Source organism: Notolepis coatsorum (assembly GCF_963971535.1).
Source record: "Notolepis coatsorum genome assembly, chromosome: 13".
Classification (NCBI taxonomy): domain Eukaryota; kingdom Metazoa; phylum Chordata; class Actinopteri; order Aulopiformes; family Paralepididae; genus Notolepis; species Notolepis coatsorum.
Window position 1 is genome coordinate 84,186,741 of NC_140177.1, and position 72,089 is coordinate 84,258,829.

The following is a 72,089-nucleotide window of genomic DNA, read 5'->3' on the forward strand; positions in this document are numbered from 1 at the left end:
GGAGAATGAAATATTATGGTCTGTACTAGGCTAAAGGGATATTCCGTGTATATGTACAAGGAATATACAAGGGATATCAAACGATATACAAATATTATGCAATATATATCAATCAATAAATATATATATTCGGTTTAATCTGATCCTTCGTAACAGCCGCCTCCTAATTAGTCCCACCTAATTAGCTAAGCAGAGACAGATTAACCGCACTGTCCACTACTCAATGTCTGTTGTGAGGGTAGGGCAGTTCACAAAGTCATGGGGTCATGGTCGTCATCAATAGTATCGGGGAGCCTTGGCAACTCTATTAGCCTCGCCACGGGTCGGGTGTAGATCCGCCCTTGGACGAGCACTTCGGCCGCTCTGACCTTTCCGTCGGCACCGGTGATCACTTTGCTTACGCGGCCAGCCGGCCACATAGCTCGGGGTAGTGACTGGTCGATAATCATGACGACTGTTCCTTCTGTCAAATTGTCCCTCTCTTTCACCCATTTCTGGCGGGTCTGTAGAGACGGTAGATAGTGGAGTAGGAAGCTGTTCCAAAACTTGTCAGCCAATACTTGACTGTACCTCCACATTCTTCGGCCGTTCGCTTCTTCAGGCCTGTACACTGTCTGTGGTAGCGCGGGGTCCAGCCGTCCCATCAAGAGAGTGTTGGGGGTGACTGGGTCGACATCTGCTACATCACTTGAGACGTAACCGAGGGGCTTTGAGTTTAATACTCCCTCGATCTCCGTGAGGACTGTCATTAGGACTTCTTCCGCCACGGTCTGGGCCCCAAGCACGGCGTACAGGGCTGTCTTTATTGAACGTACTTCTCGTTCCCAAGTTCCACCGAAGTGAGGTGCATTCGGGGGATTAAACTGGAAATCAATCTGGTATGGAGCGAGGTGGGTCTTAAGTTCTGGGCCCATAGCTTGGAAGCTCTCTCTCAGCTCTCTTTCTCCGCCTTTGAAGTTTGTCCCGTGATCAGACAATAATATAGACGGTTTGCCTTTCCGCGATGTGAATCTTCGGAAGGCCATAAGGAATGAGTCTGTGCTCATGGTTGGAAGGAGTTCTATATGCATCGCTCGGGTGGTCATGCATTTGAATACAATACCCCACCGCTTCTCGGTCCCTCTTCCTTTCTTTACATACAGCGGGCCGAAACAGTCCATACCGGTGGAGTGAAAAGGCTTGTCGCCGAGTCGGAGGCGACAGGGAGGTAGGTCAGCCATCCGGGGTATACTGGGCTGTGCTCGCCATTTACGACAGTCTAGACAAGTCCGCTGGAAACGTTGCACTGCTTCTCTCCCTTGCAGTATCCAATAACGACGTCTGATCTCCGCGAAGACTCTCTCTGCCCCGGCGTGATGCACATCCTCGTCGTATTTCTTTATGATCAGCTCTGTGACCTTGTGTCGGCTGTTTAAGACTATCGGGTACTTGACGTCATCCGGTAAGTCTGGAGCTCTCCGCAGACGACCACCCACTCTGATGAGACCATGGGCGTCGCTCTCGGGGGCTAGGTGGAGCAATCTGCTGTCTGACGGGACGGGCTTTGCTCCCTGTAGACAGTCTAGCTCATCGGGAAACGAGTCTCTCTGGGCTCGTTGTAGGAGAAGAAGTTCTGCTTCTTCGTAGTTAGCTGCAGTAATGTCAGTAGTGAGCTGAACCTCTGGGTGGTGCCACAGGAATGTCTTTAGCTGCGCACTCTCAAGGGTGAGGCAATCGTCTATGTCGGGGTCTGTGGAGACGAGTGTGGTCAATCCACAGAACATAGATTTCTTGTTCTCTGCCTCCTCTTTACTTGCTTCCCGTGGGGTGGGTGTAGGCCACTCTTCTTCCGGGAGCTTGAGGAACTCTGGCCCGTCACTGTATATATTGTGACGGGTGAGGTCATCCAGGGACATTCCCCGGGTGATGACGTCAGCTGGGTTGTGTTTTGTGTCCACATACCTCCAGCTTGCTGCTTCTGTTAAATCTTGGATCTCTGTGACTCTGACTCCCACGAAGACCTTGTATCTACACGAATCAGACCGGATCCATGTGAGTACTGTCGTGGAGTCTGACCACAAGATTGTTCTTTGCACCGGGATGGTGAGTTCACGTTGGATTAACGTGGCGAGTTGCGCTCCTGCTAGGGCTGCGCAGAGCTCTAGACGCGGGATAGATTGTTGCTTGCGTGGGGCTATTCTTGAGCGAGCCAGGATGAAAGCAGTATGTATTTATCCTCCCTCCTCTCGGGCACGCAAGTAGGCCACCGAACCGTAGGCTACTTCGGAGGCGTCGCTGAAGACGTGCAGGTCCATCTGGCACGTCTCCGGCCTCACTGTGGGTGGGAAGTAGCTGCGGCGTATGTTGACACCTGGGAGTGAGCTGAGTTCTGTCTCCCACTCTCTCCATGTGGAGGCAAGGTGTTCGGATATGGGGTCGTCCCAGCCCTGGTCCTTGTCCCATAACGCTCTTACAATCATCTTTGCCCTGGTGGTGTAAGGTAGAATACATCCCAACGGGTCATATTGTCTGGCGAGTGTTCTGTATACACTCCGTCTTGTGGTCGGTAGTGCAGTCGACCTTCCCTGCTCCTTGGTCAGGGGTGTGTGTTTATAATGGAGCGAGTCTGTTTTGAAGCGCCAGACTAGTCCTAATGTCATTTCTTGGGCTTCTCCTGGGATGGTCGCCATCCAGGTCTCGCTGCTTGCTGCCTTGTCCTCGGGGGAGAGGCTGCGCAATACTTGAGGGTCGCTGCTGGCCCACTGCCTGAGATCAAAGCCGCCTTTGATCAGGGAGGCGCGGAGCTTGAGTAGAAGGGCCTCGGCTTCTTCTGGCGTCGAGACGCTTTGCAGACAGTTGTCCACGTAGAAACTATTTCCTACACTTTGTCGGACCTCTTCATCAGCTGCTGGGTCCTCTGCGACGTGTTTTTGCAGTGCAAACGTAGCACAGCATGGGCTGCATGTGGTTCCGAAAGGGAGGACTTCCCATTGATAGATGGCTGGTTGCTCGTCCCCGATCCTCTCTCTCCATAGGAACCGCAGCAGGGGCTTGTCCTCCTCCACTAGTCGCACCTGCAGGAACATCCCTTTGATGTCGCCGCTGATGGCCACCTTGTCTTGGCGGAAACGTAGTAACACGCCTAGTAGAGAGGGGCCGAGTGTTGGGCCAGGCAAGAGCTCTTTATTCAGATTTTGTGATCCGATCTGGTAGCTGCAGTTGAACACAATACGATCCTTGCCGTTGTGGTGGACTTTGTGGTGCGGCACGTACCATGATTCGGTCGTCTGATCGGCCTCTTTAATGTCAATTTTCTTTATGTGTCCCGCTGTGATTAGCTTGTCAATCTCAGCGCGGTACACAGTCTCTTGAGCGGGGTCTCTGGCTAGGCGCCGTTCTGTGTTCAATAGATACCGCTCCGTCGCTTCTTTTGGGGCGTGGAAGGTAGGCATACCCTCTCGCCTCAGGAGTGGAGTTGCGTATCTCATCACTCCGTTGACTTTGACTCTCTTTGTCCCCCGCTCGAGGAGGGCTATAGCGTAAATGTCTTCCTTGGAACGAATGTGTTTCTTTTCGTTCTTAAAGGGCATTGTCTCTAGTGTCCATAGCCTCTCGACATGCTGTAGGAGGGTGGTGTCTTCTTCTGTCACTCTGGAGTGGAGGCAGCTAGTGGCTGCTGTTCGGTTAAGAGACCTAGCGAGGGGGCCTTGTAGTGTCCATCCTAGGCGGGTCTCAACTGCTGCAGGACAGCCTCTGGGCCCTGTGTGGACCCGGTCCATCGGGACGATGAGGTCTGCATGGTCGGAGCCTATCAGCAGGGTCGGGGTGGCACCGTCTATGAGCGGTATAGGTAGTTGACGCAGGTGCACATATTTATCCATCAGCTTGGCGATGGGGTAGGTGTACTGCGACAGGCCTATGTCTTGGCTGGTGAAAGCGTTAGTGATCCTATACCGTCTCTCTGGCTGCCCGCTTGCTGCGATAGTGAAGGAGACATTCTCGCCCTTTATCGTCTTTAGATCTCTTCTTATTGTCCGAATCGTCATCTGGTCTTCGCTCCCCCGCAGCCCCAGCTGGGCCGCAGCGGACGCGAGGAGAAGGGTCTTCTCTGACCCGTCGTCAAGGACGGCGTAAGTGTCCATGACCTTGTCTTGGTAACTCACAGTTACGCGGACCACCTTTAAGAGCACCCGGGCGCCCCCGCTGCTGGCGGGGTCAATGTACATAACACTTGCCTTTGTACTGCTTGAGGGTGCAGGCTTTCTTCTGTTACTGTCGCTCCGTCACACCGACTACACCTCTTCTTTAAGCGGCAATCGGCTGCCATGTGACTGCGCGCACATCGGTAACAGCGTCGGTTGGACTTTATCCATTGACTCACCTCGTCGGTGGTCATCTTCTTGAACGTGTCACAGTGTGACAGCCAGTGTTCCTTTTCGCAGTACGGGCACACCATCTTCCACTTCTCTTTCATCGAGGGGGTACTGTGGTTCTTGTTGCTCGGTACTGATTCTGATTGGTGCATGACGGTCACCAATCTGCGGCCATCGTTTGCTCTCCTAGGTCCCTCTCTGGAGCTTGGTGTGCTCCGCATGAACGTATCCAACCGTAGGCTGTTGACTTCTCTCGCCAGGAAGTCGGCTAGGTCTAGGAGGGATGGCTCGGGACCGTTAGGATCACGGTGGTCTCTTTGCCGCCTGAAGCGCTCTTGTCGGGCGGGCGGAAGCTTCTCTAAAATCCTCTCGACATTAGAGTTTGCGTACAGTTCGTGCATACCCTTTTCCTTTTGCGCCCCCAGCATCCCTACCAGGGATTGTACCTTGATAGACAGTTCATCTAGTGAGCGATTGTCTGTGGCCGGGGGTAGACGGTCAATATTCCTTATCTCTTGTATTACGTAGTCCCATATGCGTCCATATCTTTGGTCGAGTGCTGCTAGAGCCGCGGTGTATGGGGTAGTAGAGGTGGCATATGCCAGCGCTATATTGTGCGCTCGGGGCACCTTGAGGTGCTTTAGTAGGATAGCATATTTGTACGGTTCATCAGCTACATCGGACATCATTGTCTCTAAGCACATTCGTAGCTCTGTGTACTGTGCTCTGTTCTCGTGTGTGAAGTCCGGGAACGTCGGTGTGCCAATGTACGATGCCATGGATGGCTGGCACATCGGTGAGCGTTGGAGGAGAGGCCTCCTAGGCGAGTCTCCTCTTACGTGTCTTGGTGGGCTGGTACCTGCTGGTTACCATGGCCCGCGTACCCAGGTGCTGTTCCTCGGGGCTGGTCGTGCGTCAAGCTCACCCGTGAATTGAGTCGGGGGTCTGTAGCGCAGAGCCGCGGGGGTAAAGCCTGGGCTGTACTGGACCTCCTGGTCCTGTGGATTACTGTGCTGCTGTTGGGCTTGGCTCTCCTCCTCTCCCTTTTCTTCTTCCTCTGGCAGGTCATCTAGATCCTGTAGTCGTCTATTTAGCCTCTCCGCTGTGTAGACCGGTTCTTCCCTGTAGCTGGGTCTCGCTTGGACCGGTCGGGGAAGGGGTTCGGAGAGGGGTATAGGCTCTCTCTGGTGGTCGGGCTCAGGGTCGCTTGATCGGGTAGGGGAGGGTGCCCTTGAGCCTTGTCTTGACGAGGCCCTGGAGCCCCGTGCGGAGGGAGGGGGGGTTGCCCTGGTAATCAGCTGCTCCATTATCTGCGCTTGTAATCGGTCGCGCTCGGCTTCGCGCTTGGTGAGAGCGAGGTCGCGCTCTGCTTCTCTTTGGGCACCGGCAGCGGCGCGCTGGGCTTCGGCCCGGTCTCTTCCCATATTCTCTTCCGTCTGGAGGCGTCTAATCTCTAGACGTATACGGTCTTCGTCACTCCGTTGCTGCGCTTGAAGGCGTTCTCTTTCCATGGAAGAATGTTCGCGCTCACTAAGCGTCTGTGCTTGGAGTCGATCGCGCTCGGTTGAGGCTGCCAGGCTGGCGAGGAAGGCCTGCGCCAGCATCTTGTCCGCCTCGCTGGGGGAAGATGCTGGTTGAGGTGATCCGCTCCTGGTAGTACTTGTTGGAGATCCGTTCTCCTGTGGCGAATCGAGGAGATCCATCTCTGGGGTGCTCGTCCCTTCTTGTAGTGGGTCGAGTTCCATCCCTGGAGGGCTTTCTTTATCCTGGAGCTCTCCGGGGACTACTTCTTCGGTCTTGGCGGGGGGTAAAGTCATGGCAGTTCCCTCCTGGTCCCCACCGTGAGCTTGGTCAGTTACGTTAGAACCCACTAGGGCCTCTACTGGCGGGGTAGCCTGGTCGATAGGGTCGGACCTAATTTTACTATCTACTTTTTCCGCGTTTACCGTCTGTAGAAAGCTAGGTAGGATACTGGCAACGTAATCCTCTAAGTACTGAGGTGTCTGCCGTCTACGCTGCGGGCGATCTATTTTAGGAGAACCGTTTTGTGGAGTGTTCATCATTGGCCATGTCAATATTAATACCACTATATTAATATTACGCTAATTACCCTCCGGCTCGAAGGACCAATTCTAACTGAGGGGTACAATTCCCTGACTGTATTGATAAGTATGGTATCATTAAACCACTACCGTCTTATGTACATTCCTACTGGCCATACAGTACACAGGTATCTAATGATGAACACTTCCCCACAATGACTCGGTTCCACACAAAACTGGATTTAAGTATTTATTAGCAGCAAAAGGTACATAATATACTTTACTTTACTTCACTCTAGATGCGCTTATAAGGCAAAGGAATGTGCGTAGGCAAATCAATAACGAATGTCCATTCTCATATTACGCAGGAGATAATCATACAACCTGAATCTTAGGGAATTATATCTATGGTACACTAGTAATATAGCGGGAGATACTGGTAGGGTCCCCCCGGTTGTAAGCCAGCAAGGGTAGAGGATCTGTCGGTAGTAGAGTCTGGGTCAACGATGATAAGGAGACTCCGAGTACAGGAGACGGTGCAATAAGATCTTGATCCGCAGATGAATACAGCTGTTCTCCGTAGCATGTAGCTCCACATGGAAGAAAGCTAGCCGGCCTCAGACTTCTGAGAGGCAGACTCGACGTGGCTCCTCACAGGTTAAATCCCACACACTTGTGGGTGTCTGCGATTCTCCGCTCCATTAATTACAGGACCAAAAGCAAATATAATCCAGCCGAAAAGGGCTATGCAGTCGTCGGTAGGTTATCCAGTGTACATAATCCACACGGTCCTCGTCTAGGGCCCCTCGGGTGAAAGCGCCATGGTAAGCAGCCCAGCCTGGATAAGCACTCTAGCTGATACGAGGAAACGTTGGTGATGCTGGTCACTGTAGAACTTTAGCCACACGATACACTATACACAAATAGACTATTACTGACTTAATAGAATAGGTCGAACTCGACGGTACAGCGTTAAACTCTGACACTTCAGTTATTAATTCGCACGCGGTCTCAATGCTCTATTTGGGGCCAAACAGGCCATACTGCACGCACGTCGTATCGTGGGTGAGGCTTCAACTTATTGGGTAACTCTTCACTTCTGACTAAGTAAGACTAAGTGCTTCTGTATTCACCTGCGCCGTATTTATACGCTTAGGTGAACAAACTAGTACCAGCTTTATTCCTGTCTCATATCCTTGCGCAGTACCGTTCATGTCCAGGCATGTCCCCGGCGGTGACTTTGAACCAGACCTTGAAGGTATGGCCATGGCGCCTGTGGACCGCTGTCCAATAGGAGAATGAAATATTATGGTCTGTACTAGGCTAAAGGGATATTCCGTGTATATGTACAAGGAATATACAAGGGATATCAAACGATATACAAATATTATGCAATATATATCAATCAATAAATATATATATTCGGTTTAATCTGATCCTTCGTAACAATAGCCAATTTGCACATTTATGGTTGGGCCAAATCTTCTCAAATGGCCGAGTTCAATTTGGATTTAGTATCACCAGGCGTGCATGAAGAACAGATAATGAAATCTACTGTATGTACAGTAGGTTTTTTATTCTTGCAAGAGCTCCGCCAACTGATTTCAAATCGGATGGTTGCTAAATGCTCAAAATAGGGGAGACAAACTAACTGCGCTCCAATATATGCCAATAACGTTCAGTTTTGTGGTATATAATCCAGAGTAATACGAAAAATAAATAATAATAATCAGGAAGTCATTTGCTTTCAGAAAGCTAGAAGCCTTTGGGAAGTGTAGTTTTGAAAAATTCCAATGCTCATTGAAAGCTCTGGTTGTCCTCTTCTCAAAATGACTCAAAATGAGTCAATTCACAGATGGCTGGTAATTAACTCATTCCCCGCCAACAACGAGTTTCCTCGTTATTGGGAGCCGACACTTGAACACCAACAGCGAGTATACTCGTTATTCGATCGTTTTTCCTTTTTTTCGATATTTGTATTCATTATTCATCCAGGGACCTTGGTGTTACCATAGGGAATGAGTCTGAGATTGCCAAACGTGCAATACCGGCCGCATCCAGCTAGATGGCGGTATCAAATTGGACCAAATGGACATCGGATGTACCAGATGACGATCAAACAATTGGAATCACCGATCACATTTAACGACTATCTGACGCAAATTTTAGCATGATCGTGCAATGCTTTTATACCGATCGGGCTGATAAGCGCTTTTAGTGTTCAATACAAATGTCGTTACTGGCAATCAATTAATCAGAAACGACCCCCCCCCCCCCCCCCTTTCATGCATTCATGATGAAACATAATACCTATGCCATATATTTTAATTGGGAATAATAGCGTGTACAGGCAAGAAACGGCAACGTTTATAGTAGAATTGATGTATAAGGCTATTACTCAGCCCTTCGGGAATTACCCCAGACCACGCTATAACCATACTTATATTCACCACGGTATAACATGGGAACGTATAGATGAAAACATTTATTCTTTTTCACATATTAGATAAATCCTGTGCCCTTGTCACGCTGCCACCCCCAGTCCTAAGAGGGGGGTAGGTACGCGTGTCGATCCAAAACATCACAGAGGGCGCTGTAATAAACACGGAATGTCCAGTCAGGTATCTTTGTGGAGGTAATACTTTATATAACGTTGTCGAGCATATACACAAGCGAGCCACCTCCAGTCAGTACGTAAGTCGGTCTAGTGTCGTAAAACCCCCGTGTTACCATGGTGACGTACGGCAGGTTACCGTAATGACTCTAATACTCTGACATCTCCCCCTTTTAATTTTACTTCCTTTGTTAACGTAAACAAATACACTTTCTGTATTAACAAGGCTATATATAGCAAACAATAGGAACATCCTGTAAAGTGGAAACAGTGCTATTCTTCTATAACATCAATAAACAATATTCAACATTCAGAGTAGCAAATGATTATTAAATCGCAACAGTTTACATTCTGGAACTCTTTTGACATTTGTTATGTGGTTATGTGGTTTACATTCTGGAACTCTTTTGACATTTGTTATGTGGTTAACTTTACCACCTGGAACTCTTTTCCCTCATTTCCCCCCCCCTGAAAGGCCCTGAGTGTGACATCATGTCAACTCACAAGTCCAGTCTGAAAACTGGCCTAAGGATCCGTCCAGACCTGGACTGTGACAGTCCTTCAGTACCAGCAGGCACGTCGGCACTGGTGTTACCTGGCTCTTGACCGGTGTCCTTGGGAACTGGTGAGACTGGTGCTGTGCTCCCAACTGGCCCTGGGGAGGGTACCCCCTGGAGGTGGCGCCGGGTGCGCCGTAATGACGCTCCCTGCTGCGTCTCAATGATGTAAGAGCGTGGCGTGACACTCTCGCTGGTCACTACTGCAGGGGCTGTCCAGGATTTCTGGTGGTCCAGCTTGGTGAGGACATTACCACCAGGCTGTAGTGGAGGTAGGGGTCTCGCCCCATGACGTCGGTTGTAGTAGAAGGCTTGCTTCTTCTTTTCAGCCTCGTCCTTCTGCTTGATCTGTCGCTTGTCTGGCCATGAGGGCTGCAAGTTCCTCTCGAGTGTAGGCAGTGTCGTTCTCATTTTCCGACCCATCAGAAGCTCCGCTGGGCTGGCCCCTGTGGTGCTACACGGTGTCGACCTGTAGCACATGAGTGCGATGAGAGGGTCCTTCTGTTTCAGGATTCGCTTTGCGGTCTGCACCGCCCTCTCCGCGTGACCATTGCCTTGTGGGTTGTGTGGGCTTGAGGTGATATGTTTGAAGTCAAGCTCACAGGCTAGGTCTCGAAACTCAGCGCTCGAGAACTGTGGCCCGTTGTCGCTCACGACCACGTCCGGGACGCCATAACGGGCGCACGTTGTTTTCAGCTTCAGCGCGACTTGAGAACTGGTCGTCGTCGTCATGTGCAGTATCTCTATATATCTAGAGAAGTAGTCTGAGATAATCAAGTAGCTCTGTTTGTTATGCTCACATAAATCTAGAGCTATACGCTCCCATGGTCTGTCAGGGAGCGGAGTCGAGATCAACGGCTCCCTCTGTTGCGCTCTTCTCAGCTCACAGCAGGACTGACACGACGAGACCTTGTGTTTCAGCTGCGAGGAGATGCCCGGCCACCAGACAGAGGCGTTTGCCCTCTCCCGACACTTTGAGAGCCATTGATGTCCGTCATGGATTCTCTCGAGGATTTCTGTCCTCAGTGTCTCTGGTATCAATATGCGACTTCCTCTGATGACCATTCCGTCATACTCTGAAAGTTCACTTTTCGCCGGGAAGTACTCTCTTATGACGCTTGGTACTGTATTCACGTGTTCAGGCCATCCTGACCTGATGTACCTGATCACTGTCTGCAGCTTTTCATCAGCTGCTGTAGCTTTTCGGATGCTGTCCATCCTCTGTGGAGTAGCTGGCACGTTGTTGATGACAGCTGCGATGTAGCACTCCACATCGGAGTGTGTGTCTTTCTGGTTCTCTGTGTGTCTCAGGGGGCTCCTTGACAGTGTGTCTGCCACTACAAGGGTCTTCCCAGGCGCATACTCTGCCACTGGCTTGAAGCGCATGAGCCGCATGAGAAGTCTCTGGCACCTTAGTGGGACGTTGTCCAAATCCTTGCTGTTCATTAGTGGGACCAGGGGCTTGTGGTCAGTCACTAGCTTGAAACTCTCAAGGCCGTAGAGGTATTTCTCGAACCTCTCACAGGCCCAGACACTCGCCAAACACTCTTTTTCAATTTGCACGTACCTAGTTTCCGCGTCAGTCAGCCTCCTGGAGCAGTACGCGACTGGCTTCCAGTCTTCTCCATGGAGCTGCAGCAGCACCGCACCGACCCCGTAGCTGCTTGCGTCAGCCGAGACTGCAGTGGGTCTGTTGACGTCGTAGAAGGTTAACACCGGCGATGTCATCAGGAGCTCTTTCAACTTCTCAAAAGCTGTTTGTTGTGCTGGGCCCCAGGTCCAGACTGTTTTGGACCGGAGCAACTCGTACAGTGGCTGGCCCACTGTGGACAGGTTTGGCACGTATTTCCCCAGATAGTTCACCATGCCGAGGACTCGTTTGAGCTTGTGCACGTTCTCGGGCGCGGCGAGCTCCCGGATGGCCAGCACTTTTGCTGGATCTGGCCGCACGCCCGAGGCATCGACCACCTGCCCCAGGAAATGGATCTGCTTCTGCCTGAGCACGCACTTGTCCTTGTTGAGCTTGAGCCCAGCAGACTCGACTCTCTCCAGGACCTTCTGGAGGCAGAGGTCATGTTCTTCCGCATCTTTCCCATACACTATGATGTCGTCCATATAGACGGCGACGCCTTGCAGGCCTTCGAGTGTCTCTGTCATCTTCCTTTGTAATATCTCCGGCGCACTTGTTATTCCAAACGGTAGGCGCCGGAAACAGTACCTGCCGAATGGAGTGATGAAGGTGGTCAGCCGGGCGCTCTCGCTGTGCAGAGGTATCTGGAAGAACCCTGAGGCTGCATCGAGGCTGGAGAACATTGTTGCTCCACTCAGCTTGGCTGTGATCTCTTCCGCTGTAGGTAGGATGAATCTCTCTCTCTTGACCTGTACATTTAGCTTCTTAAGATCAACACATACACGCGCCTTCCCAGTCTTTTTTAGCACCGGCACCATGGGGGCACACCAGTCCGTTGGCTCGGTTACCACCTCTATGATGCCGTTCTCCTCCATGCGGCGAAGCTCCTCCCTGACCTTGGGCATGAGTGGTATTGGGACTCTGCGTGCTGTATGCACCGCGTATGGAATGGCGTCATCCTTGAGCCTAATCCTTACCGGCTCTGTCTTTAGTGTGCCATGGTCTCCAAAGGCACCGTGGACCTCCTCAATCCGTTTCACGAGGCCCATCTCTGCTGCTGTGGACCGGCTGAGTAAGTTGTTGACAGACTTCCCTCTGATGACAAACACTGGGAATGAGTATGATTTGTCCTTGTATGCAGTGTTGACTTGAAATTGTCCTTGACAATCTAATTTACCCCCTGGGCTGCTCAGTGATACGCTGGTCTGGCTTAGTTCCCTCTCTGGGATAAGCACATTAAAAGTCTCCTCGCACATAACACTAGCATCTGCCCCAGTATCAATCTTGAACTGCACTGGTGTTGCACCAATGAAGAGCTGCACTGTCCACTGCTCATTACCAGTGTTTGCATTCACTGATCCCAAGAAGTATTCACTCTGTTCATCTGTCTCTGTTACTTCACTCACCGCTTTGGATTTGCACTGACTATGCCAGTGCCCAGTCCTGTTGCATTTATTGCAAGTTGAATTTCGTGCGGGGCACCACTCTGGATCCTTGTGCGCCATTTTCCCACAACGGCCGCACTTCCCTCCGTGTTCCGCGCCTTTTCCTCCTCCCTTGGCATAGCTCCTCCCTTGCCATCTGGGGTTTTCTCTCCGCGCTCCCCGTACCTCTTGTATGGCCGCGGCGGCTCCCGTAGTCTCCCCCTGTGCACTGACTTGCATGTTAACCGTCTCTGACTGGCGTACAGACTGTATAGTTTGCGCTAAGGTGAGGTCTGACATCATTTGCAATTTACGAGACTGTTCTTTATCCTGAATCCCCACTACGATCCGGTCTCGGATGTTTTCATCCCTACACCGACCGAAATCACAGTGTTCTGATAGGTCGTAGAGAGCTCTGATAAATGTCTCTGCCAGCTCTCCCGCCCGCTGCACTCTCTGATGAAACACGGCACGCTCATGAATCACGTTCCGTCTAGGGAAGAAATAGCCATCAAACTTCCCCAACACTATCCTGTAGTCGTTCTCGTCGGCATCATCATCAAACGTGAACGATTTGAAAATATTTTCAGCTTCACTCCCCATTGCGTATATCAACGCAGAAACCTGTACATCACCAGGCTTCTTGGTGAGCTCCGTAGCTGTTCAATATCTTTCAAAACGCCTCCTCCAGTCTGTCCACTCCGTTGGTTTATCAAAAGAAAAACTTTCTGGTGGGTTAAACTTCGCCATGATTCACTCTCTTAGTAGACGAAAATACCCCGCTTCTGACACCATGTAATAAATACGGAATGTCCAGTCAGGTATCTTTGTGGAGGTAATACTTTATATAACGTTGTCGAGCATATACACAAGCGAGCCACCTCCAGTCAGTACGTAAGTCGGTCTAGTGTCGTAAAACCCCCGTGTTACAATGGTGACGTACGGCAGGTTACCGTAATGACTCTAATACTCTGACAGGCGCCACCAAGACGGTCAGTACGCGAACATACTGCTCCCGGTGGCCCACCTAACGGGCGTGAAACCCCCCTACTCCATCATCTCCCCCCGGAGATGCACGCGAGTCCTCGAGTCTAACCTAGTGCACTGGCGCTCGGTAGAGACAAAAATCTCCTTCCCAGCCGACCGCATAAAAAACGCAGTTTTTATGATGTTGGGCAACCAAGGCACGCCGGTCCCAAAAAGCGGATTCAATCATTGAAAAAACACCCTGGGCCAGCACTGATCGGTCTCGTAAGACCACACGCTGATTCCATAAAACAGTGTGTATGCTCGTAAAGAACCCGAGAACAGTGATGGTGAACTTCTAACAAGAAAGAACCCCACAATGTTTCCCCCTGCTGTCTGGGACGAGCAGCAGGAAGCCGGTCTACAAAAGACACAGACACGGGTCCTCACACGACGAGCCTGGGAATAACAACCGCGTCAATTCTGCTCTTTATGTAAGAGGGGAAGACAGCGGTTTTCCCAGAGAGACCTCAACGTGAGTAAAACAATTGAAAAAGGTTCATGTAACACATTGGACTAAGTACAAAACGGCCCAATATACACTACTGTTAGAGAGCAGAGCAGAAGGACCAATAGTCACGACTGCACCGCATCATCCATCCTTTACAATGACAGCGGTCTGTAACACAGGCCCTGTAACTCACGGACATGTCTCTTGGCCAATAAGAAAAACGCGCTTGTGACGTCTTCAATGGCCTCTCGAGCTTGGGAATAATAACCGCGTCAATTCTGCTCTTTATGTAAGAGGGAAAGACAGCGGTTTTCCCAGAGAGACCTCAACGTGAGTAAAACAATTGAAAAAGGTTCATGTAACAATTGCACTAAGTAGACTAAGACTATCTGAGGAGAAGGCTCCTCTGAGCAGGCTCTCACTAAGAGGGAGGCTCTAAAACTCTCTGAGGAGGAGGCTCTGAAACTCTCTGAGGATGCTCTGAAACTCCCTGAGGAGGAGGCTCTGAAAATCTCTAGGGCGGAGGCTCTGAAACTCTCTGAGGAGGAGGCTCTGACACCCTCTGAGGAGGCTCTGAAACTCCTTGAGGAGGCTCTGAAAACTCAAAACGGCCCAATATACACTACTGGTAGGGAGCAAAGCAGAAGAACCAATAGTCTCGACTGCATTGCATCCCCTCTTTTACAATGACAGCGGCCTGTAGCACAGGCCCTGTAACTCACGGACATGTCTCTTGGCCAATAAGAAAACGTGCCTGTGACGTCTTCAAATGGCCGGGGGAATCCCGTGTCCCACCTACTAATTTGGTGTGGGAAACAGGGAAATCCCCCCCCCCACCCTGTGACGAGAGAGAGAAAAACACCCTTGTCAGGGAAACTGATAGGTAGAAAGGCACAACCTCCCGGCCAATCAGTTACGTAAAGGATATAACTATATCCGGGGGGCGGGTTTATTCTGTCCACCCCCTCAACACCTCACCCCTGATACGACGCCATAAAAAAGCAGAGCCGTGACACCAGTTTGCATAGCGCGCTACATGAAAGCACATACTTACCTAGAGTAAAAGCATACATCATGCACGCCAGCCACAGCCGATAACCTCATTTGCGTAATTTAAAAATGTTACGGCTCTGGCTTATGTGTGAAAAACTTGCCACCCGCTATTTTTATCATTAGCCTTAAGCAAAGAAAAAATATCAGACTAAAGAGAGAGGGACCAAAAGGTCCTCGGTTCATATGCCACATATGTACAACTCTGTGAGCTAACACCCATACCAGTTGTGGACTCAATGCTACATTTACCTACGTATTACATGAAAACACACACAACTCTCATCATACAATAAAACCCAAGTTCACTTTTACTCACGTAAGAAAGAACGCTGTCTTAAGTAGAGAGAAGGACATAAGCCTTGGCTAAGTGTTAGAACTACAGGCCTTGCCCAGTTATACACAATAGCAACCAACGCACATTTTCAGAGAAAACTGCACAAACTCCAAGCAAGAAAGTGCCCCCAGCATTTGTAGCTGTGGGTTCACATAGCACACGTCGTAACCCCCAAAATACAGTGAAGTAAACACACGTTTTGTTAAACAAAAACATTGTTATTAACCAAAAACATTTTGGGGGGGGGAGGGAGAGTGGGGCATAGTGTAACGTGTCCTACCTGACCCCCGGACGCAGGGTGAATGGCCGCAACAAATGGCTGGTCCACCACGTTGACGAGGCCTATTGCTGGCGGGGCCAGAAGTGGCGACGACTGGAGCCTCACTCCGGCGCTTCGCCCACATCCTGCGGCTGGCCATGGTACAGGCTGACGACATCTTCTGCAAGAGATGACGGTGAGTCAGAGTGTTCAGGGCCCGCTACCTCCCCACGGCTAACGCCAACAGTTAGCACAAGCTAACGGCTAACTCCAGGCTGACGGTTAGCACCAAGCTAACAGCTAGCCTTTACAGGCCCACCGTCGGCTCTGACCAACGGCCAGCTACCGGCTAACAGCTAGCTCTTACCAGCCTACCGATAGCCACCGGCTAACGCAGCAGCAAGCTAACGGTTAGCTCTCACGGGCCCACTGTTAGCTAACGGCTACTACTGAAGCTGTGTAACATGAGGAATAGCGATGCAGGCCTGATCACTTCAGACAGCCGACTGCCTCTTCTTTAGCCCAAAGAAAAAAGGGGCAGACAACACCCATCTCTCTCATAGGATGGCGTTACCAGAGATACAGTGGCGTCGGCAGCAAGCCGCATCTTATCCGGGCTGCTGCCGCCTTGAGTTCCGGCTAAAAAACCTGCAAATCCGCACCCCTCGCGCCGGGAGGCTGCACTCACTGTCTCCATAGAATAGGCGGGAGCCAGCATCCGTTGCGGCTAGCAGAGGGCATCCCTCCTCAGAGACTTGGGACTCGAACCCAGACTCGGACTTGGGGCTTCCAGGAAAACAACACCTTTGTTTTCGTGGGGCGTCAAACAAGAACCCCTCATCCCCTCCATCCCACGATGGAGAGGCAACGGAGGAATCCTCGCTCGGATCCGGCTGTTCTGCGGGGCCGCAAGCCTGCGCAGCCGACCCCTCACAACTGACACATCTGAGGCCCGCGTCGCAAGACACCACCCACCGCCAGCCGACTGCCTCTCGCGGCAACAGTATCCAGCAGAGTCTAACAACAGAGTCCAACAATGCCTGCTGGTCGAATTCTACACTGCCATAATTCAAAGCATCCTCACCTCATCCATCACAGTCTGGTACGGTTCCACTGATAAACACACCAAACACAAACTCCAACGCATCATCAAGATAGCCTCCAAAATAATTGGCTGCCCCCTCCCCTCTCTGGACTCCATCTCACGCACAGTCACCCGCTCTGGTAAAATAGTCAACGACCCCTCTCACCCAGCACACCACTTATTCCAGCACATGCCCTCAGGGCGCTACAGGTCCATTCTAACCAGACACACACGCTTCACAAACAGTTTTTTCCCCACAGCAGTCCGAACACTGAACACCCTGGCCCGCCCCCCTTTGCACAGACGGGCAAGCATCTGTCACTGACTGACACTGTTACCGTGACTGTCCTGTATGTATTTATGTATATGTATTTATTGTGGGGATTGGGAGGTGGGAGGAGGGCGTTTTGATGTTTGATGTCTGTTTCATGTTGATGTAACCAGGAGTCATTTTTGATTCCTCCCTCTCATTTAATGCACATATAAAAAATGTCACCAAAATTGCATTATTCCATCTTCGTAATATCGCAAAAATACGCCCCATTTTAACTCTGGCTGATGCTGAAACCCTGATTCATGCTTTTGTCTCATCACGTCTGGACTACTGTAATGCACTTTTTTCAGGCCTACCTAATTCAAGCATCAAAAATCTTCAACTCGTGCAAAATGCGGCTGCACGGATACTAACTAGAACTAGAAAAGTTTATCACATCACACCAGTTTTGTCCGCCCTACACTGGCTTCCTATCCAAGCCCGTTCTGACTTTAAAGTGCTACTCCTCACCTACAAAATTTTAAATGGGCTTGCACCGCTCTATCTATCTGATCTCATCTCCCGATACTCGCCCGCTCGTGCTCTGCGCTCACAAAATGCGGGGCTTCTATCGACCCCTAGGGTTAAAAAGAAATCCGCCGGCCACAGAGCCTTTGTCTACCGCGCTCCCTACCTGTGGAACAAATTACCTGCCGTCATCAGGGGCGCCTGCTCTGTCGAAGCTTTTAAATCCCTGCTTAAGACTCATCTTTTCTCTCTCTCCTTCAACCTACCCTGATCTCACCTGGTCGGGGACTGACCTTTAGATTAATCTGTGTAGTTTAGTTATGGTACAGGGTACTACATGGTACCACTGGGTAGTTTACTACAGGGTAGTTTAGTTAGGGTACAGGGTACTACATGGTACTACATGGTACTACATGGTACTACATGGTACTACATGGCACTACAGGGTTCTACATGGCTCTACATGGCTCTACGTGGCACTACAGGGTACCACAGGGCACTACAGGGTACTACATGACACTACAGGGTACTACAGGGTACTACAGGGTACTACATGGCACTACATGGCACTACAGGGTACTATAGGGTACTACATGGCACTACGGGGTACTACATGGTACTACATGGCACTACAGGGTACTACATGTCTGCTCCTTTGCAGCACCACAAACATGGGAACTCTCTAACTCTTCCCCCCCCCTCTTCCCCCCCCCCCCCCCTCCCCCCCCCCCCCTTCTCTCTGAGTGCCCGTCTCCTGGCGCTGACTAAGGTGATGGATGCCTCGGGGTCTTGGCCAAGATTGTAGTGACTGCTCTACATGCACCTCCGAGGCCTTGGATCAGTTATTCACCGCCGTCTGTCCGTGGTCCTGTCAACTGATTAACAGTATTAACAGTCAATGCGGTTTCATTGCTGGGTTAAGTACTTCCATTTCTATTCACATAATACGCCTACTTCATATATCTACTCCATTCACATATATGCCTACCACTTGTATCTATTGCTATGTCCGCCTACTACAATCTCATGAGCTGTCTAACGCCTGTCCCGTCTCCCTGTCTCCCTATGACTTGCTGTCCTGGAGTGTTGACCGGAGTGTTGGACGTCCCGTGACGAAGGCCGGGAGGTTGCGACCCCCTCTGCGTGCCCCCCTGTCTCCGGAGGTCTCGTAGTGGTGACCGGAGTGCCGGATGTCCCGCGATGATGTCCGGGAGTTCGTGACCCTCTCTGCGCCGCCCCCTATCTCCCTGTCTCCGGCTGTCCCTGAGCAACGACCGGAGTGTTAAATGTCCCTTGACTAAGACGGGGAGGACGTGACCCTCTTTGCGCCGCCCCTGTGCCTCAAATAGATTGCTATCAGCTCTATCTTTAATCTTTCAAAATGTTCAGTTGCTATCGCTATTAGCTCTATCTTTAATTTTTCAAAATGTACAGTTGCTATTGCATGCACTCATCTGTGTTCCACTACACACATGAGTGCATGCTTACCAACTGTCCGTCTGCAACACTACTATCACCAACATCTAAGAAGGGAGATCCCCCCTTGAATGGCCCTTCTAAGGTTTCTCTCCTCCACACTGCCTGTGGAGCTTTTTTCCCTATTGTTAGGTTTTAGTGAGTTTTTCCTTACCTTCGCGTGGGGTATGTCTGGGAGTGCTTGCATTCTTTCATTTATTTGCATCCATCTAAAAATGTTTGCACCTTATGGTGTTCTTGTTCTGTTCTTGACTTATTGTTATGTTTTCTTCTTGACTTGTTTAAAGAAGATCTGTACGGCCCATGGGGACATTAACGTGTGTTGTCGGGCCCTATAAATAAATTTGATTTGATTTGATTTGATTTAACAATCTGTACCGCAAACAATTACCACCAACCACCGTTGTGTGGCATTAAAGTATCTTGTATTTTGTACAGCTGGAGCGCAACGCTGGCGGGGGAACTGCCCAGCGACGCGCACTCCCCAAATGTGAAACGCCGGTGGAGGTCAGAATAATCCTCTAGACTCTCCGGTGGTGACGACATTATCTTTTCTTTCTCCCGTAAATTAGTGAGAGAGGGAGAAACAAAATACAACGCCAACACAGCTCCTATAACTAACTAACTACTAAACTTGAAGCGGTCCGTGGTCCTGTCAACTGAGTAACAGTATTAACAGACTGTTAACAGATTAACAGTCAACGCGGTTTCATTGCTGGGTTAAGTACTTCTATTCTATTCACATAATATGCTTACTTCATATATCTACTCCATTCACATATATGCTTACCACTTGTATCTATTGCTATGTCCGCCCACTACAATCACATGAGCTGTCTAACGCCTGTCCCGTCTCCCTGTCCCCCTGTGAGTTGCCGTCCTGGAGTGCTGACCGGAGTGTCGGACGTCCCGTGATGAAGGCCGGGAGGTTGCGACCCCCTCTGCGTGCCCCCCTGTCTCCGGAGGTCTCGTAGTGGTGACCGGAGTGCCGGACGTCCCGCAACGATGTCGGTGAGTTTGCGACCCTCTCTGCGCCGCCCCCTATCTCCCTGTCTCCGGCTGTCCCTGAGCAATGACCGGAGTGTTGAATGTCCCGTGATTAAGACGGGGAGGACGCGACCCTCTCTGCGCCGCCCCTGTGCCTCAAATAGATTCGCTATCAGCTCTATCTTCAATCTTTCAAAATGTTCAGTTGCTATCGCTATCAGCTCTATCTTTAATCTTTCAAAATGTTCAGTTGCTATTGCCTGCACTCATCTGTGTTTCACTACACACTTGAGTGCATGCTTACCAACTGTCCGTCTGCAACACTACTATCACCGACATCTAAGAAGGGAGATCCCCCCTTGAATGGCCCTTCTAAGGTTTCTCTCCTCCACACTGCCTGTGGAGCATTTTTACCTATTGTTAGGTTTTAGTGAGTTTTTCCTTACCTTCGCGTGGGGTATGTCTGGGAGTGCTTGCATTCTTTCATTTATTTGCATTTATTTTAAATTTGTTGGACCTTATGGTGTCCTTGTTCTGTTCTTGACGTATTGTTATGTTTTCTTCTTGACTTGTTTAAAGAAGACCTGTACGGCCCATGGGGACATTAACGTGTGTTGTGGGCCTTATAAATACATTTTATTTGATTTGATTTGATTTGCTATACACGGACTTCGCGGTGGTGAAAGTAGGGAAGGAGCTGGTAGTATGACCATGACCCCGCTTATATATGAGCGGATGTGGGCGTGGTCAGGCAGGTGGGTGCGTACACGTGGGTGAAAGTTTTCATGATAGTATATGATTAAAGGGATAGTTCCAGTAGGCAGAGCGCAAAGCCATAAATGAAATATAACTGCTGTTGTGACATGGTTATGATGTTTATTCTTGAAAAGTTTGAAAAAACGATAATTATGTTAGACAGTCTGCAGAGCTAGATTTATGACGTGATGTCATTTGCGGTCCGGCCCCGGAGTGTTAAGTGTTATTAGCTAAATATGAGCTTATAAAAATCTCTGCGCATTGCATCGGAAATTGGATGATTTAGACGCGAGGACAGGAAGCCGTCATGACATCGTTGTAGTCCTAAGAAAGAGGAGACTCAGAGGTTTCGATGGAAGACTACATTTCATAAAACTACACTACCCAGCTCACACCTGCCGCAGACATAGGAAGTCTAACCATTTCTTTCTTTCCATTCACAACGTGAATTTCGTGTTTATATCTCACGGGTCAAACAAACCTCAACGTTATTGCCATAAAATACAATGTATATTGTTTCTTTACCTTTTTGTGAACGAAAATATCTAAGCTTCCTCAAGTGAAAAAGTTGAGACTGGGCTTTCTTGAACACCGAATCTGTGTTCTTCTTCCAGTCCAGTTTACTCTCCAATTGGACACCGAGATACTTATAAGACTGGACTATTTCTACCTCCTGCCCCTTAATGATGACAGGAGAGACAGAGATAATGATCATTATCATCCGGTGCTTGTAAAGCCAATGATGACAAGTGGAGCAACATAACCGCAGCACTGAGCCGTTAATTTAAATGGGGACTAGTTTCCATTATACAACGGCATGCAAATTTCTCGATTCTGATTGGCTGAAACAGTCATTTTACACGTCTTTATTGGCAACAATTCCACGCTGCTGACCCAGGACCCGCCCACAACCGAAACACATCACATCACTCCGCCGGATCACAAGAAGGTGGACAATAATCTTTACAAATGGATATGTTGATAGCGACTAAACGACTAAATATCAAGCGATTCTGTCACAGCGAATGTCTTAGTCGTTTAAACAATGTTGGATGATGTAATTGATGGGTCTTGAATCATTCTGTAACAAAAGAAAAATCGCGGATTGATTGATTGATTAATTTCCAATTTTTTTTTCAATTTCTTTTTCCTTTCGACTGTCAGCGCTCGCTCTAGTCTCCACCCACCGCCACCCCCCCCCCCCCCCCCCCCCCCCCCACACACACACACACACACACACACACACACACACACACGCACACCACACACCACACACACACACACACACACGCACACACACACACACACACACACTCTGCCTGCAACGCGGGGGATAGTCAGAGAGCTGGGTGCTGCGCTGTTCTAAGTGAGCATGGCCTATTGAGTTGATTGATTGATTGATTGCTAATTTTATTACTGTACGCTTGGTTTCCAACTGGTTAAGTTTAGGCCCTCTACAGTAGGTTTAAAAAAATAAATAAAAGAATAGGGCGAAGAAAACGTTTTTTTCCTATAGGGCAAAGAAAACTTTTAATTTGTTTTACCTACTTTATATAGAAGCATCTAAGAATGAAGTTCTATGGAAAGTAGGTCTGCATTCCCTTAACAATTGTGTGTATTGAGCCGTACTGTATTGTACCCATTCTGCATCTGGTAATAAAATTTTCAATCAATCATTCCAATAATACACAGTTGGATGTGTTAGTTGGTTGGATGCACTTCAAGCTGCTTCCACATGAGGCAACTTCTCTCAATCATTCCAATAATACACAGTTGGATGTGTTAGTTTGGTTGGATGCACTTCAAGCTGCTTCCACATGGAGGCAACTTGTCTTTTTTGTAGTTGTGGGAACTACTTTTTCTGGCGGATGTTTTTTTCAATAAATCTTCGATTAATGTGTGTTATTGTATAGAAATAAGGTTGGATGAATCTGGCAGTTGTATAAAAGCTTTACACCACTTGTCGTGATTTGTGAACAATAAACCATGCCTAGGGGGGTCTAACGACCCTCGGCTGCGCCTCGGGCCTAACAACCACCCCTAGGCATGGTTTATTGTTCACAAACCACTCCTGCGCGTGATGTAATGCTTAATTATTAAACTGCAAATATCCATGATGGCCCAGCGGAAAAACGCAGAAAAGCAGTCGTAGATAGGCCAGATTGGTGTGCGCCAGTTATCTTAATAATTTAATTTGTAAGTTTGTGTGTCGATTCTACATCCTCTTGAACATTATATCTCTTCGTCTTTTTGCCATTTTATTATAAAACCAGGGACAAGGGCCTCTCTCTATCCTCCGTTACTCGCAAGCAGCGCTTCTCTGTCTGACTGCTCGATATGTGGATCGCAGATCAACATGAACATTTGTACTGCGTAATCGTCCGGCCGGGGGTTGGCCAAGCTACATGTGACTTGCTCTATTTCAGTCACATTGACCACACAACATACACTATAGGAAAAAGGAGACTTAGCTTTCTAATGATATCAATATTGTCTTTCTACTCCAAATATTAAGTGAGATACTCATTATATAATGACTCACCAAACAATGATTTTGAGATAAAGGCCTCCAAAGTTTCTCAGTACATTTTGAGGTATTTATTCAAATGAATAAGAACCATAAAACGAATTAATCTAGACATGTTTGACAATAAATGTCACTATACTGTTCCACCTTTTGTCACTTCCACACATCAATCGATGGAACAACGGCACTCACATACACATGCATGCCCATTCCCACATGCATGCCCACACCCACACACCAGCTCATGGATTGTGGGCCAACATCAACTGGTGCTATCAAAAAGTATTCGCTGATCAGTCGAATCCATTGCTCATCAGGGCTGCCCCTCTCATAATGTGTTTATCAGTGTGGTATATTCTAATCAATATCTGAGGTGATTTGCAGTACAATGCGATTGCTATCTGGAAAAGGAAGAAGGTCATCATTGATTCAAATGGTCTTTCTCCACTGAGTGGAGAAAATAACTGTTTAGGCCAGGCAAAGAGGAACTATGGTTCAAACTCATCATTTATTTTGCCTCTGGGCTCAGAGTGAATTAGAAGGTTGCTTTTCACATACAAGGATTATTTAGAGTACATTAACACATGTTTGTACAAAGGATTAATAAGGTTTGTACATCAAACCCAACATGTACATACACAGTCATGTTAACATCAATAAAATAGAGATCTACTGAGCATTTTACACATGAGTAAACCTGGTTTTTAAGAAGAATACGTTTTGGTCCAATCAGCTTGGTCTTCTGGGAGGCGGTCCCCCATCGATCTCCTGTGTGGGGGCTGGCTGCCCCCTCACCTCGATCTCCTCGTCGGGTGTTGTCCTTCAGTAAACAAAGGGGGGGTCTTCAGATGTCTTACATCTTGTTTAGAGTGGGGTGAGTGACTGTTCCATCTGTGGGGTGTGACTTTCGAGTTCCTTTGTTTCTAGTGGTTGACCACATTTGCTTGAGTGGGGGTTGAGAATGGCTGTCTAAATACAGTTTCAACACCAGAGGGGGTTTCATGTGGACTCAAACGGTTTCTGTCACGTTAGTATCCCCCTTTGAGAACACCAGTGTTTTGCATATGGTTTTTCTAATTATAGACATATAGATTATGAAATACAGTCAATGTTACCACAACAGTCCTACTATTTATTGTTCACGTGAATCCATTGAGTACATTTACATTTACATTTAGTCATTTAGCTGACGCTTTTATCCAAAGCGACTTACAAGTTCTGTACGACAAGACAGCAAGAAGGGTACAACTCTATCAGCTGAGTAACAATGTTCATCAAGTGTTGCGTGTTACAGTGTAGGTTAGTTTATTAGGACAAGTGCATGACAGTAAGGTTAGTCAGGGTTAGATTTTTTTTTTTTTTTTTTTTTTTTTTTAAACTGGTGTTATCCAACTCATGAGAACCTGCTCTCAAGCTCTTGCAGCATTCTGTCGACGACTGGATAGAACAGTCTCTGTCTCAGCTGATCTCCTGCTGAGGTCTGAGCTTGTGCCACAAGATGACTCAACTACATACTCGTCCATCCTTTTCTGCTTCCTCCTTTGGCTGGTAGTATGTTCCTCAATCCAAAGGCCATTACATATGGCCTTTGTCCTGTCATACATGTCCACTGCCATCTCTGAGGTGCGATAACCTTTGAGTGTGTCCTGCACTGTGCTTTTAAATAGTACAGATATTGAAGATGTGCACTTTAACGCAGCAGCACCTGGAGCCATCCATACCCATGTCCAGTGTCCTATAATAAGCTTTAATCGAACCTCGGATAGTCCGGTTGGTTTGGGGTGGTGTGAAAGCTCATTCACTCTTGCAAGTGAACCCTGCTGCGGTTCATTTGAGATGTGAATGCAAAGCGGACCAAAGGCAGGAAAAGACCCAAAAATCGAATATTTTTTTTATGAGAAGACTGAAACATATGTATATAATGAAACACACAATAGTTTTTTTCCGATTGCCTAAGCATGATTTTGAAAACGGGGCCCGGTGTTTCAAAACACACAATTAGCACAACCACACACACAATTATCAGAACACCTCAGATCCTTTGCTAAATTAAACACTTCAAAACCATACACTAATTTATAAAAACTACATTTTGTTACCATATGAAACACACGTTACATAATGACTTAATTCGGTTTGAACCAGTTACACACACTGCTGTGCTTAACCTAAAACACATTTAGCAATTCTACTTCTCAGTGATTAGAGTACTGTAAGTGAAGTACGCAGAGAATGTGCAAATATACAATAAATTCACCAAACACTACACAAGACCAATGCTGTAGACTGATGAAAATATAATTTATTTATCTACATATACCCAAATCAATGATGCAGACTGATGAAAAAAATTACATTTTCTCTCCATATACCCAAATCAATGATGCAGACTGATTAAAATATAAATGTTCTCTCCATATAACCAAATCAGTCAACATTTCAACATGGAGAATCACAACAATACATGTCCCAGTTTTCATGCTACTATGTGCATAACACTGTAAGCTCAGCAAACATCAGACAAACATAAAACACTGTATCCAGTACAGGTTAAAATTACAGTAACACAATTTCTTTTTTGAAAAAATTTAAACAGAAAATACTAGACATTATCTCTTTGCCTAGCTGGATCTGGCAAGATAATTTTTTGTTGTGATTCTCCATGTTGACATGTTGACTGATTTGGGAAAATGGGAGAAAATGTATATTTTCATCAGTCTGCATCGTTGGTTGTCTTGTGTAGTGTTTGGTGAATGTATTGTATATTTTCACGTTCTCTGTGTACAGTACTTCACTCTCCTTCCATTTTGGTTGAAGACAGGTGAACTCACCTGCTGCATTTTTATAGTGCTTAAACCTGATTGTGTATCTACAATTAAGCAATGGTGTGTTTGTGCATCTGATGGCTGTGTTTAACCAATTGGCTCATATGTGTGGTAATTTGACATTCTGTGTCTAATGTAATGCAAGTGTGTTTAGTGTTTTGCAAATCACTGTGTGTATTGTTTTGCAAAAAGTGAGGCTGACATTGTAGGGGTGCAAATCTGGGCCTATATTTTGCTCCTTGAGTGTAAGGTTTTGATAATTGTGTAATACTTTTGATTTGAGTGTTTATGCAATTGAAGAAAACTGTAAAGACTAGAGATGAACTGTTTATTTATTTTGTACATAGGCTGTGCATATGTTTGTTTGTTTGTTTATTTGCTTTTGTGTATGATTCTTAACTGTGTTTTTATTTTGTTATTGGTGTATATGTGTATGTATGTACAGTATATGTATATATATTAAATGCCAGATAAAACATTGATCTGGTCCAAGAAGCCCCAACAGGAGTACAAATATACATATACACACATATATATATACATATATATATATATATATATATATATATATATATATATATATATATATATATATATATATATATATATATATATTTGTACTCCTGTTGGGGCTTCTTGGACCAGATCAATGTTTTATCTGGCTAAATAAATAAATAAGAAACTGATGATTTGGTCCTGTTAACTTTGAATTTTCTATGGGGACTGCCCAGATCCCTCTCATGGAACTGGACCTCACTTTGAGAACCTCTAATGATTCTAGTTATTCAGTATTCATCTCTAATTATTCTAAAATTGCGTATTTCTGTGCATTAAAAAAAAAAAAAAAAAAAACTGAAGCCCCCAATGTTTTCTAACCCTAAAAACGCCCCTGTTGTGAATCCATTTTGAATTGGAGATAATAATAATAATAATAATAACTTTATTTGTATAGCACTTTTCATACAGAGGTTGCAGTTCAAAGTGCTTCACAACAGTAAAAAATACAGGCATAAGCGAGCATAAAAAAGATAGACAGGTAGCAAGGTATGGTAAATCACAGTGTTTTCAGTAATACAAATAATACAAATAGTTTAAAATGATTCAGTTTAAAAATAGTCACGGACATACAACAGGGTATTTAACATACAACAGCAGTGCATCAGTAAGAAGTAAAAAGTGTGATAAAATAGTTCTCTTCATACAGGAGTAGGAGGTAGTCAGATAAAATTAGCATAGAACCGACACGTGAATTTGATAGGCAGTGGATAAAAGTAGGCAGGGTAAGAATAGTGCAGGTAAGTACAATTTATGTCAGGATATCGCTGATGTTTCATTGAAATGCCTGAGCAAAGAGATAGGTTTTAAGCTGTCTTTTGAAGATGTCTAGCGAGTTGGCTTCCCTGATGTTTTGGGGTAGTTTGTTCCACAGTTTTGGGGCATAGTTGATAAAGGCTGCATTACCGATCCTCTTTTGACTGTTTCTGGGAGCCACTAGTAGTCCAGCAGCTGATGATCGCAGTGTTCTTGCTGGTGTGTAATTTATTAGTGTTGGTGATGTAGCTAGGTCCCTGTCCATTTAAAGCTTTGTATGTAAGGAGAAGGACCTTAAAGTAAATTCTAAATGTTACAGGAAGCCAGTGTAAAGTAGCTAAGACTGGACTAATGTGCTCTCTCCTTTTGGTTCTAGTTAGCAGTCGGGCTGCAGAGTTTTGGATAAGCTGAAGCCTCTCTGTGGTTTTCTTAGGGATACCTGTGAAAAGTGCATTACAGTAGTCTAACCGGCTAGATATGAATGCATGAATTAGCTTCTCAGCATCGTTCTGATTAATAAATGGTCGTACTTTTGCTATATTTCTGAGATGGAAGAACGATGTTTTCGTTACTTTGCTAATATGAGATTGAAGTTCAGTTCTGAATCTATGATAACCCTGAGACTAGTGACCTCAGATTTGATCCAAGGCGTTAGTCCTCCCAGGTTCTTTATTAACGTTTCTTTTTTAGTTTTGGGGCCGATAATTAGAATTTCAGTTTTGTTCTCGTTTAGTTTCAGGAAGTTCTTACTCATCCATTTATTTATTGCCAGTAAGCAGTCTGTAATGGAGCTAATCGCTGTATCATTTGGTTCAGCAGATAATGTACAGTTGTGTATCATCCGCATAGCTATGGAAATCTACATTATGTTCTCTGATGATATTACCCAGCGGTAACATGTAAAGGGAGAAGAGTAAAGGACCTAAGCAACTCCCTTGTGCAACTCCATAGTTGTTGTCGTATATATCAGACATGTGCTCTCCTAGTCTAACATAGAATTTCCTCCCTCTGATGTATGTTTTGAACCAGCCTAGCACATGTTCTGAGAAACCGACAAGGTTTTCAAGACGATCGATTAGAATATCGTGATCGATTGTATCAAATGCTGCACTGAGATCTAGCAGGATAAGGATGGAGATCTTATTCTCGTCAGAGTTTAGCCTGAGGTCACTGATTATTTTGGTGAGGGCAGTTTCAGTGCTATGATATTTTCTGAATGGCTATTTTATGTTGGGTTTTGATCCTATTGAATATTGTGAAGAGAAGTTATTAATGTGAAAGGGATACATGAATTATTGTTTTAAAATATTGTCATCTTTGGAGAAAAGATATTCAGAAAATATTTCAGAAAAGAAAAGAGAAAATCCATGAGAAATTATATTTATTTTAAAGGAAAACTCCAACATTTTGGGAAATTAGCTTATTTAACATCTTCCCTGGAGTTAGACAAGAAGATACATACCTTTTTTGTCTCTGTGCATGCAGTAGGCTTAGGGAACAGTCGCTCCGTTAGCGTAGCTTAGCTTCATCACTGGAAGTGGGGCAGAGTTAGAGCCTGACGTTCCCTACAGTCACGAAATACACTCCAAATACAACTCCAAAACGTTCCTGTAAACATGTTGTGACCTGTGTATTTACCACGTGGAGAAATAAAAAATAATTGAATTTTACAATTACGTTTTCTAAGCAAATATATATATATATTTTTTTTGCCTAACCACTCGTCTCTGGGAGCAGTCAGTGATTTCAACGTGTCGCCATGTTTGTTGACATTCTCATTCATTCAAAGGATCCGAACCGATTGAAGTTTAAGCTTCTCCAATTTAGTATTCCAATGGCTGGTCTTGATAGGCTGCTAGCTAACGGAGCTAACCAACAAACACAGAACCGGGCGGACACTAAAGTAAATAACGAGAGCAATGACTTCCTTTCTGGGGGGTTTCAAAATAAAAGAGCGACGTCTATAGCAGAGGAATACGTTTATTTTGTACATTATCTAACGTTAACACGAACCTAAACAAACTTTAGGTTAGTTGTAATGTTAGTTTAGTTTCGTGTTAACATTAGATAATGTACAAAATAAACGTATTCTGCTGCTATAGACGTCGCTCTTTTATTTTGAAACCCCCCAGAAAGGAAGTCATTATATTTGCTTTAGTGTCCGGTTAGCTTTAGTGTCCGGTTAGCTCTGTTAGCTAGCAGCCTATCAAGACCAGCCATTGGAATACTGTTTTCTAAATTGGGGAGGCTTTTAATCGTCAAGGTAAGAGGATTTTAAGTCATGGTATCCATAAACTTCAATCGGTTCGGATCCTTTGAATGAATGAGAATGTCAACAAACACGGCTTCACGTAGAAATCAAACTGTGCCCAGAGACGAGTGGTTAGGCAAAAAAAAGTTCTGAGTATTTGCTAAGAAATCGTAATTGTCGAATTCAATTATTTTTTATTTCTCCACGTGGTAAATACACAGGTCACAACCAGGGGCGGATTTAGGATTGTAGGAGATCCGGGGCTTAGCTCAGATAGGTGCCCTTTATTTTTCCTTTTTTTTTTTTTTTTTTTTTTTTTGGCATGTAAGGGGTGGTTTGGCAGTTTTTTTTTTAATTTAATGAACCTGTACGTGCAATTTCCTGCAATATAGAGCCTTCAATCTTGACCAATAAAGCTGCTCTTTTCACTATACAACTCAGTTAACCATAACGTAGTTATTAGTTAGTAAAATAGAATAAAATAATGCAATAGTGCATTGCAATAAAATAGTTATCATCGTATTTTTTCGGGAGGCCGGTAAGGAGTGCATTACAGTAGTTGAGTTGGCTTGAGATAAAGGCATGGATCTGGTTTTCAGCGTCCTTTTGATTTATAAATGGCCGTACTTTAGCTATGTTTCTAAGGTGGAAGAATTAAGTTTTTGTCAACTTGTTGATTGTGATTTAAAGCTTAGGTCTGAGTCTACCATAACACCAAGACTTAACTCACTCAAATACAGTTAGCAGCTGGATAGACCACAGATGGAAATTAGCCTCTGCTAAATCTGGTGCAAACATATTTTCATGTAACAATGATGAATTGTAATTTTTTATTTTTTTTTATAAATAGATTCGGGGCTTTTCAGAATACATTCGGGGCTTGAGCCCAAGTAGCCACGCCCTAGCCCCGCCCCTGGTCACAACATGTTTACAGGAACGTTTTGGAGTTGTATTTGGAGTGTATTTCGTGACTGTAGGGCACTGTAGGGAACGTCAGGCTCTAACTCTGCCCCACTTCCAGTGATGAAGCTAAGCTACGCTAACGGAGCTGCTGTTCCCTAAGCCTAATGCATGCACAGAGACAAAAAAGGTATGTATCTTCTTGTCTAACTCCAGGGAAGATGTTAAATAAGCAAATTTTTATTGAATTAACATCGCATGTGTTTTATGATTCAGGTTTACCTTGGAGTAGCAGCATCTCACCTATCCTGCTAAATCTGGGGAGGGAGGGTTTATGCTTTATCTAACCCCTATTGAGAGTTGAGCATAATTATATACTTCTGGTTGCCACTGTGTCACAGTTAAATCCTGAAGCCCACCTCGTCACATCTATTGGTGTTCATTCTGACCATTGAATTGAGCAATAGGCACAAACATACTTACACACGTAGGTACTGATGTATTGGGGACGGGGACATCGGATCCTTTCATCCTCCAAGGTAAGGGAGCACCATATTCACCTCTACAAGGCAGGCAAACAAGCTTTCTGAGAGCTTTAGATTACTTTAAATAACTTGATCTTTTGATCAATTGGATTAAAATAAAAATACTGATGGCTCCTTTAAAGAGTTGGAATGTGCAATGTCATTATGATGTCACATTATTCCAGGAAGTATTGCATGGAACTCAATAAAATACAAAATCAAAAATCTATAAAAAAACATGGCCTTGAAATCATGACCATCATACATTCCACCCCTTTTTAATTAAAGGAGCCATCAGTATTTTGTGTAATGCAAATTGACCAAGTAATTAAAAGATGAAAACACATTGAACGTCACTACAGCTTGTATCATTTTCCTCTCCCCGTTGCCTGCCTTCTCTTTTACATCTACCATATGTTCACATTTGACTGGGAAAGGGTGACAAATCCTACGAAGCCACACAGAATATACACACATTTGGCAATGTGTTTGACTGTGGTTCGATTTAGCGTTGTCTCCATTTTTCAGTATATGGCACTCTTAAAACCCAGATCCATGGTTATTTTTGACAATATCAATATGGGGTATCTTGGAAGAGTTTGATGTTTTGATGGAAAATACGCTTTTCAGAACCCATTGTAAATAAAAATAGCTCTCGGAAAATCCCTGTTTCACTCTAGTGTTTGTAAACATTACCCAAGTATGGTAAACAAACCTTTTACAGATACATAGTAAAACAGCACATACCATTACAAACTTGCATTGTCATTTGTTTTAATATGATACTCATATACGGTAATTCAAATCACACAGATTTATTTTCGGAGGCGAGGCTACCCATTTAATTACATTTGGATCACTGCAGCACCTTTAGGGCTTAGATCATGCTTCAGAACGCCTTCTCAAACTGCCTCATTCCCTAAAATGCAAGCACCCTTACACAGCATAATGTGTGACACGCATGCAGGTTGACACTAGACAAATTAAAAGGAAAATCCAGCAGAATTTATATAGGTTTAGAGATAATTTAATACAGTTTGTGCAGAATACAGTCATCGATAAGTAAGCAATATCAGAAAGGAAGATGGCAGAGTGGCAGTTTAAATGGGAGCAGGTTCAGGAGATAGAAAGGGGATAATAAGAGGAATAGACAGTGTAGAGAAGTACATGCCACCTAAGTGATGGTGTTTATACAGTTTGGGGTAAAAAGATGGTTGAAGTAGGGTGAGGCTAAACTCAACAAAACAACATGATGACCGTCACCCCAATGACATTATGCACACTCCATACTACCAAACTGTACCACGTTCCCTAGTATGTAAACTATTCATGCACAAGGGGAACTTGTGGATTGAAATGGCTTACAACCTTGAGCTGAACAAACAGTGCTTGATTCAGGACCTTTGAAATGTGTGCACATTAGCACATTTGAAATGTATATGTATTATGTGTGCCAACATAACACATTGGGCTGGTTATGTAGAAATTTATTTATATACTATACTTTTCTTTTGAGGCCAGAAATAAACTTGTTCAAGCCACATTCCTGTCTATAAGTGACTATGGTGGCATAGTATATGCATGCTGCCTCTTCACCGCTAAAAAAGCTAGACAGTGTGTACCATGCTTATCTGCGCTTCATCACTAGTGCCAAAGGGCTTACTCACCATTGTGTGCTTTATCAAATGGTGGGATGGACCTCTATGTACATACGGAGGGAATCACACATTGTATGTTTTTATAAGGCCGTCCTAGCTTCCCCTATATATTTCCAGTCTCATTTTCTTTGCCTATAGCAGCTACCATACCAGGTCCACAAGATGGCTACTTTTAAAAACTCCAAGAATACACACTGAACTAGAAAGGACAGCTTTTTCTCGCTTCGCACCTTGGGCATGGAATGGGCTACAGGACCATATCCACTTAGATACCCTGGTCTCTCTTGGCAAATTTTAATCTCTGTTACATAACGTCTTACAAGAAGAATGTCGTTGCTTTCTGTAGTCGGGTCCCCACTTCAAAATTACTGTATTACCCTGTATTATACTGTCATACACTTTTACTATCATGTAGACCAGTGATTCCCAACCTGGGGTCCGCCAGACCACAGATGATTTGAGGTCTTTAAAAAAAAAAAAAAAAAAAATTTGATTTTTTTTTTTTTTTGATTTTTTTTTTATCATCAGAAGCATGAATAGTCTCTCCACTACAATAAAAAATTAAGATAAATAAATAAAATCTAGACATGATTTTTGAACGTTAACAGTAGGCTACCGGGTAGCCGCTAAAACGCGAATCAGTTGACTGTATCACTTTCTGTAGCTAGCCTAGCACGCTAGTTAACTTTCTCGGCTCGTCTGCAGTCAGCCGCCAGAGGCGAAAATGTGTGACAAACGAAAAGGAGATGACGGCAGCTCATCTGCAAAAAAAGTTAGGACCTACAGCAATCGCGAAAATTACATCACCATGGGCTTCACTGAGGGACCAGACAAACGACCTGAGTGTGTGATTTGTGGAGAAAAGTTGGCAAACTCGAGCCTGAAGCCCAGCAAGCTGAAGAGACATCAGGCGTCTAAGCACCCAGAAACCGTTGGGAAGGATCCAGACTTTTTTCGGAGGAAAGAACAGTCTCTCAAGGCGAACAAGCCTGTTGATGTTAGAGTAGCGTGGAGCAGGGGTGGCAGTGATTTACAGAAGGCTACCGAAGCCTCCTTTGAGTGTTCGCTTTTAATTGCAAAAGCAAAGAAACCGCACAATATTGGCGAGCAGCTCATCAAACCAGCCTGCATCAAAATGGTTTAGAAACTGTGCGGCCCACAGGTGGCGGATAAACTAAAATCAGTACCACTCTCGAACAATGTAGTGAAAGACCGAATTGATAAGATGTCAAGTGATTGCGAGCAGCAGCTGTCAGAAAAGCTTAGAAAGGGTCCATTTGCCATACAACTTGATGAAACTACAACTGTCGCAGACGAGGCTGTGCTCATCGTTTATGTGCAATATATTGAAAATGAGGATCTGAAGCAGGACATTCTCATGTCAGTCAACCTTACTACCAGGATATTTTTACTGCAGTGGATTCTTACTTCATTCAACATAAATGCAAACCGTTCACCATTAGGGCCTGATTTGAGAGGATGAATACAGGATTTGAATATTGGCCAAAATTTTGAAATACATATGGTGCAAGATTAGATTTGTTGATTGAAGGCACAAGTCAAAGAAGCATAGTGGGTCTAATTATGATGCATATGCCTGTGTATAAGCAGTTTGTTATTAAAATGACAAAAAAAAGGTATTAAACCCAGCTAGGACAGATTCTCTCTGCTACTGATTGGAATTTCCTGTCTCATATTTAGTTTAATTTGTTGCATTGATTTGTTCCATAAATGCAAACCGTTCACCATTAGGGACTGATTTGAGAGGATGAATACAGGATTTGAATATTGGCCAAACATTTTGAAATGCATATGGTGCAAGATGAGATTTGTTGATTGAAGGCACAAGTTAAAGAAGCATAGTGGGTCTAATTGTGATGCATATGCCTGTGTATAAGCAGTTTGTTATTAAAATGACAAAAAAAAGTATTAAACCCAGCTAGGACAGATTCTCTCTGCTACTGATTGGAATTTCCTGTCTCATATTTAGTTTAATTTGTTGCATTGATTTGTTCCATAAATGCAAACCATTCACCATTAGGGCCTGATTTGAGAGGATGAATACAGCATTTGAATATTGGCCAAACATTTTGAAATGCATATGGTGCAAGATGAGATTTGTTGATTGAAGGCACAAGTCAAAGAAGCATAGTGGGTCTAATTGTGATGCATATGCCTGTGTATAAGCAGTTTGTTATTAAAATGAAAAAAAAAAAATATTTTATGGTATCTTATTAGGAGGGGGTCCGCGAATTTCATCAGAGATGTTTGGGGGTCCCTGGGGGGAAAAAGGTTGGGAACCACTGATGTAGACTATTCTGTTTTTGTGTTTTATGTGATGTATTGTATATTGTATACATGCACTTTTATTGTGTTCTTGTGTCATGTATCGCACATGTTATTGCCGTTATCTTGGCCAGGTCTCCCTTGCAAAAGAGATGTTGTATCTCAATGGGACTTCCTGGTTAAAAAGTTATAATAAAAAAAAGAATCATCAGGAGGAAGGCATGCTGCATAGTGAAGATTTTAACTAAGATGTATGCTGGCCCCAGGGGGAACAGCAGCAGCAGCAGCAGCAGCAGGATGAAAATTAGGAGACAACAGCACCATGATCAGCAGCAGGGGAGCTCCAGGGCCTGATGAGTTGTCCACAAAGGGGACCTGAAATATCATTTGAAAGACATGGGATGAGTATAATTTGACTGCAATGCAGATTTGTGACCAAACATGGAAAGGTGCTGTGCCTCAATGAAAATAAGTGGACACAAATCAATAAGTACTACATGGAACAGCTTAAAGGTATCCAACAGAGTATTCTTGTAAACATATTGTAGTGTTTACTATTCTTGTAAACACTTTTGTTTATATTGAAATGTCCACCAAAATAGATTGATTCTCCTATTGTTGTTCAATTGTTTACAAGCTGAATACAATTCCTACCTCATATAACCTTTGAAAAGTTCATCTTCACTGTTTACTTTTCTCCCGCAATGTTTATATCCCATCTGTATTAAGTTTCACTTTCTGTTTCGACACAGTTGTAATGAGTCCGACCTGCTAGACAGGCAGTTGATTTGTTCGATTCCGAGGGAGATTATATCACCTATTCATTTGAAGCACATGTTTACACGCCTTCAGTGCTCTATTCTTTCTCTTCCACGTCTCCCCTGTGTTCGCAGTATGTGATTCAGGGAACACCTTTCTCATGCTATATCAAATGTCATCAACTAATGGTCAAGAACTCCATTGTATACCTTTTAACAACTGAAAGCCGTCGGGAAGAAGCACCGCTTATTCTCTTTAGGCCCAAAATTATACTTACCGGATGCAAAATGGGGAATACTTGATGGCCATAGACCACAACTCCATTCAAGCCAGTAGGGTTGTCCTCACACTGAATCTGTGAATAAAACAGCTTGGATCAGTATTTGACACCACCGCCATATATGGACCTGTATATGTAGCCTAGCCGACAGAAGCACTTCTGTATGACGTTGACATCACATACCAATCCCTGGGTTGATGCCTACTGCAGGGGAATACAGACATGGCATGGCTGCTTGCAGCATTCTCAAGAACCACTCATCCGATCCACTTCACACTCAACACTGCATTCCATTGGGTCCTCAGCAATACACCCACCAACGTTCATTGTTCATTGTTATAATACAACCATCTGTGGTCAAATGGCACCAAATTTGACACTGCACTCCCCTGGGTCCTATATATATATATCGGACAAGTGTGCAATTGATCTGATGAATGGTTCTCGAGATATGAGGAGGACATACATGCACGATAGCATCACCATCTGCCCAAATGGCATCCGATTCGAAAACCAGACCCCCTGGGTCCTCAGTAATACACACACAGACAGTTCTTGAGATATGCGAAGGACAAACAGATAGACAGACAGACAAACACACATACTGCACACGCAGACTGACTGCGATTGTGGAGGATGTGTTTTTTTGTTTTTGTGTTTTTGGAGCAGTGGAATCTGGCTTATTGTTTAGTCAATTGAACTAAGATGTATTGCCTGCCTCTCTGTTTCAATGATCACTCAGAGCATTGACATGGAATGAAGTTGAACACTGATTACATATTACTTGTTACTTCTCTTTAAAAAAAAATACATTATTCCCTGACTACTAAGTGTGTCTGACTTTTATCCACCAAAACCTGCATGTTTGTTTTTAGCTCAGAGGATGAGAACCATATTAATATTAATACATTACATTTTAAGCATCAGTGTGCACAGATTACTTTAAAGCAGATGCGTATTCCAGTATGGCGTAAGACTGTGGAATTCTCAAGAGATTGATTTAAAGAGTTGTATACATATCTTTCAGTTCAGGAAAATGTATAAAGAAAGAACATTTAGACTTTATGAAGTTGAGGGGTAACAGGTTTTTTTTATGAACAAAGTTTTCTTCCTTTTTTCTCATGTTATTGTAGGTAGTTACGTATTGATTGTTAAATAATTGTAATTGACAGACCATGTATTTATATTGTTTATTTATGTTTTGAGAAAGGTGCAGGCAAAATAAGATGTTCTTCTCCCTGCTTCTTTTTGCTCATGGAATGTGCAAAGTGAGATGTATTTTTATTATGAAACACTTTTCTTCTTTTTGGAACTGTGCATTACTGTAAAATAAAAAATCTGTCTCTCTGTCTCCATAACGTATTCAGTGTGTGGGCTTGAACAAGCTGTAACATATCGGCCTCTTTCTCTAATGTATACTATTTCACCCATACAGTACAGGTATGTGCACTTGCAACAAGCAATACACAAGGAGGGATTCATAAGGAATCATATCAATATTTATTTGAATTCATATCACAGCATTATGATAGCAAATGGAGATATAGACAAAGGGATGAAAAGAAGCCATGAGATAGGGCAATGTTTTGATTATGTGGTTATGCCAATAATGAGATTGCAGTATCTATTTAAACCCATCACAAATAGAATGGTTAATGTATATATGTATGTATTTCTCTCTAGCTATCTATACTGTAGGTTGTCTTTCAGTGTGCAGACTTGAACAAGCTGTAAGAGTAGGGGGTAACATAGTCTCACTCTCTCTGTGTATACTCTCTCACTCAGATGCGCAACTGGAACAACAGGCGGGATCCTTGGTTGCAATTGCAGGGGGAGGTTTTACATCAAATTGCAGTAAAACAATTAAAATAAACAAAGCCCAGGCAGGTAAGGATGTGGTCTCGACCGGTCTAGAAATAGAAATCTGAGTCCTCTTTGTCAGAGACAAAAATGCAGTCAAGTCCGAGAACATTGCTAACACGTCAGTTCAAATATGGTGTTCAATTGGGTTGAGATCTGGCAAATGCGAAGGTCGGATGAATAACATAATTTTCATACAAATTTTCATCAACCCATTCAGTGACCCCTCATGTCCTGTGAATGGAGGTATTGTTATCCTGGAACTGGTGTTCAATTGGGTTGAGATCTGGCAAATGCGAAGGTCGGATGAGTCACATAATTTTCATACTAATTTTCATCAACCCATTCAGTGACCCCTCGTGTCCTGTGAATGGAGGCATTGTTATCCTGGAAGAGACCACTCCCATCAGGATAGAAATGTTTGTGACTGAAGCTTCTGCCATCCGTGGCCCAATAATGAACCCTGGGTCAAAGTCACTTAGATCTTTTCCTGTTGCCATCTTGATCCAAAATGTATCTTGATCTCAAATGGGCCTGCTCAGCATTTTTATACATGCCGCAGAGCATGATAGGAGGTTAATTGCTTAAATGTCTGGCGAAGCCTGGGGGAATTATGCTTTTGATTGTGTGTATCTGTCTGTGTGTGTGTGTGTGTGCAGACCAGGCTGCAGAAACAAATTAGTGGGGGGGCATAAAATGTTCTCAGGGGGGCACAATGGTTTTTCAACACAGGTTCCCTTTTATACGTTTCAGCTGGGACAACAGCGCCGTGGCTTGCTTGGTGCTGTCCACGGTGCTGAACTAAACAGCAGAGAGGCAATTGAAAAATCTAATTTCTCTCTATCTTAAGAACATTCACTTATACAAAAACAGACTGAACGGATATATATAACAGACCTGCTGGGGCAGCGAACTGAGAGCAGGGGACACAAACAGGCTGGATAAGATGGTCAGGAAGGCCAGTAGCATGGTTGGGGTGGAGCTGGACTCTAGCGAGGGGGCGGAGAGGAGGAACCTTGCTAAGCTCCAGGTCATCAGGGAAAACCCCTCCCACCCACTATACACAGACTTGGCTGACAGGAGGAGCATGTTATAGGCTCACACTACCTAAATGCAGCACTGAACGGCACAGGAAGTCCTTCATTCCGACAGCCATCAGACTATACAATGCATCACTGTACCTCACTGCATCACTGAGCACAGAGTGACAGTTACCATCTTCCTGGACTCTTACTTTTTAAACAGCACTGTGCAATATTACACCTACTGTAGACTTCAGTATATTTTTACTGTATTTATTTACTGTATCTTTTATTCTATTTTTATTCTATTTCATTTTATTCTATTCTATTCTTAGGCCATTTGTTTTGTTATTTGTGACTTGTTCTGTCTAAATGTTTAATGTTGAGTGATTTGCAGTGTCAAATTTCCCTCAGGATAATACATTTCTATTCTATTCTATTCTATATCTTTGAAAAGTCTCCATTTATTCAACACTTCTGCATTCACTGACAAACTGAACTGAACTGACACAAATAAGGTGCATAAAAAAGCTAACAAAATTCCTCCACAGGCTACTCATTAGTAGAGTGGCAAGCAGCGTTTGGGGACAGTGAAATCTTCTTAAAACACTGCCCATCCACTCATTCCTGAACTTTTTTGTTAAGTCCTTCTCAAATGCCAACTGATTAAATTGGCCTTGCGTCGATGAAGCATACTAAGGCGATGTTCTGTAAAGACGTTCTTGAGGGTAGTGTGTATGTGTGTGTGTGTGTGTGTGTGTGTGTGTGTGTGTGTGTGTGTGTGTGTGTGTGTGTGTGTGTGTGTGCGTGCGTGTGTGCGTGTGTGCGTGCGTGCGTGCGTGCGTGCGTGCGTGTGTGTGTGTGTGTTTGTGTGTGTGAGTGTCTGTCTGCAGCTAATTTCACCAACTAGGGCCGCGGTGGATGAAACTTGGCACATACTGTAGCAGGTCAGGGACCTGTATTCTGGATTATTTATATATTATCGGTATTTAATTTGAATTAATTTCCATCATTGTCCATTGAAATATATATTCAGTATAAAGTGATAGTGTGTAATCATGTAGTAGTGGTAGGTGGTAATAGTGTAGGTGTGTAATAGTGTCTGCCGCCTGGTTGAGATTTGCGCTCTACTGAGCACACCTTCCTAGTTGTATCATGCAGTACACCTGGAAGCATCTGCATTCATTATGTTTCTCGACTAATTTATTCGGGTCTTTCCTTTAATTTGTCACCCGTCTGTATGTATGTCAGTACAATTGCATGTGCGTGAATAAAAATGATGAATTTCACTCACGGAATCAGACAATGGCTTCTCATCATCTTGGATTTGCATCTGCGAGGGTAACAGAAATAGCACAATAATGACTTTAAAGTCATAAGCAAATGGGTAGCCCCACCACCAAAAATAAACAGGAATGTGACATGCTTCTACTTTTCTAGTTGATTAACTCAACTCTTGATACAAGGACTAACACAACTACACAACATATTTGAGCTTTGAATTGTATTGGCTCTAAAATGTTTGTTTATTTGGTAATGTTTGTAAGCACTGGAGTAAAATATACCTATTCTTCGTTGTGATGGTTAAGATAATTCCAAATAGCTTATTCTCCATCTAAAGATTAGATCACACTCTTAATAGTTGTGTGTGAATATACCCCATATTTTATGGTCAAAAACATGGATTGGAACTGCAACAGTTAATAATTAAATTACCTAAGATTATAATTTTAGATGGAGTGCGTACACAATGCAGGAGATCATTATTTCACCTGTAGACATCTGATCAGCATACATTATTAGCCTCAGTTGACATTTTGGTATTCAATTGTTATTATAGAACTTGCCATTATGATTAAGAAATCCCAAAGAGGTGCCAATAGGCTCTCTGCTTTCAAAAACAGCCTAAAACAATGAATGCAATTATTGAGAAAAACACTACAAAACATAGTTACAACTATTGGAGTTATTTAGAGCTCTTTGCTTTGGTTTTATTTGTGGCTGTCAACACGTGTCTTGTGAACTTAGCATGCTAAAGGTTTCCCTGTTGAACCAAAAGCCCACAACAACACAGTAGTTGTAGACTTTATCTGAAGAAACAACCAGTTCTTCCTGAATTGTTAATAAGAATCTATGTATGTTATATTCACCCACCTTGATCGTGGGGGAAATAAGTACGTAGTTCAATGCTAACATATGCTACCCTGGCCTATAGGCTAATCAGTCGGAAGCAACAATTCAAATCTGATGTACAAATCACATTTCTCTCACCTTGGGAAGTAAGTATGAACCTACAGTAGGTCTAGTTAAACAATAATTGACAAAGTAAAATCTTGAATCTCACTGTTGATTAATCAAACTGACTGTTGTCACAAGTTTGCCACAAGGAGGTATGGAGTATGACCGCTTACATACAGTACAGTAGTTACAGTACCCTCTCCTGCTCATTACATCAGCAGTTTGTACGACAAATCAATAGACCACCGCAACACTTCCGGTATTCTGAAATCATGGGAGAGAGAGCGGGGGGAGAGCACCCCCACAGCTGTAGTAGCTACAACCACCTAATATCAAGGCTCTCATCCACATTCATATTATTCATAATAATAATAATAATAATAATAATAATAATAATAATAATAATAATAATAATAATAATAATAATAATAATAATAATAATAATAATATAATAATATAATAATATAATAATAATAATAATAATAATAATAATAATAATAATAATAATAATAATAATAATAATAATAATAATAATAATAATAATAATAATAATAATAATAATAATAATAATAATAATAATACATTCAATTTATAATGCACTCCAAATATAATGCAATGCAAACCAAGTATCAATGTAATTGTAACACGGAGTGCAGTGGTCTATATACAAATATTTACATAGTATGTCTGTTCATCAGTGCACAATATGTCAAGGTCAGGTGGTCAATACAAATGTAAAAATATATTATAAATTACAATATACAACATTAGGCAAATCTACTATGAAATAAGTATTCAGTATGTGCTTACCTGGTACCAGTGTCTTTGATTCCAGAAGTAGGCCTATTTCTGAAAGACATTCTGTAATACAAAATCCCAGTATGTCACCAATGTCATCAAGTGGATAAGTACAAAATAAAAAACCATATGCTGAAAGTTGTGAAAGCTCGTAAATGTTGTTGATGGAGCACTGGCAGATACGTTCCTTGTACTCTCATGTCTACAGTAGGTATGTAAAGGTATGTAAACCAGTCTAGCAACTGGCAAATATGTCAGTCATTCAAAAATAAATATTGTTTCCATCACTCCTTTAAATAGCTGGCCTTCTTTTCCAGTACATTTGTTCTTGATGACATTTTGATTTACATTTTGTAACACAGGTTTAAGATTCATTCATTCATACCTTTATTTATTCTCAAAAGGACTGGAGGTCACCCTCATTTTCAATGTCATTGAGACTTTACAAACATTTCAATGCATAAATGTTTTACAATATAATAATAATAAATATTAACAACTCTATATAGCACTTTTCACACATGGACCGCAGTCCAGAGTGCCCCACAGACATGAGAAGACACCCAGCACCGGGACAGTCCGAGACGACACCAGGACCCCCGGGACACCCCAAAACACTGCAGAAGCCGCAGGGAGCGCCCTACGCAAGGAACCTGTGGTAAATATGAATGCTTTCATATTTCCAGTCTTTAACAATCAGTGGTTAGTAGCTTGACAATCAAATTAACTTGGAACCCGATTTGACTAATGAACGCCTAGTTACCAAGAGAGAGCATAGTGTGTGTTTGAAAAGGCTTGGAATGTGGTCAACACAAGTTAAATGTACATACAGTGTTGACCAACAGCTGGAAAATCGGAAGACAATGGAGCTGGGCAGATAGCACCATAGTGTTACCTGCTGACTTTCCTTGTGAAAATGCCTGAGGGACAGCTGTAAAAGGAAGGACTAATGTTTTCAGTATTACAGTAATCAGTACACTTTCAAATGTATTTTTCTATACTTAATTTATTGAACTGCAAATATCCCTGTTATGATTAATTTATGATTAATTATACTGAATGCAATGATATTAAATATGAAATGGTTACGATTAGAATCACAGGGTTTTGAAATTAAGCACCTTCTGAACCAAATTGCCAGTATTTAAAGGGGACCTGCATTGCTATTCCTAGCACTATTTGGGCAACTTTAGACAATTCCTGTGAGTCTATGGAAGACATCTGTAAGGTTTATTTAAAAAAAAAAAATCATTGTTTTATATTTCTAATGGAGTACTCAAAAGCATAATTTTCCAGCCTCAAGATTTTAGCCTGTTATTGGCATGGCTCCGCCCATAAGCACTTTCAGTGGCAGTCAATCCACACAGTCTGCGAGTGGCAGACAGAGAGAGAGAGAGAGAGAGAGAGAGAGAGAGAGAGAGAGAGAGAGAGAGAGAGAGAGAGAGAGAGAGAGAGAGAGAGAGAGAGAGGGGGGGGGGGGGAGAGAGAACTGTGTGGGCGCTCTGCGTGCAGGTCCCCTTCTCTCTCTCTCTCTCTCTCTTGCGTGCGGGTCCTCTTCTCTCTCTCTCTCTCTCTCTCCCGTTCGGGGGGTCTGCTGCTGTGCCGCGCTGCAGCTTGTGCTCCCGAATGGGGGGGGGGGGGGGGGGGGAGCTGCGCGCGGAGTGTTTGCACGGTGGTCTCTCTCTCGAGATTCGGGAGCAGCTGTAGCGTCGCGGCACAGTGTGTGCTCTGTCGCGAGGGTCTATCTGATTCTCTCTCTCTCTCTCTCTCTCGCTCTGTCAAACCCTGTTTGGTGCGTTTCATAATAACTTCAGCTGTAGCGCCGCGGCACAGTGTGTATGTGTGCTCTGTCGCGAGGGTCTATCTGATTCTCTCTCTCTCTCTCTCGCTCACTCTGTCAAACCCCGTTTGGTGCGTTTCATAATAACTTCAGCTGTAGCGCCGCGGCACAGTGTGTATGTGTGCTCTGTCGCGAGGGGCTATCTGATTCTCTCTCTCTCTCTCGCTCGCTCTGTCAAACCCTGTTTGGTGCGCTACAACCACAGAGCCAATCGGATCACTGTCCGCTTACCCAGCGCCACACGACGTCAGCATGCGCCTCAAATCAGAATGACCTAATTAAATCTAGCAGGAAATGGTCTGAGCCAGTGGCGGCCCGTACATTCTTCTCCATGGGGGGCGCTATACCAAACATTTTGCAAACATGTACCACGCATTGGCGAATATTTAATTAGGTACAACTATCACCATTGCCATCAATCAATATATGATCACAGTCAGTCAAACGCAGCCAATATGCCCTACACAATCAGAGAGAGAGTGAGAGAGAGAGAGAGAGACAGAGAGAGAGAGAGAGAGAGAGAGAGAGAGAGAGAGAGAGAGAGAGAGAGAGAGAGAGAGAGAGAGAGAGAGAGAGATATCGCAACTCTACCTTGTTGTTAAGTTGGCAGCAGGCAGAAGGGCTTGATAAAGTATATCCACTCCACTGTCCAGACTGTGTTGATGTCCATGCATGTCCACACTGCATCCATATATAGCTTGTTGTTAGCCAACAAGTACTGTGTGAGTGAAGAGCTGTGTCTTTGTCCATTTCCGCGTCGAACAGCCTGCAAACTACCTGGCGTTCCTATCGCCATGCTCTAAGACAAACTCTAACCTTAACCAACTTTGAAAGAGTGCCTAAGCTTAACCGTCGAAAGAACTTGCCGTCACGCTCTAAGACAAATAGCTGCATCACAACAACACAACAGCATAGAGACTAGTATCTACTGTAACTAACCAGAAACCGGCGTTGGCCAATCAGAGAGAGCGTCTCCGCGAAATGCGGCTACGGAAAAAACTGACGTCGGCCAATCAGAGAGCATCTCCGAGAAATGCGGCTACGGAAATTATAGACGCTGCTGCTTAGACCGCTTCAAAACGTGCCTGTGTTCCATCATAATACATCATATTTCAACGCACAGCGCATTACGCACTGATTGGCTGCGACGGATACAGCGATGAAACAGTGCACGGCGTGCACGCGCACTCAAAGCGCTATTGCGTCTAGCCCGAGAGAAATACGGCTAGGAGAAATGCGGCTACGGTAACGGAACGTATTCTCTATCAGACAGTGAGTCACTTCCTGTTCAGGAAAACGATTATTTATATTTGATATATTAACGTTATATTGTGCATTGGAAACACAAACATACTTAAAATGAGTAAATATTATTCATTTTAAACATGTTTATATTATTTATAGGGCTATAAAACAAAAAACAAAACAAAAATTCTTATTCTTCTCTCTTTTAACCAGGGTTAACCAGGGGGGGGCGGCGCCCGAGCGCCCCTAGAGGCCAGCCGCCACTGGTCTGAGCTGAATGAGAGCAATCCGCCAATATGGTATTTAGACTAGTGCTGTCAGGCGATTAAAAAAATTAATCTAATTAATTACAGGATTTGTAATTAATTCATCTAATTAATCGCATTTTAATCGCATAACCATTTTATGCCTGATATTCTATATTCTATAATCATATTTCAAATTGCATGTGTCCGGATGGCAGAATTCAGTACTGTATCTACAAAACCTTCTGTTTAATCATCTTCCATCTATTAATTTGCTTAGATTTTTCAGGTATGGTCAATTTGAGCATAGTGTTATTCACAGTCAAAGATAAACATTTTTTTTTATTGATATTCTCATTTGGTTCATTACAATTTACTCAAGCCTAGTAACAGACACAGTATTTCTGACTCTGGGAATACATTACCTGAGATCCATAGATGTCTTTAGAATCAGATACCAAGAACATGCAAATGGACCATATAAAAAAAGTCTGTAAATGGGTATTCTACATTCTTATGGATGAATGAGATAAAAAAATATATACCATTTTTTTTTATTTTATTTTTTTTGTAATTAATTTTGAGTTAATTTTCATAACGCGATAATTTGCTGTGTAATTAATTAATCTAATTAACGCGATAAACTGACAGCCCTAATTTAGACACAAAAACACATTGATACTAACTCCTGTTACTATAATACAATGCTAGAGACTCAAAAAAGACATTTATAATGCATGTCACCTTTAAAATGGTATGAATAATAACTGTTTAGAAGAGATATTGATTCAAGTTAAAACATTACTATTAGGAAATATGTGGGTGGACTTAATGACAAAACTGTGATTCTCGTCTAGCATAAAGAGGAAAACTAGTAAAAAATTGTATGTCTGTGTTCATCTGGTTAACCCCAATTCGAAAATATAAATCTTGAATTGAATAACAAAAGTATTAAGTCAATTGGACAGTAAAATCCATTCTGAGATTAGAAACTCAGAATAGAAGCCGTTGGGTTGCTAGAGTCAGCCCCTTTTTTCAAATTGAACTAAACCAGCCACTGATTGGGCGAAACGTCTCCTTGGCGTCACTTCCTGTGACGTCACGCAGATACTCCCGGCTCTTTTATAAAAGAGGCGCCGGGAAACAGAGGAACACAGAACGTGAAGAAGAAGAACGGACAAATCCAGATCGCCCTCGTCGATGAAGGTCATCATTCATCACTTTGTCATTGATCTACAGAAGCAGGAGCCTTAGGGCTTGTGTCCATAGCGGACGTTTTATGAGTTGTCAGCTCCTTTCTGTCATCCATTTCTATGCTACAGACGCGACAGGCGTGCTCCTTTTCCCAGCGCCGCGCCTTGCGTTTTAGCGCCAGCGTTTTTGGGCGGAGCGCTCCCAGTGCCTAAAGTTGAAACTAGTTAAACTTTTGGAAAGGAGCGTGCTCATCAAGGTAACTTTTTTCGACCGACCAATCAAAATCGAGGAAGTGGCGGAGCCGCGGCAGTCGCGAGACCCAGGAAAACGCTCTGAGCTTTTTTTTTAGTATTTTTTTTGAAGCGTCCGCCTTGAAAAAAACGTCCGCTATGGACACAAGCCCTTAGGGAGGGGGTAGGCACCCCGAACCTTAGTGCTCAACAGGTGGCGGTGGAACTGTGAATATATTCTATAGCATTGAGGAGCTGCTGAAATAGCCTCCGTGTCTGTGAAAGATGAGACATCTTACCGTGGAACTGTCTAGTCGGCGCGGATGTCGCATGTAAGTAAATGTGGGCACCGTGTGGTACGTGGACGACAGTCCACACCTAGCAGAGGGGGCGATGTGCCAGGGGGGCAATGCACCTTTGTGAACAGGCAAGGCTGGTGAAAACGGTCAAAGTTTCCATACCCAAAGCAAAGTGGGATGGGGATCAGACCGTCGGTTTCTAAACTAAGTGGCTGATAGGCACTACGGGCAGTTAGCCACTTGGGGTCCTGACTTAAAGACGGACTATGAGGTTGCTATCGACTGCGTCACCGGTCGGTCGGATAGCGTATGGCATGGAGACCATAAATGCGTCCGGCTCAATGTACAGTCAGGCCACACTAAGCCGAAACCGAATGAGCTAGTAGGCGAGGTGTGCTCCTGTGATCAGCATGTTTGAAAAGAAAATGCTGGGAAGCAGGGGGCTAAGGTGTGTCGATTGATAGGAATCTGGATGGTAAGGCCTAAGAAGTGGAAATGGACCCAGCCTACAACTGCGCCCAAAGGTACAAGGGGACCTCTCGTTCATAGAGGAGACCTTGCCCTGGAAAGGTTCTGCATCTCTGTTGGGGGAAGGGGTTTTTGCAGCCGGATGCAAGGCAGCCGGCGTGGATTCACCTTGAACCTTTGGGGGGAGGTGTATCCTAAGTAAGGGAAGGAATGCATCCGAACGGAAGGGGTGTACTCTAACTGGAGGGAGGTTGAAAGGGTCAAAGTGTTTGCTTGACACGTTGTTTTTTGTACAAGATCTTGTAAACGGTGTAATTTTGGATAACAGTGACTCTGCGCATTTTGTATATGTGCGTTCCGGGACCACCTATTTTTAGAGTGTACAACCTTTTAGGAGTGAATTGGTCCCGTTTTGTGGTTAGCCAATAAAACTCCTTTTTAATACAACTCTAGCGAACTTGTGGACTTCAGTTACATTTCACACTACACCTTTTTTGGGATATCAAGAAAACACAACATAGGAACCAGAGTGGTCTAACCAGTTACGACAAACCCCCAAAATGCCAGCGAACCGAGGGAGCCCAAACTATGAAAACCAACCCCCCCCAGAGTTGAACACCAGCCTCCCGCACCGATGGACCCCGGCCAGCCCCCACCACTGAACCCTCCCAACCCACCAACACCCCAGGGACCCCCCATATGAAGAACCCACCACAACCGAGGGGATGGAGGAGGTCAGGGAAGGGGACAGCCGGTAATGTTTACAGGTGGGAGATGCTCTCAAGCTGCTGTGTGGAGGTGCAGGGCTTGCTACTAGTGGCTAGCGTTAGCAGAGGGTAGTCACCTAACGGAGCAACAAAGCTAGACCGGAGGGCCCGTTCTGAAGAAGCTGTGAGGTATATTTAATAATGATTAATTATTAAATATGATTAGTAATGATTAGTAACTATATATAACGGGGTGTAAAAAGTACCCAGAAATTATACTTAAGTGAAAGTATGGGTACCGTCTCAAAATCTTACTCAAGTAAAAGTCAGAGTATCTGGCTAAAAACACACTTGATCATTCATGAGTAAAAGTAAAAAAGTTTCTACTGATTTTCCATTAATGGGGATTTGATTGGCTGTTTTTAAATAAAGTGCAGCCGCAGGATGAATAACGTTAGTTCGGCCAGAGAAACAAATACTAATTAAAATAGTTGGACCTGTGAGATTTGTACTTTGTACTGCATTTTAAATGTAAGGAGTAAAAAGTATGTTTTTTTTCTCTGAAATGTAAAGTGCAAGTATACAAACCTAATAATACTCGAGTAAAGTACAAATCCCCAAAAACAGTACTTAAGTATTGTAACAAAGTACAATTACTCAAGTACTTTACACCCCTGTATATAAGTAACTTAAGTGAGTCAAGCCAAAAGGTTATATTTGAAATGTTGATTGACTCCCAGGAGGCTTCCCAGGAGGTGCACATGCTCTTACAGAACAGCTCTGTGGGTGCGCACCTCGAGCAAGGAGGCGCTGGAGAAGTATCTGTGGGTAATTAATCGTTCAGCAACAGTAGATTCCTATTCTTCTAATGACTTGTTTTATTAGGGGATTGCGGATATGTGCTGGCCCCCGGGTTGATGACCCCACTCATCAACCCCCAGACGGAGCAAGAGGTGGCCTACAGTGAGAGCACACACACTCGTTCCACCGTCGAGCGCAGCATCAGACTGCTGAAAATACACTGGATGTGTTTGGACACAGCAGCTGACACACCTCAGACAACCCTGAGCCCACTGTTCCTCCTCCAGTCACCACCATCTCTCTCCTGTGTTTTTCTATTATTTTTTTGGCCTCTGATTTCACATGAGCCCATTTCTTTTTCACTTCAGCAGCTGTGCTCCCCTCTCCTGACACCACATTAACCTCACCTGTTAACTCGTCCCATGCTTCTTTTTTTCGGGGGGTGGCCTTGACCCCGTATTGACACTACTAAATAACATGTCACACTTGTGTTCTACTCCTTGCAACAGTACCTCTGCACCGATGAAGTGTGTTTACTGGCCGGTGCATCACCGGTGTTCGCTTTATATATATATATATATTCTTACCATATATAAATCCACATACATACATACCTGCATATAATACTTTTTACATATCTATAGATACTATACATATCTGTACATATCCCTTACCTACTCTTTCTTTTTTGTTACTCTGCTGGCCAGTATGACTTACTACCATAATGTCTTCATAACTGTATCACTGTACATATTAATACTACAACTCTGTACATACATCTGATTAGCACTATTACTCTGTAGTAAGAAAGAAAGAAAGAAAGAAAGAAAGAAAGAAAGAAAGAAAGAAAGAAAGAAAGAAAGAAAGAAAGAAAGAAAGAAAGAAAGAAAGAAAGAAAGAAAGAAAGAAAGAAAGAAAGAAAGAAAGAAAGAAAGAAAGAAAGAAAGAAAGAAAGAAAGAAAGAAAGAAAGAAAGAAAGAAAGAAAGAAAGAAAGAAAGAAATGAGGACAGAGAAAGAGGGACAGCTAATCAGTGAGGGGCAGATGATACCAGCTGCCATGCTGTTACTCCATGCTATTTGGGTGCTTGTCTAATGAGGACGATGTTCTCCATCAGCCACTGAGCAGCAAACTGCCTGCCAACATAAGGAGCCAGGCTTGTTTTCCCACGTTGCAATGACTGGCTCGCTATGGTGGCAGAATGTGCACTTCCATTCTGCCAGTCGCTCTGACTTCAATAATTGTGAAATGACCTGACGTTCACGGAGGCCGTCCACACTGTGAGGACCATACAGACCGCAAGAATCATGAAACAGGCTTAACTCTTTGAGCGCCAACCATGTATTATTACGTGTTTGCCCGCCAGCGGTTGAGCGTCAATCACGTAATATTACGTATTTAGATTGTTTTTAATTTTTAATAAAATTTTAATTTGAATCGATTTTAATATTCTATACACTCTCACGGACCTCTGTGTTATCATTGGGACTCATTCGGAGACCTCGAGAGTGCAATGCCGGCCGAATCCTGCTAGGTGGCAGTATCGCCTACCCTTTGAAACCTTATTTCACACTGTGTATTACATTTTATATGATCTGGGTGGAGAATTTGGACCCGGGCAAGTGAAGCGCTTCATTCAAGGAACTTGGAACGTGTCCAGCACACTTGATGCATATTTCATCCCATTTCATGTCAGGGACCCGATGGACATCAATACTGGAAATCCCGATCAAACAATTGGAATATTCATTTTGGAATACTAGTCTGGTCAGTTTAGGCATAATGGCTGCAAAAAATTATTAACATTTGAGCCAATGTTTTTCTGTTCATTTAGGGCCTGATAAACAAAAAAATGCAAGGAGCCCAAAAAATTTGCTAGGCGAAGTCCCTGAAACGGCCACGCCCACTTTTTAGGCCTGGAATTTTTTATCTCGGCTCCTGAAGGTCGCAGAGAGTTGATTTTGGGCTCAAAAGTTGCGGAAACACCACATTTATATTAGTGTTATGAACAAACATATGCCCTAAAACCTTTACTCTTTCAGATATTTGTGAAAAACCGCTGCCATTCCGCCACGCCCGTTTTGGCTACGGACGAAATTTGAAACCGCTCTGGGTGTATCGCGTATCATGGGAGAAGAGTTTTCTCATTCATACTTTGCTTTCATGGGTGGCCTGCACCTTGAGAAGGTTTCTCTGGTCTGTGTTGTCCAGTTGATAAAAGGAACTGGCCTGGATACCATCTTAACCTCAGCTAATCTGAACATCAGTGATCTGACAACTGCTGTATGTGATGTGAATTCCATAAAGAAGGCTAGATACTGCATTCAAATCCTGGCTGTGGTCCTGGCCAATAAGAGAGACGAGGCATTCCAGGCAAAACATCTAGAGGACAACAGTTTGATTTACTGGACCGATGTCCTTGAAGCAAAATCAAGACGGATCTTATCTTCATCAGATACTTTCGGGAGGCCAACTTCATCATGATGGTCAGTGCACTTTAGCAGCTCATTCCTCTTTACTTTGCACTTGATCATACACACTATGCCAGATGGACATCAGTGTTTCTTCAGGATCTCAAAGATGGACAAAAATGGAGACACCCAGAGTTGTTCAAGGAATTTCTATCAGGCTCTTTCGCAGTAAACACCAGAGGTAACCGATTTTCGAAGATTGCATGTGATCAAAAGCAGGAGCATAATATAAAGGTCATCAAGTCTGACACTGGATACGTCGATATCATCAATCGGGAAGATCAGGAATTCTTCAGGAAACTCGAACTTGCCCTACCCGAAATCCAGTGCTACCTAGCTGAGGTTGAAGGTCAAGATCTAGCACACGGACACAAAGAAATGCTGGACTCCTTCAAGGAAACGTTTTCAAGCCACACTCTCAAGGTGTATCATGGGATCCTTACCAACCCCTTCAACCAAGCTCAGTTCATGAGGTTGAACTCATCCATTCCCTTCCCAGATGTGGTAACTAAAGATGCCAGCCTTGTTTTTACAGTTGGCAAAACACAGCATGACCAGTTTGTGCAGGAGCGATTTGTATATGATCAGAAGGATGTTAGTGCGAAAATCTCCCGAAATGCCCTGAAACTCCCAAGTTCAGATGCAAAAGTCCAGCTTGCTAGCCCTGCAATCAAGCCACCTAAAGGAACCTTTGCAAAGCTGAAGGAGGCTTACAGATCAAGAGAAGAAGAGACAAGGAGGCTCTTTGGTGGTGAATTCACAGGTAAATCTAGTTGATATAATTTCAAAGTTATTCAATGTTTTAGACGCAGGCAACTTTCGTCTTACCAGATTCTCGATACAGTGACGTTTAATTATTCATTTTATAAGTGAATTGATTTGACAGTGCTAATTTAGTTTTGGTAAAACTATTCATTTCAATCACAGGTTTACCAGAAGCCCTGTCAAGAAAGGATGGAGACATTTATCACAGCCAAAAGTCTCAAATCCTGAAGGACATCGGAGTACAAGTTCAATCTACAGCCTCAGAGGGACTTGTGATAGATCTATCTGTGCAAGTACGAATCCTGGTGAAGTCTCTCACCAAAGGCATGACATTCCGGGACTTTGTCATCAAGGTGTTGAACAGCGTTGCCAAGATTGGTCATGAGAAGGGAGCAAATCGTATTGACATTGTGGCTGACCTCTACCTATGAACTATGAACATTAAGACTGCGACTAGGAATAATCGGGGGTCAGCAGGTGGCCTTCAGCGAGAATGACACCGTGCCGGAATCTAAGCAATTCTTTGAAGGTTTTCTGTCTAATCAAGACAACAAGGTAGCCCTGAATTTAATGTTTGCCAGGATTGCTAAGGAACATGCATGGAACTGGAGCAAGGAGTTCAGCATCACCTATGGCAGGAAGATCCTTGAAAACGTTGGCGAAAATGTTGAGATCCAGCTTTATGACCGCATAGAGATGCTTGAGGAGGGTAACAACCGCATCATTTGCCATGAGATGGACATGATAAACAAGGGGATGAAGTCAGTTACGGTTAGAACAGTCGACTCCGATGTAGTTGCCATCCTACTAGGGTTCACTACAAAGTTCCTGTCAGTATGTTGTGATTTGCAACTTCATCGACTTTGCTGTTCGGGACAAATGCCAGTTCTACTCAATCACAGAAGCACACAAGAAGCTTGGTGGAGATGTGGCTGATGCCATGCCTGTGTTCCATTATTTCAGTGGCTGTGATTCTGTGAGCGCCTTCTTTGGCCACTCAAAGAATGCTCAATTCAAAGCCTGGATGAACCACAGTAAGTTGACAGAGCTCACTGCTGCATTGAGAGGACTAAGTTGCTGCGCTAGTATCGAGACTGTTAAGAACAGCATGGAAGTTATTGAACCCTGGGTAATGAGCTGGTACAACAAGGCTGGACTGTACGACTGTGCAAGTATAGATGGACTCAGATTCCAGCTGTTCAAGCAGTCAGTTAAAGATGAGCTGCGAGACCTGCCCCCAAGCCAGGATGCACTTCTACAGCATCTGTTGAGAGATACAGTCCAGGCAGGATGGCTGTGGGGGAACAGCCTTCTACAACTCCCTTGTCCCCCGGTTGTTGAATGGGGATGGACTACCGATGGGGAGAAACTCTTCGTCAAGTGGAGCACAGTTTCCGCAGGAGACACATTGTCTCAGGTAACAAGGGTGTGTAGCTGCAGATCTAATAAATGCACCTCATGTTCTTGTGGGGGATGAAATGTCTCATTTATTGCAAGTGCCTCAGCAAGTGTTTGAATCCTGTGTGATGTGTTCAAATAAAGTTTTTTTGGGGGTGGCTGGGTGGCGCAGCGGATATTGCGCTCGTCACCAAACGCAAGAGACACCGGGTTCGACTCCGGCTGTCGGCGTTGCCTCCGGCTTGGGATAGCCGTCATACTAACTCAATTGGCAGAGTTAGCGGGTGGAAGTCGATGGGTGGTAATCTGGACGTTGTGGACAGCGACTCCTACAGGTCGGTTGGGGACGCCTGCACAGCAGAGACAGGAAATGGCGGGGGTAGTGTGAGCCTCCCACACGTTACACCTCGCCAATGAGAGTCCACGCTGGCAGGTGAAAAGATGTGACAGGCTGCCTCCTCGTGTATCGGAGGGGACACGTGATTGCAAGGCTTCTATCGTCCCTACAACTGGCCAGTGGGGGACATATGCGAGCAATGTTCAAGACAGGGGAGGGAAGAATTGGCACAGTGGAATTGGGATGGGAGAAAAAGAGGAGAAAAAGTGGATACAAAAAAAAGGTTTTTTGGACTTCAAGTGGTTTGCTTTGTTTCTTGGGTGGTTGTTGGGGTCCTCATCTTATAACAAAGCTTCAACCTAAACACTAGTATGCCCCATGAGTAGATTTATAACTTTGGCCCAAACTAACTGCATGGCCTTCATGAGCAGATTTGGCTGAAGTGGCTTGGGCGCTGATCAATTCAGAGATTTAAAAAAAAAAAAGGGCATGTGTTTGTTCATAACACTAATATAAATGTGGTGTTTCCGCAACTATTGAGCTCAAAATCAACTCTCTGCGACCTCCAGGAGCCGAGATACAAAATTCCAGGTCTAAAAAGTGGGCGTGGCCGTTTCAGAGACTTCGCCTACCTAATTTTTTGGGCTCCTTGCATTTTTTTCTTTATTGGACCAGAAATGAACAGAAAAACATTGGCTCAAATGTTAATCATGATTTGCAGCCTTGACCCCATATTTGCCCCAAACTGACCAGACTATACCTCCTAGCAAAGGTAAGGACTATATGTGGTCAATCCTACTTTGATCCTACAATGATTTCACATCGATCGCAACGATCAACGTATGAAGTATTCAAAACATATGCCGTTGCTGACGATCACAAAACGACCCCCCCCCCTTTGATGCCTTCATGATGAAACATAATACCTATTATATACCTTTGATTTGGAAATAGTATCGTGTCTAGGCGAGCAATGTGACCGACTTTTCGCAAAATGCACATAGCGCTCCATAACTCAGCTTCCAGGAATTAGCCCGGATCACTCTGAAACTATACAATATTCACCACGGGATAACACGTAAACGTATACATGAAAATATTTACTCTTTTTTACATATTGGACTACAAATAGTGTCTGTCAAATGAGCCAGACTATTTTCTCCATAGCTATAATATAGAATATACAATAGATCCACAAAGATCGTGAAATGTCGTGAAAATAGGCAATGGAAAGCTGGCCCTAGAGAGCAGAGATGGGCACTGGCTATGGCGCTGAATGAGTTAACCGTGAGTGAGTGAGTGAGTGAGTGAGTGAGTGAGTGCGTGAGTGAGAATGTGAATGAATCAATGAATGAGTGAGTGACATCTATCATAGAGGATGCTTTGTATTTGAACTAGTGGTGGGACTTGATTAAAACATTTTATCGAATTAATTCAAGTAAATTAATCAAAATTAATCGCATTTTAAAAACATATCAATATTTGATGTGAAAAAACAACCTTTTTCAACTCAAATGTATTTTGGTATACAAGTGAATCAATGAATATACATTATACAGTACATATACGTTTAAGCAGCACAGCTACTACACAGACCAACAGATCAATGCAATTTTATACAAAGTGCAGCACTTTTAGGAATAATATATATATAGAGTTGTGCTGTCAGGCGATAAAAAAAATGTATCTAATTAATTACAGGATTTGTAATTAATTAATCAAATTAATCACATTTTAATCGCATAACCATTTTATGCCTGATATTCTATATTCTATAATCATATTTCAAATTGCATGTGTCCGGATGGCAGAATTCAGTACTGTATCTACAAAACCTTCTGTTTAATCATCTTCCATCTATTAATTTGCTTAGATTTTTCAGGTCTGGTCAATTTGAGCATGGTGTTATTCACAGTCAAAGATAAAAAAAAATTTAATTGATATCCTCATTTGGTTCATTACAATTTACTCAAGCCTAGTAACACAGACACAGTATTTCTGACACTGAGAATACATTCCCTGAGATCCATAGATGTCCCTAGAATCAGATACCAAGAACATGCAAATAGACCATATTAAAAAAAAATCTGTAAATGTGTATTCTACGTTCTTATGGAATCAATAAGATAAAAAAATATATATAAAGAAAATAATAATAATAATAATTGTTATTATTTTTGAGTTAATTTTCATAACACGTGATAATTTGCTGTGTAATTAATTAATCTAATTAACACTATAAACTGACAGCCCTAATATAGAGCAAAGGACCTTTTGTAAACTCAAGCACTTTCGAGGTAAAAGTAAAACACAGTACTTTCAAGTACATTCCAGAACAGTTGACCATTAACACTTTGAGTGCCAGGGACGCGATTTGTCGTTAGTTCATGCCGCCAGTTGAGTGCCACCAACGACATATAGCGTTTGTTTGTCGTATTTTTTTTTATTAGCGATTTGAATTCATATTTCATCAATCGAGCCTCACGCTAGTGTTGCAGTCTCTCTCTGAGCTCAATTGGGAAAATACCGCCCCCTATCGTCTCTCCCTGTGTAACTGCACCCCATTGGTTTATGGGGGGGGGGGGGCAGTCCAGCCTCCTCATGTTACTTTTCCGGCGAGGCATCTGAAGAGACCCCAAGTTGATCGCCGACCCTCAGAACAGCGTGGATAATGTATTTCCAGTACCCAACGCTGAATCAATAAATGCGATCGATATTTGGAATGGCGATCAGGAATTGGAATAATCTTTTTGGATAACATCTGATCTGAGGTAAGCAATTTATTTGACCAGTCTTGGGGTAATCGGATCTATTTTGACCTATATCAACGTGTGCCCTATGTGTGTGTGTGTGTGTGTCTGTGTGTGCGCGCTGATCAGGAAATGAGAGAATATATTTTTCAGATCGCTTCTATAGCGTGCATAAGTACACATATACTATCGATAATCTAGCATTTATTTGAAAACGATTCATAAATAGGCCGAAAAATTACAACGTTTTTTGTGTATGCCAGAATATTCCAGTAAAGGGCGATTATCACGGAATCTATATATTTTCCTGAAAAACGAGGGCTTTTCAAAATGCTATAAAACGGAAATGAACCGATTAAAAAACAATCCGTCTCGACAATGTTGACTGCAAACAAGTCATCGATAAAGGACGGGCAGATTAGACACATGCTTTAAGACAGATATTATGCGTTTTAGAGCGCTATCATTGAAGTGGGTGGTGGCATCCAACGATAACGCTGGATCCACGCTGGCAATCAAAGTAAAACACCTTGAATTTCTCTTATTTTTTCAATATTCTTTATGACCAAACCAGACTAAGAAAAAATTGTTGGCTCTACTCTGTAGAGGTCCAGAGCACTGTTCATCCTCTGAATCAGAGTCTGAAGCAAACAGCAGGAGGCTTGTACTAGGGCTAACATTAGCCTGTTAGCTCTATCATAACGCGATAAAGTACCAGCCCTAATCTGAACACATCAACTGGCGTCTCTTTTGATTTCCATCATTCCTTGAAATCAACACTTGAAACCTGATTGATTGATTGATTGAAAACTTTATTAACAGATTGCAGAATGGGTACAATACAGTACAGCTCAATACACACAATTGTTAAGGGGATGCAGACCAGAGAAAGACTTTCGTCTTGTTTACATCAGGGTCCCCCATTTTCAATTCATCAGGACATATATGACATACATGACATACAGATAGTCAGTACTGCTACATCTATACATTTATGACATACCAGATTTGCAAATACAGTACTGTTTGTGATACAGAAGGAGTCAAGAAAAGGGAGTATATACATTTGACGTAGAAACTGTACATTGGAGGAGGTTGGGTGGGGGGGGTTGGGTACACTGGGATATTGACAACCATACTGGGTAATTTACATTGCCCTGCTCTTGCTCTAGTGAAAGCTAAGTGAAATTCGCTAGGTGAATGTTTGGGACGTATATCTTGTTGCTTCTGTTTTTCAGTTTTTGTGAGTGTAAAGAAAGAACATCAGAGAGAAGAGAGGATGCCAAGTGAATAAAACAAACTTGAGCAACAAAGTAAATTTGGCTTGCTTCATTATGGGGCGCACAGGTTTCTTATAAAGGCTAATCACTCTCTTTTTTTCTCCGTTGTTCTCTCTCTCTCTGTCTCTCTCTCTCTACAATTCTCTCTCAATAACTATCTGTGCTTAGTCCAGAAAGGCCAGATGGGGGAGAGAGAAAGAGAGAGAGAGAGGGTATGAGTTATTTTGGATTTGTATGAGCGCTGCATGGGGATTGGCTGCTTGGTAAGAAGCCAAATGTTTCCCCCCAAGCTAAACTTTAAGCCTAACATTCACAAGGGTGGACAAAATGTGTGCCAACGTGTACTTTAATCGGGAGTGTACACACAACAACAAAGGCTGATACATGCATACAGCATGTATGTACACACATGTTCGCACTCAAACACACACCAGGCTTTGTTTTAGAGTGCGGACAAGCTCTATGCACTGTTGTTGTTGTTGTTTTTGTCCAAACATGAGAAGCAGCCATCCGTCAAAGCTAGCCAGCTCTGTTGATACTTCAGTCTGTTTGATAGAAGAAAAGGGAGAACAGAGGGAGAGAGAGAGAGCGAGAGAGAGCGAGAGAGAGAGAGCGATAGAGAGAGAGAGAGAGAGAGAGAGAGAGAGAGAGAGAGAGAGAGAGAGAGAGAGAGAGAGAGAGAGAGACAGAAAGGGAAAACAGGAGGAGTTAGAGAGCGATAGCAGAGAGAATGACAGTGGAAGTGAGACCTCCCTGTAGGTTTAGTAGATTGAAATCCAATCAACATCCTCTACCCTACTCAGCAGCAACAGCGACCCAATACACAACACACACAGTAAAGATGCACAAGTGTACATTCACACGGATCTTCGCTGTCCATTGTGTTCGATGATGATGCTTGCTCCAGGGATGGGGGGGGGGGGGGGGGGGGGGGGGTGATTCAGCGACGCTGCCGCATGCAGGTGCCACTTCTCCTGGGTGTTGAGTTCAATCTTTGAGCCGCACACCTGTCCGCAGATGGCACAAGGGAACCCAGATACCAGGGGGATATGGCAACCGCCCGCTGGTGTCATTGTGTGCGCCTCTCAGATCGTCGGTCTTGGTTGGTTTAGTGTATTTGGGAAACAGCAGTGGCACAAGTGACTTGCCAGGCTGATCTGTTGAGAGCCAGAGTTTCAAGCTGTGTGGTGTTGATGGGAGGTCCCTGGTATAGTCCTTAAAGCGTCTCTTTTGGCCTCCAGCAGCCTGCTTTGCTCCTCTCAGTTGACCATAGAGGACTTGGCGGGCAGGTGGTGGTCAGGCATACGAATGGTGTGGCCTATGCAGCGAAGATGTTTTTTGGCCACAGCTGCGGCCATACAGATTGAGTTGGTGTTGTTGAGGATGTCTGTGTGGCGGACTTGATCTTCCCAAGACAGGCTGAAGTTCCTCTGTAGGCAGTGGAGGTGGAAGGCCTCCAGGTTGGTGATGTGCCAGTGGTATGATGTCCAGGATTCTGCTCCATAGAGCAGAGTGGAGAGGCATACTGCGTTTGATTGAGCATCTAAAGTTTGTGCATAAGCACTAATGAGAATTGCGAAGCGTCCCTTTGCAAGGGTAATGCGCCATGTCATTCGGCGTTTGCTGACGCCGATAGGGGACTCTGGGATGCGTTGCAGCAGTTGGGACTTCACAGCAAAGCCTACTCCATGGATGCGGCGAGTGCCTTCAGGGACCCCCTTCCAGAAGAAGGTGTACCCTGCACCTACTTCTGTCAGGGAGTCATCTGCATGTAGTCTGGTCTCGTTGAGAGCTGCAATGTCGATGTTATACCTTGCAAGCTCCACGGCCACAAGTGTTGTCCTGCGGTGGGGCCTGTCGGGTGTTTTAGCCAGGTCCAGCAGTGTGTGAACATTCCATGAAGCAATGCATAAATGCTTACTTATTACTTTCGCTTTTCGACCGCAAGGGGGGATGCTCCTGCCAGGAGTGCGGGTCATGCACGTGCAAGCACATTGCGGCACTTTGCCCTCGTCTGCCGGCTCCGGGCTGCATTTTTGCCGATCAACCAATACATTGTTTGAAAGTTGAATTTGCTGCCTTTCAATCATCACCCTACTCGACCTATTGCGTGCTTCCAGTCTTGAGTTACAATATTAAACATCCGACAAGCGTTATTTGACAAGCAATTCGGACAAGTGACCACGTCCAGTTTGGCCGGGTCCTGAACGGACCAGTCACCGTTGATGGCGAAAATTATGGACCACCTTTGTAGCGAATGAAATTCTGGACCCAACTAAATCCCACGCAAGGGCTGATTGCAACGAGAAAGGGATAGAAGAAGCCAGGGAAGTCCTTTGTTTTGACGAGAGCCTCGGAATCAATGGAAGCCATTTTGGAAAATCATGCAGAATGAATGCCGGTACACACATTACAAAAACCTTTGTAAAACGTTCATAATGTTTCCTTTCAAAAGAGACCAGACCCATGCATGTGCTATAAGTATAAAGTATAATAAATCGCAAATTACTTTGAGTATGCAATCGTCAGGCATGTTATGCAAAACTAGCCCAATTTTTTCCTGATGCATATGTGGTTAAGCACGAAAACTGTGCAGACCCACAGCACTACCTATGCACGCGTCCAACAAAACTGCAGACAGCAACAGTCAAAACAGCTTGATTTGAAAGTCTTGGCTGAGGATGGGTGGTTGGTGTTTAAAGGGGCACCAAAAACAATGCAGCGTTTGAATATGGCCACCAGTGATGTCATTGGGGTCATTGGATTCTTGTGTTGTGTTAATTACAGCTCCATGAAAACATATCTTGTCTTATGGGGACTGCTATCTTAATTTCATGTAGCTGTAATGAACACAAAATAATGACAAAAACAGAAAAAACCACCCAAAAAACAAAGTTACATAATAAAAACCGTTACAGACTGATACACAGTGGTTTGTGATTATGGCTTTGAAATGTGCATAGGTCGGAAGAGTATTGGTCTTTAAAGTGGGTTGAAGGATGTTCAGTCAGTAGCATCAACAGAACAGGCAGACAATCCGAGCTCAGAACAAGCTCAAGGAACTTTTGAGCTCTTCTTGGAGGCAATCTTTTTACTATGCCTACTGATAATACTTTTACTATGCAGCACATAATTATAACACAAATCCTATCACTGAATGAACAATGATCATCATCCGTATACCTGGACTCTGTTGTGTAACTCCTCATATTCCTGACAATGGTTTATGTGTAGGGTGACCAGATGCAAAAAGTCCAAAAGCAGGACAACAGTAAGATTTTGGTGGGACAAAGTGGGACAGATAGATAATGTAAATTTCTTTATTAGAATAACTCGTCTTCACCAAATAGATAAAGGTTAAATCAAAATAAATACAAATTAAATACAGAATTATATCTCTCCACATTCATCTTGGCACTGGCAGCCGGCTTGTTACCACCTAACATCTGTTTTAAATATTCAAACTTTATCACTTGACAGGAATGTCTTGTGTTCGATATATATTTTTTTGCTTCAAAAAGAGGGACATCCTCTCAATATGTGGGACGCAGTCTCAAATGGTGGGACAGTACAACCAAAAGGGGGACACCTGGTCACCCTATTTATGTGACAGTAAAAGTACTAATGTGCTGTGTTGTTGCCTACTTACTGCCAACTAAAGTAATGTGTTTTGTTATATATTTTTTCACTGTAAGTAAACATTCCCTTGATAATATTATGATTGAAAAGACAATAATATTTTTTGATCTACTTTTTCTCCCCATTTTTCTATTTTTCTCCCATCCCAATTTTGTATTATCCAATTCTTCCCTCCCCTGTCTCGAACGTTGCTAGACCATGCCTCCCACTGGTCGGCTGCAATGTGGACGAAGCCTTGCATCACGTGTCCCCCTCCGGTACACAAGGAGGCAGCCGTCGCATCTTTTCACCTGTACAGCACAATCTCTCAGTGGCGAGGAGTAACGCGTGGGAGGCTCACGCTGCCCCGATACTTCCTGATTCTGCTGTACAGGCGCACCAACCGACCTGTAGGAGTCGCTGTCCACAACGTCCGATCCCCACTCACCGGCTTTCCCACCCCCTAATACTGCCAATTGTATTAGTATGAACGACCAGCCAAGCCGGAAGCAACGCCGAGAGCTGCATCTGCGAACCCAGCATATCCTGCGTTAGTGGCGAGCACCTTGCCCACTGCGCCACTTAGCCGCCCAATTGAAAATATAATTTATATATATATTAATCAAATGCTTTTTAAAATACCCCTTGTGTTGTTCATAGGATGCCACATACCTAGGATGTGTTTTGGACAACACCTTATCAGGGGTGAGCATGGCACAAAAGGTGGTCTCAAAGATCAACCAGAGAATAAAATGTCTCTGCAGAGTGTCCACCTATATTAACAGGTCAGCCTTAGAAGTCCTGGCAGGGGCTCTGATTCAATGTCCTTATGAATATGCATGCTCCTCCTGGTATACTGGCATCACAGTAGCACTGCAAGGTACTGTAGGCTACAGACAACTCAGAACAAATTAGCTAGACTGATTTTAAAACTTCAACCACATTCAGACACATTTGAACAGCCTCAAGTGGCTCAGGGTTGAGGAGAGGGTATCTCAATAAAAACTCTGCATGGTACACAAGATACTCTGGAATACTGTCTCTCAGTACCTCAGTGGATATTTTAACAGGGTTAGGGATGTACATGGACACACCACCAGGGGGAGCCCTACCGACCTCGTCTCAGTAAGATGTAACATAGTAATAGGCCAAAACTCATTCTTGTATTCAGCAGCAGTACTATGGAATAGCCTACCAATGGAGTTGAAGTCCATAAGCCCCTTCTCTACTTTTAAATCATCTATAAAGAGGTGGATCATGAGTAGCAGAAGCTGGGAGTAGATAACAAAGGGATTATATTATGTGTCTTTCCTTTTGTTCTTTTGTTGTTTGTAAAATGGAATAATTTTGTATTTATGCATGTATTTATTTAATAGTATTGAATAGTTGATCAATTGATTGTAAGTCTGCAATATGTCGTCGTCGTCCCCCTCCCTGGCGTGGCGGGCTCACCCATGCTTATCCGCAGACTCTGATCATGGTTTTCTATAACACACATCCTGACACACAGACACTACAAACACCCACGTCCACACACCAGTACATAACACCACAGACACAAATGATGAAGGACCGCAATGGAAACAAGCCTATGGCTTTATTGTGTTTTTATATACACACAATTGTTAGGGGGATACAGACCAGAGAAAGACTTTCGTCTTGTTTACATCAGGGTCCCCCATTTTCAATTCATCATAAATCATGAATCAGATGAACGGTTCTCGAGATACAGCTATGTCAGAAGTAGCACATCCAATGAAAAAGGGTGTGGTCATTTCCAGGTTTTTCATCCCAGATAGAGATTTTGGCACAGATCCCAAGTTGTTCCTTGGGGTCATATTAGCCTAAGAGTTCAGTTATCATCTCCTAAATGTTGTGCATACATGTCTAAACCAGGTCCTCTACTAAACATAATACTGTGTAGGCTATAGCTTTCTGATTTACTGTATATTTTAATGCTTTCCATGACTTACTGCACATGTTGGCATAGGCTATTGAGTGTCGGGGTCTCACATCTTATTACCTATGGCAGTGGTTCTCAACCTTTTTACACCAAGTACTACCTGAGAATGTAGCTGGCTCTCCAAGTAACACCATATGACCGATGTTAAAATACAGTCTATTCAGCTATGCACAGTTCATGCAGGAGGCAAATGTATTCCGAATCCTAATAACATTATTTATTGTTAACTTTTGTCAGACACAGCCACAATGTACAAAGGGGTAGCACTAGAACTAGGCTAGCTAACTCTTCCACACAATTCTCATACAATGCAAGGGGCATTGAGAACATAATAACTAACATTCTCACATAGCAAGTGAGAAAATTAAGAACAACTGTATTTCAGCAGATGTACTTAATTCAAACTCTCTCACACTCTTTTTTGTTACAAAGACTTAATTTCCTGCATTTACCCTTTACATTTACATTATACATTTAGTCATTTAGCTGACGCTTTTATCCAAAGCGACTTACAAGTTCTGTACAACAAGTCATCAGGAAGGGCACAACTCTATCAGCTGAGTAACAATGTTCATCAAAGTGTTGAGTGCACAGTGTAGGTTAGTTTATTACGACAAGTGCATGACAGTAAGTTAGGGTTCGATTTTTTTATTTGATAAATTTTTTTATTTCAGATAATGGTTGAAGAAGTGCGTCTTTAGTCCACTTTATATCAAATGCAAAGAGGATTTTTCTGGGGGGGATTATTACAGTTTTGCATAATGTCAATGATTAGCAACAACACTGATTTCGATGGATTTTTTTTTTGTAATGTCAGATTGAAAAAAATACTCACTCTTACCATTAGGAAACTAAATTGTCCTCTTCAAAAACGCCATAAAAATATTATATGCTGAAATTCTTTTCCACTTTTTCTTCCATAAATCTTTTATTAAACTTCAGCCCATGATCATAACCACATATTCAATACATTTTCGAATTGTAACCCTTTAAATGCCAGTTTGTGTGTTGGCATCACAAATTATTGTTAAAAAAACACACAAAAAGTGAAATATTTTCAATATATCAAATGCAAAATCGATTTTTCTGGGGGGGATTATTACAGACTAGCATGTGTCAATGATTAGCAACAACACTGATTTTGATTGATTTTTTGTAATGTCAGATTTAACAACAACTCTTTTCAGAAAAGTGGGAGTATTTCATTTGTTATCTGACATTACAAAAAAAAAAGTATGATCAGGGCTGAAGTTGAATAAAATATTTATATTATGACTGTTTAGACTGCATTACTCTCTGTCACAGTGATCTCCTGGTTGTTCCCCACTTAGGTTATCTAACTATTGCGCTGCCGCAACTAGAAACACTGGCCTGGCCTGCTTCTAAGTTCAGTGGCCTGACTGCGGAAAAAAAAAAAAAAAAAATAATAATAATAATAATAATAATAATAATAATAATAATAATAATAATAATAATAATAATAATAATAATAATAATAATAATAATAATAATAATAATAATAATAATAATAATAATAATAATAATAATAATAATAATAATAATAATAATAATAATAATAAAGTACCACCAGCAGGCGGCCCAAGTACCACCGGTGGTATGTGTACCCCAGGTTGAGAACCACTGACCTATGGTATACCCACGTTTATCTTCTTAAAGGCTATTCAATTCTCAACTATTTTCTTTTCTCTTGCATCTTGCTCTTACATCCCACCAGTGTTACGTTTCACTTTTGGTTTAGCAAAGTTGGAATGAGTCCAACCTCCATTGATGGAGGTTAGTGTGTTCGATTTCGAGGGAGATTGTATAGACCAGGGGACGGCAACCTTTACCATCAAACAAGGCCATTTGGCCCCCTCCTGCACGAAATAAAATTCACCTGGAGCCGCATACAAATAAATCAAATTAAAATAAATAAGAATAGCCGTTATTTATTTCCATATTATTATTATCTTTCAAACCTACATGGAGCCACTGCGGCTTCAGAGCCACGGGTTGCCGACCCCTGGTATAGACCAATCGATTTGAAGCACAAGGGCCTGTTTATACACCCCTTTATACTATTTTTGTGTTCAATGTCACCTTTGTGCTTGTGACGTCATACATCATTTTCGGGGACCCTGACCCCCACTGTGCTCTATAGCGGGACCCTGACCCCCACTGTGCTCTATAGCGGGACCCTGACCCCCACTGTGCTCTATAGCGGGACCCTGACCCCCACTGTGCTCTATAGCGGGACCCTGACCCCCACTGTGCTCTATAGCGGGACCCTGACCCCCACTGTGCTCTTTAACGCAACTTTCATCAAGTGGTCAGAAACATTGGATATCTTTAAAAACTGAGAATGCCCTGACATTAAAGTTATAATCTGTAATTATAGTCTGAAACAGCGACCTCTTGGCAAAAGAGCCCCACTTGGTATTGCGCTTTATTTGCTTTCTTTGTTTTGGTCTGACCAACAGTTTAGTACATTTATAATTCATAATTATATTGTGAATTTCTCCAGACCTCTCTTGGCAGAGCCGAAGGTGTGGGCAGCAGTAGCAACTCCCCACCCATTGAAATCCAATCCACACATCAGACAATTTTTTTTAACATTTCAACAAAGTGCAATACCATGTGGGGCTCTTTCACCTAGAGGTCACTGTTTGATGGCCTTACAGATTCAACCTTTAAGTACCTCAGGCTTTAATATATTTGGTGTTGTTACATCCCAATGACTCTGCTTCCCCAGTGTTTGTTTGTCTCCATCTTTGTTCATTCCTCCAATCAAGATACGAGTAATCCACGATTTGTCACTGCCGTTCCTGCCTCTCCATTGGTGGATTACCTTTCCAAACCTCACCTGATTGGTCGATGTGTTTTAGGATCCCCGCACCCAATCCGGCATCACCACACCCTTCTTACACCCTGACTGATAATTTCACACTCTTCTCTTGCATTTGATTTGGCCTCTGTTTTGGTTTGGGCCTTTGTTTGAGTTTAATGTTTGCTCTGATCTTTGTCTGACTTGTTAGTGACTGTAGAGCTTATGTATTCGACATATTTTGACTTTGACAGTTTTTGCTACACTTTTAGTTGGCAATTGTTTTATGTTTTCCCATATCTCTATTTTGTATGACTAACGTCTGTTTTTTCTAGTTTTTAGGAAGTACCGATGGGGTGAGCCGCCATTTCATTTGAGTATTGCCTTTTCTCCTGTTTGTGTTAATGGTTCATGTATTTATCTTTACAGTACAGCTTGTTTTGTTTTGAGATAGTCTTGTTGGTTTGTTGTTTTGGCCTCTGCTCACCCTTGACTTACCGTTGTGCTTCCTTTTATGTTAATAAATATCCTTTTTGTTTACAAACTTTATGTTACAGCCCTTTATGTTACAGCCCATTACCCTTACACCGGTTCCTGACAGGGAGCGAGCGAGCGAACTGGAGACGAAATCGCGCGCGACACTGTCCTGATATGACGCGGCGCTTGTCCGAGTGTGTCTGTGTGTGTGTATTTACCTGGAAGCACAGGGGCAAAGCAGCCTGCGATTCTCGACCAATAAAAAGTGTTTAGGGGCGGGACTCGGCCGCGTAATCGCTCAACTAGAGACACAGCGAGCGAATATTTGAGGGGGGAGCGACATCGCCGCTCAGTTCGCTGTCGCTTGCGGTAGGTCAGGATAGTCTGATTGAAACGAATACATTTGAATCATTTTCGCAATCACGCTCGCTCGCGTCGCTCCCTGTCAGGAAGGGGTGTTAGACCTCAGGTCGTAACATAAACGTTGGTTGAAAGAACTTTGTAACAGGTGTTTAAAGGAAGTGTATGAAGACTCAAAGTACCAACCAGATGTTTAATTCCTTACTTTATATAAAAAAAAATTAAATAAACACAAAAAAACACCTTAACATGAAATACCTGACTCTGAGAACAGGTATATGATGACTTGAAGTACCAAACACAGAGGGAATGTGTTTTATTCCTTTTTATAGATTTAGATTATAAAGAACACCTTGCCATGGATGGGCTGAGGTCACCCTAGCCCTTCCATGTCAAGATGTTCTTTCTAACGTAATAAAAGACACACACACAGAGCACTAATTATCCAGAAGCCCACCTCCTGCCTTAATATCCCACTATAGATTATCAACATTTTATTTAAGAGGTGTTTCTGCCCAAGTGGGCTTCTGTCAGGGTTCAGGTCAGACATGTCTTGTATTTGGACAAAATAAACGCAGATTTGGAGGAAGACAACATTTCTGCCCCTAATGGGCCTTCATCAGGACACATGTATCAAGGCTAGCTATAGCAGACCCCTCTCTCATATACACACACACACTAAATAAAATGTATTTTGGACCATAGTGTTGCATGTTCTGTGACTGGGACTCAATGATACTGAACTTTTCCAGTGCCACACTTATACCAGGGAGTAAGTCACTTTGAATCTGGGTGTTTTCCCTTATTGATTCAGCAATGGTAGACCAAAAAAAAAACAATGTCACCATTACCAGAGGTGATGTCAACAAATTATTAATGAATAAACAAATTTGTATATATATATATATCATTAATTTAGCCAAAATGTAACATACAAGGACATGACAGCAGCAATATAGAAAATCACAGCAACAACATAATTAAGCTCAATATTCCCCTGAAACATAAATAAGCATTGTGCCAGTTTTTAGAATTGGTCATTTTATCCCAACCTATACTATATCCCAATACTCTTCTGTATTACTCTATTGCATGCCGGTTAATCTGCTATGCTTTCTGAGCAGCTGGAGTCCGAGCTGAGCTCTCTTTTCATACATCCATACTGTGACTTCCTCTCAAGGCTATTAACTCCAACGGGAGCCATTAAATGGTACGCAGCAGCTTCACATCTACATGCCCTTTCAGTGTTTGGGAGGGGAAATTGGAATACATTATAGTGGGTTTTTTCAAACAGTGGGGGTAATTCTCTTTCTTCTGTGGTCTGCTGCTGCTACTGAATGACCATAGATGAAACACTGTTGTGCACAGCAGTCAAACATGGTGAAAACATCCCTCACGCTTTAATCCACCATGAACCTATTCCAAGGCGTCTCTGCTCTACCCTGGGGGAATCATTACATGTCCATATCAGTCTCTGAGACACATTTATCTGTATAGCTCAGTATCACATTATGTCTCAAAGGGCTTCACAGACCCGTATTCCAATGATACAATACCCCCCTTACCTTAACCCTCAGTGGAGATAAGAACAAAACCCATACAGAACCTTAATAGGAATCAAATGCAAGAAACCTCAGGAGGGCAACTCAAAGAGAGATCCTGGTTAGGTCTATTTTCTCTGTGAGCCGTGAGCACCTCTACATGTGATTGGAGAAGAAATGGCTTCTGGTGTGAAAAGCCAGGCTTCTGCTCACTTGAGAATTGACACTTAATGGCGCTTTGGCGTTCTGTGCGTCCCCGGCCTAAGGCTAATTAGAAGGATAGATGTAAGCTTAGTTAGGGAAGTAGCCTAAGCTTTTGACCAGAATGTCACTCGCTTGAATCAGTGGACCAGGTAGGAAAGTGTAGATGGAGAGGGTGGGAGTGGATGATAAATATTGTTCCCTTCCTCAATGCCACTGTGCCCTTAACCTTAGGGTGCTTTCACACTAGGGACCCAGGGCAGTTTCCAAGCATGATTGCCCCAAAAGTCATATAGTGTGAACGCTGCGTTCCGTCCCCGGGAACGGATAACCGTTCCCAGTGTTGGGGAAGTTCACTTTCTACATGAACTAGTTCAGTTCACAGTTCACAAATTTTAAAATGAACTAGTTCAGTTCATAGTTCAAAATTAAATTTTTTTAACTAAAGTTCATGGTTTCAAAAATGAACTAATTTATAGTTTATAGTTCTTTTTTCAATACGTTGCTGCAAGCTATTATTTTTCAAATTTATTGCCACAACCCATAATAGAACCACAGAATACTGGCATTTCCATAACGCTTTGCTGCCGCCCATTCAGTCCACACTAGTAGCAGCTGCAGCTTTCATCTCTACAGTATATTTTAAAAAACATGAGGAAAAACGTGCTGCTTGAATGGTCTTTATTAAGTATAATAATCTAAATATACTTAAAGTACCAAAAGTAGTCATTGTGCAAACATATAAACATGTGCCAACATAACTCTGTACTAACACAACACGAGGTAGTGTAGTATTATTTGATAAACCATAAATCCTAAATGTACTGGAAAATGTTCCTAATAGAAAAGGTTCTAAATAAACATAAGGATTGGTCACTCATAAAAGATGTCTTTCAGTCATGAACCACAGGGGGCGAGGCCCTGAGGCTACATTGCAATAAAATAGAACAGATGGTTGTCCCTAGTTTAAGGAACTTTGTAAATCTTTATACTTTTAGTCTTAAACAATAAGTGGTTAATAGGTTGGCAATCAAATATAGTTTAAACCTGATTTGACTAGAGTGACTTAGCTCATAGATTGTGTGTGTTTACAGAGACTTGGGCTCACAACAAGGTAGATTTACATACAACTGTTGGCAACAAGAAGACAATAGAGGGAGAGTCACATATCTTTGTTATCTGTTAAACTGGCGCTGTGAGCACGACATGTTGGAACAGCTGCAGAGGAGGGACTAGGATTCACTATTTCAGTAAATCAAGTACAATTTCAAATGTCTGTTTCTATACTTAAATTAGCTTACAATGAACTGCAAATATTCCTGTGATGTTGTGGTAATAATCCTGAATCTAATGATATGAAATATGCAATGTTTATGATTAAGAATCACAGAGTTTGAAATTAAGCCACTTCTGAACTACATTGGAAAATAATCAAAGTGCTGAATAATAACTGTATAAAATAGATATTGATTTAAGTTAAAAGAATATGATTAGAAAACTATATACGTGGAATTAATGATAAAAGACTGTGATTCTGGTCAAGTATAAAGCTGTTTTGAGTAAAAACTGGTATCTATGTGTTCATCTGGTTATCCCCGATTCAAAAATATACATCTTGAATTGTAAAACAAAACTATAAAGTAAATTTAGACAGGAAAGCTATTCTTTGATTGGAAACAAAGGAGAACAGGTATTGGGCTCCAAAGGACAGCCCTTAGTTCAAATTCAAACTTAGAGAGCCCGTGATTGGAGGAAAACATCTTCTTGACGTCACTCCTGTGACATCACGCAGACACTCCAGGTTCATTGATAAAAAGGGGGGTGCTGTGACTGTGAGCAACACAAGAAAAACGGAACCGACACAGGAAGACCTCCCACCTTCACACAGAGGAGCGGCAGCAGGAACAAAGGAACACACGGAGGAGAAACTTTTGGAACGATAACAGAATCCTTTGTTGTCAGCAAGACAACAAAGACAATAACTGCTTTCTTAGACTAATATTGAGGGCAAGCGGCATAGTGCTTTCGGTACCTTAATATTATAGCACACTTTATTTTAATTGAAACAGATCATTTTTGTATAACTTTGTGGATTTTAATAAACCACTACTTTTGAAATAACTACACTCTCCTTTTCTTATTTCTGCCTCGCCGCCGTGAAGCAAGGCCAGTTTCATGGTCTTTGAAAGTAGTACAAGGGAAGTAGGACGGACAAATCACAACGCAGAGGGAAATATCTGGTTCTGTATAACAGAACCATTCACCCTTGTAACTTCAAATGGTGCCTTGACCCTTGTCCTGATGCGCCAAGAATCTTTTTCTGACTCTCGGCTAATCGGTGCCTGGGAGACTCATCACGACAGTCTCCTGCGAATCTACAAAGAGATCAGGTGAGTGAATACGGGGCTGTGATGAATGAAAGTACGAGGCGTTCAGGTCCAACAGGGGTTGCATTAGAAATGTATAACTCAATAGTCTGGTGTGGGAATGCCCGGTGGGTTGTTAGTGCCGGGCTTCACTGGGCGAGGTGGTCGTAGTGTCTCTCAAGAAGGGAGATCGATGGGGTGCGTAGCGCGCAGAATCATATTGGACTGCATCCAATGGGCAAGCGGGGACGTCTTAGGACGGTACAACTCGCAAATTGGCAGCGCCGGGCTTCACTGAACAAGATGGTCGTTGATCGAAGGCCTCAATAAAGTTCGGTGTTGGAACGCGCGGTGGAATGCATTTCCGGTTAATGGCTAAACCTAAGTCGTATTTTCCGGATGGGTGCATGGTGAGAAATGTATGATTGCCTCAATAGTCTGGTGTTGGAATGCCGGGTGGGATGTTAGTGCCGGGCTTCACTGGGCGGGGTGGTCATAGTCGGATGTGTGTAAAGAAGGGGAGTCAAAATGGTTCTGTAAGCATTACGGGTCGCAAGATATATAACGTGGGAAAAAGTATGCAGAGGGGGGCCTCACCGAAGCTTAGACTTTGGAACATATTTCGGTACACGTTTTCGTTGCGGC

At 43.5% G+C, this 72,089-nt stretch overlaps 1 long non-coding RNA gene across 1 annotated transcript; it reads right to left on the minus strand.

Moving 5' to 3' along the window:
- Positions 1 to 36,142: 36,142 nt before the first annotated feature.
- Positions 36,143 to 42,249, minus strand: LOC311239027. The gene is made up of 3 exons (XR_014620410.1): positions 42,078 to 42,249; positions 40,324 to 40,362; positions 36,143 to 36,222 (listed from the first exon to the last, which is right to left on the minus strand). It is a non-coding gene; the product is annotated as an uncharacterized lncRNA (long non-coding RNA).
- Positions 42,250 to 72,089: the final 29,840 nt, after the last annotated feature.